General features: G+C 43.5%; 1 protein-coding gene across 2 annotated transcripts; it reads left to right on the top strand.

Annotated features, from left to right (window-relative positions):
- The first annotated feature begins 1,377 nt into the window (after nucleotides 1-1,377).
- On the top strand, nucleotides 1,378-46,863 carry DOK5 (docking protein 5). 2 transcript variants are annotated; one of them, XM_037402834.1, is made up of 8 exons: nucleotides 1,378-1,878; nucleotides 22,899-23,006; nucleotides 33,861-33,975; nucleotides 34,055-34,195; nucleotides 34,925-35,114; nucleotides 36,453-36,588; nucleotides 43,242-43,362; nucleotides 46,203-46,863. In XM_037402834.1, exons 1-8 carry the CDS (start codon nucleotides 1,813-1,815, stop codon nucleotides 46,268-46,270), a joined length of 945 nt encoding a protein of 314 aa, XP_037258731.1. In that variant the 5' UTR covers nucleotides 1,378-1,812; the 3' UTR covers nucleotides 46,271-46,863. The 2 variants fall into 2 exon arrangements, with proteins under 2 accessions (XP_037258731.1, XP_037258732.1); XM_037402835.1 differs by having other exon boundaries at nucleotides 1,380-1,878; nucleotides 34,076-34,195.
- The last annotated feature ends 14,085 nt before the right edge of the window (nucleotides 46,864-60,948 follow it).

Raw genomic sequence — 60,948 nt, 5'->3', positions numbered from 1 at the left:
CTCTTAGGAATGTGTTTACCTGCAAGAATACGCTGGTGGCTAATGAAATCAGCAGTATGTGTTTACAGGGACTAGAAGGGATTAGAAGAAATGTCTAAACTTGTTGAAAAGACATCTAAAGTGGCTCTGTAATTTCTTTCCTGCTGCAAATGTCTTTGAAACCAAAATAAGCGCGCTCTGTTTTTTTTCCGGGTTTAGAACATACTTGATGCTTTCAGCATTAGTATTTTTATGGTGCTTGAGATTGTGAAATACGTTTCTGTGCTGAATGCACGCTTCTATACAAGATGAAGCAGGCTGGGTGTCTTAACTTCTCTAGCTTTCGACCGGCGATGAAATCTAACAAATGGTACTGTGGAAGTGGTATTAACCGGGTTCTTGGGTCTGGACAATATATTTCACAAAAATACATTACTTGGCAATTTTGCAGTGAGGAACCGATACTTTGTAATATGCGACTTCTGTGTTGATTTAGGGTCATATTATCCTAGCGGGTGGGCTTGTCTGGGACTGTTCTTCTCATTTCTGGCGTATTTGGGTTGCATGGGTGTGGAAGTTTTTGTTGTTTCTAGCTGCGGCTGTTCTATTTTATGCATTCCGTGAAAAGGAGAGGGAAGTGTAAAATAATAAAGTAGTCTCTGAGGTAAGGACTGCAGACTTGTCTCCTTCATCCTTGAATTAGCCCTTCAGCTAGAGAGTCTTACACTCTATCTCTGTAATCCACTCCATCAATTAATATTTCGCAAAGCCTTGCAAAGCATAATCACCTCTTCAAGCAAGAATCGAAAGCACTACGCTGTTACCACAGCAAAGCAGCCACCATCATTACTGGCTGCTCCTAGAAGAAAGGAGCTGCATGTTTAAATGAGAAAGGGGTCAGCTTTATCGTAGGTGAGTTTTGTAGTCATTAAACAACTAAATAAAATGGGGCATCACTTCCATGTCGCCCTGCGCCGGGCACAGTGGCGAGCCGTGCTCCCTTTGCTCCTTGGTGAGCCTCTGCTCTGCCTTCCTCCTCGCTGCCCCCTGACCCGTCGTGATGTCGTGATTTCCATGGCACGGGAATTCTTGAAGTCATCTATGTGGCTGACCTCCTCAGGCTGCCTATATTTTTAATGCTATTAAAAGATGTTGTGAAGACACGACCGGTCCCTCTTTCAGGACGCAGTATTTATAGCGCACCACTAACAGGTAACCCATGGGGAGCCCCCGGAGCCCCCTCTCCCGGGCTCGCTGGTGCACTTGGCCCTATCTGCTGGCACTTGGAGGAGGGCTCGGGAGATGCAGAAGGCAACCCCGGGGCCGGGGCCGGCCCGACTCTGCCCTCCCCGCCCCCGCACATTGCCTAGCAAACGCAGCACAGCCGGGGTGCCCGCACCGCACCGCTCCGCACCGCTCCGCACCGGCTGGGGTTGCGGCCGCGGGGCTGGGGCCGTGCCACCCGCAGGCCGGCGGGCGCCTGAAGGGCGTTCGGGAAAAGCCCCCTCCCCCGGGGGAAAGCCCGGTGGGGAGCGCACGGCCCGGGCACGGCGGTGCGGCCCCCAGGCGCCCCTCCCGCGGGCACGGCACGGGGGGCGCCCGGCCGCTCCGCGCTGCCGCAGGGGAGCGGAGCCCCCCCGGGGCGGGGGCCGGGGGGCTCGGAGGGAGGCGCGGGGCGGGCGCTGCCGGCGGCCCTTCCCCCGGGCCGGCCCGCCGCGGGGCCGGGGCGCTCCGCGGGGCGGTGCGGTGCGGAGCGGGGCGCGGCTGCGGCGGCTGCTGCGCGCCATGCGGGCTGCCTGAGCGGCGCCGGCCGCCGCCAACTTCGGGGGAAGGATGGCCTCCAATTTCAACGACATCGTGAAGCAGGGCTACGTGCGCATCCGGAGCCGGCGGCTGGGGGTGAGTGCTGGCCCCCTCCCGGGCTCGCCCGAGGGGCACCTGCCTTTGGGCTTTTTATATATATATATATGTGTGTGTGTGTGTTGTTGTTGTGTGTTTTATTGTTGTTGTTTGTTTGCTTGGGTTGGTTTTTTGTTATTTCAGTTTTTTTTTTTTTCTTCCACTCCTTTGTTTTCTTTTTGCCAACTGAGCTCAGTGGGTGTCTCCACAGGGGAGACACGAAACAAAAAAAATTGGGGTGAGGGGGAGAAGGATAAATGTAGCTAAATGCGCATATATATATATATATGCATTATATGTGTGTGTGTGTAGAAAAATATTTTTTCTTTCTCTCTCCCGCTGGGAGAGGGGGATGCTGCCTGCCCGGAGGGCTGGGCTGCCCCCCCCGCCCGGCACTGCCCTTCCCGAGCCGGGCAGCCGCCGCCAACTTCGGGCCGGCGCGGCGGGGCTGCGCGGCGAGAGCGGGGCAGCGGCCGGGGGCCGGGCTGGCCGGAGGGGGCCGGGGGTGCCCGCGGGGCCGGGGGAGCGGGCAGCGCTGGGGGCTGGGAGTGCGCTGTGGCTGCTGAAGTGCGGCGGTGCCCGGCAGCGGGCTGCTGCACGTCGGGGCTTGGAGGGTTACGTAGAACGGGTGAGGACCCTGCGGTGTCTGTAGGGCTTTTGAGTTCACCCGAGTGGCGCAAAAGGAAAAGCCCCAAAGCCCCCTTTAGCTCCTTATTTAATTTTAAACTTGTTTTATGGCTGTTCTGCTGCTGCCACGGCGCGTTCCCCGTTGCAGGGGCAGGTACCAGCCGGCTGGGCTGTGCGCTCCCCACGCGTGGGCTGGTCCCGCCGCGCGTGGGCGGTCGCTGTCCCCTGCCCGGAGCCGCGGTGGGACCTGCGCGCCCCACGCCTGCTGCGCACCCCTGGGAGCCAGCCAGGCCAGGGAGGGAGGCTTTGTGTGCATGAAATGTTTTAATAGATATATCTGCCTCTCAGGACGGGAAAGGGACCACTTTCTTGGGTTTACTGAGAACTGATGGGTTGGCAATTCTGAATTGTCCGTAGCGTGAGTTTTATTACGGGGGGGTGCACGCAGTCATCTGAAAGCTTTTGCTGGCTCAGTACAATTATAGTTTCCTTCTCTTGTATCCGTCTTCAGTGGCTTCTCTGCAGTTTTGGTAACTTGCATCTCTCTGACTTACTTGGAAACTGGAAAGCATTTTAAAGTATTCCAGCAGGCTATTTTTCTCGTACCTGGACTTGCAGGCATAGTTCATTCTTTAAGAACTGCATGATTCTGTGACAGATGGAAATAACATTATGACAGAACTTGTAGTAAATTCGGCAGAATTAGTGTTTTGCAACTATCCTTTCATTGCCGAATGTATATTAGTATTCAGTTTGTTCCAGCATAAATGAAGGGTAAGATTAAACTTCAACACATCTTTCCGTACTGTAACAGTGAAACCCAATGGGCACGTAGATAAGGCGCAGTGAACTCTGAGAGAGGTGTGAATTCTGTTCGTGCCTGTGCCTTGCCTTTATTAAGGCTTTCCAAAACACTTTGAGGGGGTGGGGTGGAGCAAAAGAGTTCTATGCTTTCTCAGTAGACATGCATTTTACAGCTGGATGCAAAAATACGGGGAGAAATGGAGTATGACAGTGAGGCCGTCGAAATGGAATAAATGTTAAATGTTTTCTTTGAAAAGATGGTTTCTTTATTTGGTTGTGCTCCTTCTGATCCCAAAGATTTATATCGTTATCAATGGAAAGCGTGAAAGGGGTGATGGAAAGTGCTTTTGTGGAGAAGTCCAAGTAAAGTCCTAGAGAGTTCCCATGGTCTTAGATTTGTTAAAGTGTCTTCATTTGTTCGGATTTCATTGCCCTGAGGCGCCCTTGACTCTGGGTGTGCTGTCCCCACGGCTTTCCAGTGCTGTGGAGGACATCAGGAGGGATGGGAGTAACTGCTGTGGTCTGCCTGTTGCTGCTTTAGATCTGGTGACAGAGGCCTGTGCTGAGAGGGAGAGTTGACCTAATCAAATCTTGCTGCTCTGTTTGTTTGGAAAGAAGTAGTTTCATCAGGAGTAATGCTTTTCTCTCCTTGTAGTTTTCAGTTAGAGTATTGGCCCACTGCTTAAGAACAGATGGTTGAAACCTGGCTGCAGATTTCTTCCTGTAACTTGTGTTTTCTGTAAGCTGCTTAAAAGCCCAGTGCCCTGATTGACAACACCTGAGCAGAAATGGACAATGATGATTAACCCGAGTTCTTTAAATGCAGGACAAGCTTGTGTTGCTTGCAGCAGCAGCGTAGCTGTTAGCACCCATTCCTTGGTGTGCAGCCCTAGCTAACGTGTCCTTTGTGCATTCCCCTCCTTGCTGCAGGTGTGTGGGTGCAGGGCTGGTGCTGAAGCTGGCTGAGCACCTGGGGCTGCCGCCTGGCTTTAGCAAGAGCTTGAATTCAGTCTTACTCAGTGGCTAATGTGAGCTTGGCTTCTTCAGGGGGGAAGGAACTATGCAAAGGGCTTGTTTTTTAGTAGCTATGTTGGTGAGGGCTGTTGGACACCCAGGAGCTGGAGGTGGGAAGGTGAAAAAACCCCCAAACTTTGGACCTTAAAATACTAACTTTCAAAGAACTTCCCCATACCGTGAAAACATGAGGAAGGCCAAGCCTACTCCAGCCCCTTGCAGGACTCCTGTTTAGTTCAGAGGGATTTCAATAGTGTGTGTGGTGAGATGTAAGTGGGAGTTATCAAAATACATTCCAATATTATGGTGGCACAGCTGTAATCAGTGCATTGTCTTTTCAGGCTGAATTCAGCTCCTGGGTTTTTCTCTCTAATGCTATGGTAATTCCATCACCAAGGGAACTAGGAGCAGACCTTGTATCTACAGATTATCTCAAGACATGACTTTTCTGAATATCTGGGGTGCAGGTGCTACATTTGAAAAGCAAGGGGTGTGGAGAAGCAGCTTGCTGAGACCCAAACCTCTTTTAAAAGGAAAATGACAATTCTGATAGGCCCCACTTTGTAATTTCAAGACTGAATTTAGGCTAATTAGTTTTGTACCTGGACTGTTTTTGTGCACTTCAAATATGTAAATTTAATTTAATATTATTTAATAGAATAGTTTCCATAGCAACATTTGTATCACATGTATCTTCTGCAGCGCCAAATATATTCAGGAGAAAGCGTGCTCTTCCTTATTTGCCCATCCTTATAGGGAAAAAAATAATTCCCTCAGCCAACGGTCTCTCTCTGTTATGTCATTAGCAGTAACACAGAGGAGGTTGTGTGCTAGAAAACTGCTGACGGTGTAAAAGCACAACCTTCCAGAGTTCCCTAAAACAAAACCCCCCCGCTTTACTGGGTGAGCAGTGCTTCCATCAGTGACCACTGCTGACCACTGGACCTGTGTTTTGGGAAAGAAGATGTGCTGTTGCACCGAGTGCTTTTGCCTGCAGTCACCTTTCATCTGGTGAAGTGCTTTGTATCTACAAGTGAAACAAGGGAGTAATTTTACAGCCTCTGTACCTGAAAAGGCTTTTTTTGTGCTTATGATTTTCAACTAATGTCTTTTTCTGTGATACAGATGTGACCTTTCTGTGGGGGAAGATATTATGGAGATGTTTCCTTTCCTTAATGAAAAGACTAGTTCTTGTGTTTTCATTTTAAGGATGGTCGGATGTGCACCGCTTGTGAACACGCTTGAGCTTTCATTTTAGGTTGGACTGGCTCAACGGAGTGTTCAAATAACAATTAGAAAACAGGAACAAATCTTTGAAATAGAGGGCCTTTGTTACACCGGTGAGCCTGAAGAACTTTAAAAGGAAATGGGCAACTGATGCTCTTCTGCGAGGTGCAGCCAGCCCACCTCTCCTGGTGGGGTCGGAGGCCCCCAGAGGTGTGTGTTGGTTGCAGTCTAACCCTTTTATTGAACTCCCTGCTGTTAAGGCTTAGCTTACCCTTCCTGCGTCCACATCTAAACTCAGGTTTGCTGGACACTGTATTTCAATTTGGGCGAGGCTTATGCAGCACAGAAGCTGCTCTAAGGATGTCTTCTGCTGTCGTTGTCAAGGTGTCGGCTGGAGTAAGTGCTGGAGGCTCAGAGTGGAGGCAGGTGATGTTCCTGAACCCTGTTCCTCAGGGTAGAGGCAGCATTGGGAGCGCTGATGGTGTGGCACCAGGAGACAGCTGGCTGCCCTCCTGCATGCGGGGCTTGCAAGACTATGCTGTTCCCCTTGGAAGACCCCGTGGAGTTTGCAGGCATCTGGCCTGTCCCTGCCTCTTGATGTATGGGAGACTGCTGGAGCAAGATGCCATGGGGTTAGCTGTCAGCCCCCAGTTTCTGGTACGCCAGTAACACACTTGGCGTGTCTTGTTGCATTAAGTGATGAAGTACTGTTAGTGTCAGAGGGAAACAATCTCTTCGATGAACAGCAACTGCCTTGAGCTGTCTGCAGCTAAAAGTGAAATAGTGCTGATCACACAGAAGTGCCTCAAAGAACCAGCTGAGATGTGCTGGTGGTGAGCAGAGATGTCTCTATTAAGGAGCTGTACATATTCACAGCTATGCAGAGCCTTGTAGAGTCTGGTTTGGCTCTGCACGATACTTGATTGACTGGAAAACGTTGGCTTCCAAAAAACATTCTCTCTGGCTTCCTTGGAAACTAGGATCTTCTTCCCAGTAGAGGGTTTGGCTGTGGTGGCTTACGGGTTGCTGCTTTCCAGGAGGAGTAGAATACCTTTCTGAGCTTACCTTAAGATGATACAAATATGACTGTACTCTTTCACGCAACCTTTGTCTACTATGAACACATCTGGCTTATGTGCAAGTGTTTCCATTGTATCCCCATTTCTTAGAGAGCATCACTTCAAAACTCATTGTTTTGAGCTTCATTGTGTGTACTGTGATGCTTGACCTGCTGCGATAGAAGGTGGATCAAAGCTCTGCTTATGCAATGTGAGGAGACTGTGTTACTGAACAATCTTCCAAGAAAAATCCAACAGCAAGAATGGACAGCATTTTTAAAAATTTAAGGCTTAAAAATAGATGTAGAGCCATCTACCATAGTTTGCGTTCTCATGTGCTCTTCCCTTTTGTCACAAACTTCCCCACGCTGAAGCAGTTTTTATCTGTCTTGCTAATAAAACCCCTAAAATGTCTTTTTTCTGGAATACTTTTGATACAGCGCATCTCTGCTATAATCCAATATAAATCCAGGTTGAAACAAGGAATGAATTATGGTTAAAAAAATGGAATGTATAGTTGTTTGCATACTTATTTCTTTCATTATAAAGCAAAAATAATGTAACAGTTGTGATGCTTTCTGCTTCAGCAAACTTCTCTTCAATATTGAAACTATTCCTGTTTCCTGGCTATTCATAACATGTTATTTCAGGTTGGCTGTCTATTAATTTCATGGTGAAGATGCAAGAATTGGAGCTCTAAAACAATTTTGACTCTCGCAGGCGTAGAAGTAGCCTTCCCAAGCTTAAATGCATGTTTTCACAAAGATTCAAGAAAACAGAAGGTCGTGTGTTATCTAAAAGCAGAATAGGAAATGCTGAAATGATTTGCATATGAAAATTAAGGTGACCTGTATTCTAGAAGAGGATGAAGATTTTTCTTTTATAGAAGGCAGGTTTATTAAAATTAGAAAAGTGTAGGGCAGCATATGCTGCTGAATTAATATACATAGATTATTGCTTTGGCATGACAGAGGTACTTAAAATGAATAGTCCTGGCAAATTGCTGTTAGTTAGAAAAGACTTAGAAAGTATTTATCTTTCTAGAACATATACTATTGCTAACTAGATAACTGGGATGTTTACAACCCAGGAAAACAATCTGAACACTAAAAATAATGTTTGGAGCTCTCAAAATTGGGTATTATTAACAGGCAGTCTGGTTTGTTTTATTATTGCCGTGATTTTATGAAGGCATTGCCTGCATGTGGAGATTTGCATCTGCTCCACAAGTTTGTATTACTATTGAATTATTACAGGCTATTAAAAACACTTATTTGGGAGGATCCGTTGACTTTAATGGATCTGTGGTAACAGCTAAGTGTCCTGTTCCTAAAAATGCAGGTCTCTGCAGAGATTTATGTATCTGTTTGTCACAGAATAAAGCTCACGGACAGGAAGAGAGAGGTAAAGTAGATTTTATTTTTTTTTTTTTACCTAGCAGTCTGTTTCTTGTACCTCTGTCTGGCAAAGGAGACGGTGCTAACAGATTTTTGCAGAATCCTGTCTCAGAGGTATCTATCTTCCACTTTGCACTTACGAGGCGAGGCACAGAACTGTGCTTGCAGTTGGATCTGTTTAACAACACTTCTAATTAAATCCGCAGTCGGTGCAGCCAGCTCTTGGGGTTGTCTGTAACCCCATCTGTTGGAGCCACCTCCTTGTTATGCAAGGAATGATCAGCCTCATCTGTCTGTTAGAGTGGGTCCTCCACAGAAATTTGGGCTGGATCCAAGAAAAAGATCTAAGCACCCAACGTGAGGGTTTGTGGGGTTTTAGCAGCTGAAGCCCCAAAGTGCAGTTCTGATACCACTTGGGTTTGTCCATGGGAGTTTCCTAAGGACACGGAGATCGGCCGTTGTCCTCTAGGGTTTCAGTCACGGCAAGCACCGGGTTGTCCAGCATCTGGCATGTTCCAGCAGCCCTGCCTGGAGGGTTTCTGTCGTTATCCTCTGATGAGGCCAGACCTTCTGGGATCAGATGTGTAGAATGGAGTTTGAAATTAGGGCTTTCAACACCTGTGTTAAAGATGGAGAAAATTCTGCCCATACGTCTAGCAACAAGGTTGTCTGAAGAGCTGCAGATGAACTAAGCTCAGCCCAGACCTCTTCTTTCCGACTGCTCCTTCTGCAGGGCCCTTTCCTGGCGGTGCTGGGGTGGTGTGGGTCAGGGCATTCAGCCTTTCCTCCTCGGTGTCCTTGCCCGTGCTGATGGGGCAGCATGATTTGGTTTCTTTTGTACCTCTCCAAATCAACTTGGGCATGATTAGGTGATGGCTCGTGACAAGAGTGGCCCTATGCCAGTGCTGAATGTTACTGGGAATGTGGCTGCTCAGTAGGGAAAAATCAGAAAGTTGTACTTCTGAAAGCAGCTGTGTTGATGCCCTCGATCTCACTGGTGCAAGGATCACATTAACATATAGTAGCAAAAGTTTGTGTGGGTGCTGTAGTTCTGAACGCTGTTTAACGCTGGTCTGAACCAGTCTAACTAAATTCAGTAAGGTCCTGATCATGGTGAAATCGGGGAAGTAAAAATTAGTAGGTAAGAGTAACTGGGGCTATTCTAAAAGAAGCGACTGCTTGAACTGCAACAGTAGACTTGTTCCCTCTTTAGTTAAACTTGTTGAGGACAGAAACCAGATCTGTGCGTGTCAATTTTCTTTGCTCGATGGGTCTGACTAGCCCAAAACCTCCTAATCACATCAGTGTGAAGGAATGTGTTATAAGTGGTGTCCTCCCGTGCGGAACCAGGGCTCTTCGGGTCAACCCCAAGCAGGAATTTTCAGTAGTTTCATCCTCAGTTTGTGACAGGAGGGAGCTGACTGCTTCACAATTTTGTAACTAGTTGCTTGTTTCTACGAAATGCTTGCTTAAGTGGAATGGCGTGAGAAGTACTCGGATATTTCCGGCTTCATTTAAAAACTCAATGAAAAAATGTTCTTGGGTTTCTGGACTGCCTGCTTCTTACTTTGATTAATGCTTTCCTGGCAATATTGATCATTCACCTATAATTAGAATGATGTCAATCTCTTGTGTATTTGAGTATTGCATGAGAACTTATGTGTTGGACAGTGGCCATATGCTCGATTTAAGTGGGAAAATACAACAATTTTGTGCTATAGACTGCTCCTCAGGAAGTATAGAATTAACGCTTACTGCATATGCTTTGATTTAGGACTAGATGGGAAACCTTCTGATTCATGCTTAGAAGTTTGGAGGAACGTTTGTATAAAGTTTTGGACTTGTCCACTTAAGCCATTTTTTTTTTTCATTAAACTTCAGCAGAAATTTTTGATTGTCAAAAGCTAAAAAGACATAAAGCTTTCAGGGGTTTCTGTTCTTGATTTTAATTAAACTGACTTCTGTAACTTCATTGAGAAGATGAGAAGATTGGTGTTGAACATTTAAAATGACATGTACTTTTACAAGTTTTGCATAGCACTGTTTCTGTGAAACCCTGTGGGAGGAGAGGTAAAATGGGGGAGAGACAATCTGCAGGACTAGAACCATATGGTTAAAGAGATTGGTGCTGGAATAAGCATGCCAGAAAGTTAATACGGGGATTTAAGAGTATGAGCTGTGAAAACTGGAAACAAGAATGATGTAAGGCTGAGTGGGGAGAAGGAGAAGGAGAAGTTGTCTGCTTATATCTACATTTGAAGCAGCTTATTAATAAAACTGTTGTGTTCACCTATACAGCTCCTTTCAGTCTGGAAGCATCGAGACAGAGAAAAACTGAGCAAATTTCTTATGTACCAACTTAAACCTGCAAGATAATAAGCTCATTGGATATTCATATTTTTAGAAAACTGTTAAATAAGGTGTTGAAACATATTCACAGATATTAAGATTTCTTACCGTTGGAACTTGTCAGTGGTAGCAGGGATAGGATCCAGGGTATTGCTTAGGAAGTTTGAGCTTTTACCCTTCAGCTGATAAGGGGTGGGATACCAGGAAACGTTCAAGACCTAGTGCAGCTGGCATTGTATCTATCAGCCCATGGGCAAGTCCTCTTTGGATTTCCTCTGGCACAAAGTTAATGGGATTTGAGTCCAAATCAGTAGGTATCTTGCTGGGGTTACCTCTGGAATGGAAGGACGGAAGATGAGCTGGAGAAAAGCGAGCAGTGCTTGTCATTCAGGGCTGCTCGCCCTGTGTGATCTGTGTGTTAGAGGACCAGGGTGCTTAGCACTGCATTCTAGATGGGTTAGAAGGAGGTTTTGCAACTCACATGGTGGAATTACATTTTGTTTCTTCTCTTGAGGTATCTTAATTTTTGCCTTGTGAAAACAGGATAGGCAAGCAGGGGTCTGCTATTTTCCCCATGCCCCCTGGCTTTCCATCACACTGTTCTTCCTATGCGAGTTTCATTTTGGGACAGCATCTGAGTTTGGTTTGGGTATCACTCACAGCCCAAGCTATGATTCTAAATGGAACTGGGAAGTCTGGAGATTCGTGTATCTTAAAAATAGGCAAATCTGATCTTTAGGATTGTGTGCACAGAAACAAAAGAGAGCCTAATTTGGTTCCAACCCCCTACCACCAAAATCCTAAAAACCAAGCCTGTGAACAGTTGCAGTTTTTCTCCAAGAGGTAGAACATGGGAGATGATGAAATTCCTGTTTTGATGGTGGCTCTTTTTAGGAGCAGCAACAGCTTTTCTTGTGCTTTCCAGCATATGTTTTCTGGCAAATTACCTTCCACCTTCTTCTTTGGAAGATAGGCTTAGTTTGTGAAGCAAAACAATGAGGTTCCAAATTTGCCTTTTTTCATGAACTGAGTTAACTAGTAAACAAGTGGTTCTTACCCATTTGCTATCTTGTTCTAAAGACGGAGATTTCCTTTTACCAAGTCCAACGCAAACCTGCCCAGAACACCCTTTTCTTTCTGGTTTTCTCTCAAACACTTCCCTCAGCTGCCAGTTGTGGGTCCCAGTCCTGCAGTTTACTCATCCTTTGCTGGGCAAAGGTCTGTTTGGTTTCTGGAGGAGACCGCACTGGCTGCTCTGCATACGGGTGGGTATGCCAAGAATGGTTGTAAAGGCAGCGAAAGAAAAAGAAAAGCCCATTATAAACAGGTGGAATTTAATCTTTCGTGATTTTGATGCCTTTTCATCATCAATTCGTTACAGAGTGTGAAGGTAATTCTCCTGCTGGTGTATATGGGCATTGCCTTGAAGTTAGACGGGTGATAAATTAACATTTTGCAGTGTTTGTGGAAACACTTGAAAGAAAGTAACAGATGCAAGGTCTGCACCTGAGACTGACATCTTAATTTGTGTGTGTGGTTTTAGCTATTCCTTGGAAGCTGATGGACTGTTTCTATTATCTTCTCGTCTGACTTCATCAAGTGCTGTCAGAAATACCAGTGAAAGTTCAAGCTATTGGAATGAATAGTGGGTTTTTTTGCCCTTTACTGAAAATAATGTAACTTGGTTCAATTCATAAAATACCAATACAATAAAATCAGTAGTATTTCTCCCCAGTAATGTTAACGTAGGAGATTAAATTGTCCCTTTACTTACCAAGTAATGTTTATCTGGGGAACTATCAATGTCCTATGGTCGGCAAAGGAAAAATTCCTCTTCATGCTCTCACGAATGTCTCCACACCAGTGAGGATGGGTGTTAGCTGATGGTACTCGATTAACTGCACACTATTGAGTGGCAGTGGCACAGTGCTTATGGTAAAATACAAGTGGCTATTCTCTGTTAAATGAGGTAGTGCAAATTAAGACACTATTCTGCTAAGCTTTTGTAGCATTTTTACGCAGCAGTCATACTTTCTTGGGGATGGAGTCTACCTAAATGTGAATGAACTCTTGAACTCTTTCTTTAATTAGTACTACACAGCTGGGACATGAGAAACTAGTAGAAGTTGGGTTTGTCCATTTAAACTAATGTGTAGATTAGCCTGAACAAATGCAAGAGGACTGCGAGAGCCAGCGGAAAGCTGAAGTCGACTAGGGAAATACTGGCTCTGGGAACCTCATTTTAATCTCTGGTTCTTTAAGTCAGTATTGGTCCACCCCCCCAACCCGAAACAAAAGAACTCCCCCCTCCTCCACAATGAACAAAGAAAATCCTCCGCCCAGTCTCAGTTGTGCCTTTACTAGAAAACTGAATTTTGTTTTTAAAATATGGGACAAACTGATGACATGTGTCATCTGGCCGGTAGCTTTGAAAGTTCTGGCAGAGCGATGGAGCTCTTACATGCAGGATCAGGTGTTTGTACCCGGGATGGGGTCCAGCCACTGACCCCAGCCCCCCTGGGCTCTGCTCTGGCTTGGATCTTTTTTGCACGTACCTTCAGTAACGCAGGGTACGCTGCAGGTTATCGCTCTGAGTGCACCAAGGTGCTTGAAAAAGGAAATGCATTTTGTCTGCTGTGGACTTTGCCCTGCAGCAGCTTCGAACAGTGTCAGCCCATCCAGCAGCCTAGGCAAACGGCTTCCATTACTGGCTGCACTCCTGTAAGGCAATGCCGAAGTGCTTGTTACTATGATTTAATGGGCTGTAATTCTGTCACTCTTAACAAAGCCCTATATTTTGGTGAAGTCCAGCTTGCAGTGACTCACTTGATAGCGTTATTTGCTCTTTCATGCGGATTGGCTTTGATTTTAAAACTGATCCAAGCGCCAGAGAGGCTGGGGGAATGACCTATGACTGCATAGCTTTGATGTCAGGATGGAAAGAAAAATGTGGAAGGAATAAGATAAGTTTATCTTGTGTTGGGACAGTATGATGAACTAACCTTGAGACTTCAAGTACGTGTCTGGAGGGTGTCTGTAGGGATGGAGGTAATCTCTCTGTTACAGGGAACCTGCGCTGCTTTCTGAAGCTTGCAGGAAAATTAATTGGTGAATGGGAAAGAATGACAGCAGGCCAGAAATGGGCAGTTATACCCATCTGTTCCTTGTGGGCTTGCAGGGCATTTGTCATCCTTGGCTCTCCAAGCAGCACATAACAAGCATCATTAACTGAATTTAACAGGTGGGCAAGTGGCAACAGGTACAGCAGAATTGTTCTAGTCGTACGCTGAAGGTTGAGAAACGAAAGCCCTTTTCCCGTGCCTGGCTTTGGATGCTGGCAGCTTACTGCTGGAGAATTTACTTCAGTGCCATCAAAGCCTAACTCACAGGCACTCTTTGCCCTTTTTGGTCTCGTTGCGTGTAGTCTTGAAATTACAAGTCCAGCTCTGGAATACAGCTCTTACAAATGGTCGTGTGCTCTGGGGGGCTGGAGCAAAGCCTGCTGCTGGGAGCTGGTGGGCAAGTACAGCTCTTCTCCAGACATGGAGCAGGTCCCGTCTGCACCTTCTGACAGATGGGTTCAGGGGTGCATCTCCCCGCCGCGGCTCGAGCAGGTGAGCGGGGGTTCTTGCAGAGCTGTGAGCGGCTGTTACCAAGGGCTAGCGCATGTGTGCTCTGCCGCCTCTTTGCATCTGATGTACTAATTAGTGAGCTCTGTGAACTGTTAATGAGCTGTATCAATGCCGTTTTCCCCCTGTAGCCCATGTAATTAGAGTAACCAAATCAGATACTTAATAACAAAAAAGAATAATTCCAAACCATAATTCATCACAGTCATTTTAAGTTATTCAGCAGTTACCTAATTCTAGCACAGGACTAAATTGTACTAATTTACTGGACCGCACTAATGACCTGACCCAGCAGGACAGCACGTCCAGCTGCTCTCTGCAGAGCTCAGCCAGCACAAGCGGGCTGCACACAGTCAGTTTTCAGTCTGCATTGAAGCCTTTAGTATTTTTTCTTTAGTAGTTAAGAGTCCTAGGCTGATTTTTCTCCTATCTAGTTTCATGCCTAGAATTAACTGTGCCCATATATAAAGCTTAGCAGATGTTCAAGGAACTAAATCGGATACTTAGCTCTGGTCTGACTTTTTTTAAACTGTCACTAGCGAGAGAGAGTTTCTGCTCTTAAGTGCTTCTTGGCACATGGAGGCACTCTCCTCTAATGGCCTTATGCAGCCCAGAATTACAACCTTTTCTGTGTATGAGTTAAAAAAAAACAACCAACAACCAACAAACCAGCAACCCTGTACTCTGAAGGCTGTAAGTCCATAAAGAAGGGCCTGAAAGTAGAAGGGTATTTCAGGTCATGCTCTCTTTCTAATGGTACTGCATCCAACTCATAATTTTTGCAGGGAGAGTAAAGTGGAAGTTGGAGTCTTGCCTTTAATGTCTTTGGTGCTGAAATTCTAGACAGTCATTAGAGAAACTAAAAAATGGAGTCAAGTTCCATCTTGCCCTCCATCACATCAAACAGCATGATTGCTTTTCCCTTACATTTCCTGTGTAGTTTATTACACAGTGTAATTTATTTACACATTAGTTTATCAACAAGCCTCCTGTGAGTTGCATGTAAGGAGCACCTGCCAATGCAAATTCAAGGCACCATGAACTAGGTAGAGAGGGAAAGAAATGACTCCTTTGCAAAACACGATACTCATGTGGGATAAGGAAGTCTTAAATCCCAGCCCTGTCTTCTTAATGACATTTTGCACTGTCAGCTATCACTGTTCTGTTCCAGGTGCCATCCTCCTGGGTGTCCTGCATTCCTGGAGCCCTTTCCCTGCCCCTTGGGGTCCAGAATGCTGCGTTAGGTGGCCACCCAAGTCTGGTGTCTTCTCTACCCTCTCCGGACTGAACCGCGGTGTCTTTCCAAAGCTCCCAAGAGGTTGTACATCAGAGAGATTTCACTTCTGATGTGCTTCATCATCTGGCCAGGATCTGTAATTAAGATGCCTCTGAACTCCAGACTTCCAGTTGCTGAGTGCATCAGCAATTTGAAGGGGTACATTGCTTCTAAACTACTTTATTGACAGTTGCAGTGATTCACTGTAAAGGGCTCTCATAAGCTCCCAGGTGTCCCTTTAAAAAAAAAATAAAAAAATAAAATAATCTCCTACCAGGCTGGAATGTATCAGCAAATCCCTTCTTGCCATTTCATCTGAAATCTGCCAGGGGTGACCTGTGCCGGCACCGGCAGCATTTTTGCTGAGCATTTTTTCCCCTTTGTCTGAACCAATGACTAATATATACCAGTTACAAGCAAAACCTGTGAAATGCTGCTTGTGCTTCCCCGTCAATGTCCATTGTCACGGAGCACAGTGCAGACACAAAATAAAACAAAGGCTGCATTACTGAACTGTTAGGTAATCTTGGTTGAGCCATTGTACTGTCTGTGCTTAGATTACGCTCCTCACCACCCTGCCATGGCTGGGACAGTGTGCCCTAGGTCACAGCACACAGACTTGCAGTTGCTGACATGTTTTGGCACTAACTAAATCTTGTCTGTGGAATGAATCCCATGTAATCATGAAGGGGACCCCCCCCCCCCCAAAAAAAAAATAAAATAGAGCAAGGTTGCCTTCTGACCAGTGTGCCAAATGGGAATGTATCTATAGGCTCAAATCCAGCTGTTCAGTGTTTTAAACTAAGGCTGGGGGAATGGCTTTGAGTTCTGAGCCTGAACCATTAACAGAAATCCCACATCTGGTTGATGCAATTCCAGTTGGGAGGGAAGGGGTAGAAAGAAAGGTTTTCTGGAGAGTTTCAGAGACTAGTTAAAATGCCTTATATTTTAGAACAGTAGGCACCTGTTGTGACTTGTATGAATAAGTGTAAGAGTAAAGGAAGGCGTATAGATTCATAAAGATCTGTGAAGTGTTCTTTTGTGCGCTGGCCTTATAGCAAGTTCTGGCCAGTGCCAAAAGCTGGATTTTGTAACTTGATGAAAAAACTTTGCAATACTGAGCAATATTGTGCATTCTGAACAGGCACAGGGACAAGGTTACAGCTTCATTCCCTATTAGCAGCCGTGGATGACTTCTTAGTCGTAAAATATTGTTTCTGAAGATGTATACTGAATGAGTGGAAGCAGTGAGGTTTATCTCTCCACAGAGGTGTTTCTTGGGGGAAGGAGAAATCTAGATTATGGTTTGTTATTTTTTAGTCCCCCAGAGAAGAAGATAGCTTGATATAAACCAACTTTGATTTATATAGTCATTATAACCTGATCACAATGAATAACGCATTATTGCTTACTCATAACACACTCACATTAAATGGGTATTCTGGGAAAGTGAATTCATCTTGTTGTCAAGTGCAGCAGTATCTTTACAGACATGTGGACAACTTTGCTTAATTTACAGTGCCAGTGAACCAGGCCATGTTTCTGTGCACTCTAAGTCATGCTCAACACATTTCAGTACAAGTTAGGTACGTTTACGGCTATGTGGTTCTAGAAATCCATCTACTTGTAATTTTTTATACTTACACTGTGTTTTTTCAGAATGAAATAGAGCTGAACACAGCTGCCAGTATGGGGATGAAGTGGGCCAGGGACAAGGCTGGGCTGGAAAAGCAAAGGCAAGTCATAACCTTATGGAACACTTCGATTTTGTCAAGTCACAGAGAGGTTGTGGGGTCTTCACTAGAGCCGCACAGTCCCATTCAACACGATCCATAAGGCATCATCATACTTGCTGATACCTAGACCTCTTCACTGGAAAGCAATCCTCCAGTTTTCCATGAAGAAACAGCTACCTAATGGAGATGTACTGCTTCAGATATGCCTGAGGAGTGATTGGAATTCAATGAATGAGCTGCAGTCTCCCTTTGTTGGCAGTATTTCATTTTTCTAGATGCGAAGCAAAATTCTAGATCCAGTCTCCTCACAAATTTCCTTCAGGCTACAAATTCTATTTCAGGGCTTTTTACCGCCTTTTGAATCAGAAGTGACATATTAAGGCATTTTTTTTTATATAGAAGAATTAAGATCCAAACACTTGGCACTAGCTGGCTGATTTCCTGTGGGAACAACTCCCTGTTGGAAGGGACCTTGTACCTGGAACTGCAGCCCACTGGAGATTCCCTGGCAAAGGTCAGCAAAAATACTTAAATAGTTTTCAATATGCAACTGGGGTACTTCAGTGGGTGAGCTAGCTACCAGCCTTGGATAAAGTGGCAGCATTTTTTTCCTACCAAAAAATAAAAGCTCAGAACACACTGTGAGAAATAGCTTGTGCTGTCGTGCCGTGCCTTTACCAGATTATCTGTTTCTAGAGGTTATCAGGGTCACAAAAGGCAAGTTCCTGGCAGTAGCCCAGACTTTCTGGTCATCATCCCAAGCTGCATGATGGTACTTTCAGCTTTTAAAAAGAACAGAGTTTGTGTTTATTTGACAGCAAGTTCAGTGTCCCTGTAAATGCAGTTCATTGGAATTCTTTGTTTTAGGGCAGAGAGCAGAAAATCACAACACAGGAATAAAATAGGGCAGCTTTCCCTGAAGGTTCTCTTGTTCGCAAAGGAGAAATTTGCCAGATGAGTCTTTGTTCTACTGTCTCTGACCTCGATATCCCTCTTAAATAACAAACAAATAAGGGGTGAGATTGTTTGGTCCTGAAATAAAATAGCCTTGCTTTGCTATAGTGTAGTGGAAGCCACGTATCTTAGTTTTAAAAAATAGCCAGTTTTAACCCCCCCTTCCCCAAGATATAAAAAATAGCCTTCCCCCCTCCGATTTCTAAATACATGGCTATTTCCAGATGCTTTATTTAGATCAGTTGCTGAACAAAAGTATTGAGAGGTGGGGGAAACTCGCTTTGGATTGCAATGCAGATTTTACAAAGTTCAAATGTTTGTTTCTCACGTGGAACGGTGCTCCACGTATAAAGAATGACATTTTAGGCACTCAGAAATCTAGCTCTTAGTTATCTTGATTTTCTGACCAGTTGAGGGGTGGGGAGGACGGTCTCCCTCCCCACACTCATTTCCAGGATGGTGCAGGGGTTTGGGTCATCACGTAGGACAGCAAAGCCTCTGGTTTCAGTTTCCCTCTCTGCACGAGAGTATTCTCAAATCGCAACTGAACCATGAAACACTGGAAAGTCAAAAGAAATTTTTCCACTTCACTCAGCCAGATGGGGACCAGTTCCAGCTGAGGTTAATATCTCCTTTGCTTCAGTGTATTTCCAGCATCGGGAGCATGGGAATGGCTGAGCAATGCTGCCTGGTTTTGAAGGCATAGCACTGAGAGGCAGGAATCCAGATACTCAGATTGCATCATTCCTTTGAAGTCACTCCTCCTTTGACTTCAGCTGTGCTAATGATTTATATCAGCTGATCTTTAGAGCCAAAAATAGAAGTGTTTTGATGTGACCTTGGACATACATATTGGATCACCTATCTGGGTTTTGGATGATCCACTTCATACAAGCACATTATTTCCCATGAGTTTTACATTGCAAATTTTCAGGAGAGACCATAGGAAGTAGATGCTAATTTTTGATACTTGAATTAAATTTTCAGTTAGGCTTTCTCAGAAGATCTCACAGGGAGAGCTTTGTAAGTTTTAGGTGTTATGTAAATGACAGCTATTACTGTTCTCTCTCAGCACATCAGATCCTGATTTGCCGTTTGGATTATCTAATCACTGTCAGCCCAAGTGTTTGGAGTGGAAGTAATTACAGCAGTACTTTCAACTAATTCCTATTCATGGAGTAGTAGTGAAAATGTTGATTTGAGGCATAAGTGAGCTAAGTATTCATAGAAACATAGAATCATTTAGGTTGGAAAAGACCTTTAAGATCATTGAGTCCAACTGTTAACCCAGCGCTGCCAAGTCCACCACTAAACACGTCCCTAAGTGCCACAACTACACATCTTTTAAATACCTCCAGGGATGGTGACCCCACCACATCCCTGGGCAGCCTGTTCCAGCGCTTGACAGCCCTTTCAGTGAAGACATTTTTCCCAATATCCAACCTAAACCTCCCTGGTGCAACTTGAGGCTGTTTCCTCTTGTCCCGTCAGTTGTTACCTGGGAGCAGAGACCGACCCCCACCTGCCTACAGCCCCCGCCGGGCAGCTGTAGGGAGCGATCAGGTCCCCCCGAGCCCCCTCCTCTCCAGGCTGAGCCCCCCAGCTCCCCCAGCCGCCCCCCAGCCCCTTCCCCAGCCCCGTTCCCGGCCCTGGACACGCTCCAGCCCCTCCGTGTCCCTCTGGCAGTGAGGGGCCCGGCACTGAACACAGGATTCATGGTGCGGCCGCACCAGTGCCAAGTGCTGGGGGACAGTCCCTGCCCTGGCCCTGCTGGCCACACCGTTTCTGATTCATGATGGAATAGGCACCTAAGAGCATTTGGGGCAGGTTCTTGTTGCTTTTGTCAAAACAGCTGTAACAACGTAGGCGGTTCACATGCCATCTTCAACTTGAAGAAATAATGACACATTTCAGACACACACTAGATCATAATGGCATCAAAGACGTAATTGCTTGCTCTGTATTGTAGCTCGTAACAGGGTCTGTGATTAGCCCTCTGTCTTGGGCACAACAACAGCTCTTCTGTGCATCGACTGCATTTGAAGGGCTTACAGTGCTCCTAGGCAGATGCTGCCAAATTGGTTATTCATACAATCATAGAATGGTTTGGGTTGGAAGGGACCTTTAAAGGTCACCTAGTCCAACACCCTTTTTTTTATTGCTTTATTGCTAGAGGTTTAGGGGATCATGTAGTTTATGCTCAGTTCAGGTGGTGCTGGATGTTCACCTGTGAGATATGTGTGTCATGGGAGTGTAAAAATGAGACTGTGATAATAGTACCCCTTTTTGATGGCTCCATTATCTCATTTTTGAGAGTGCTAAGCAGGTTTCAAGTGAGGGAATAGATCTTTTTGAGTTTGTTTATATAAACTCATGAGAGAGGAGTTAACCATCAGATCACTAACATCAATGGGATTCTGAACTGTATGTTCAGGCAAAAAAACCATGTTCATTGTCTCTAATGAAAACAAAATACTTCATTCTACTTTAAACTACTATTGTGGTAGAATCTCTCTGCCTAGAGGTTCCTTAGGAGGAGAGACTGGCTCATCCAGAGGAGGAGGAAATTCAGGGGAAGGACCTTCATGAACTGACTTGCCACCAGTTTGCTCGAGTTAGCTTCGTGAATGCCATTTGTTCTTTATAGGTGTAGTTGGGTTGTGATGGTGTTGTCCTGAGTTACTGGCATAATGTGTTCCAACCCTGGGACTCTTCTGTTAGGGAATTGTTGTAATATGGGATCAGAACCAAAACTCAAAGACCAGTATTTATGTTGTAGGCTGATTTGGCTTTCACATCCTTGGAGGTACTTATATGTGACAGGCTTTTTTCACTCTCCAGCTGTGCCCTGATTCTGATCTAAATCCAGGAATTACTCTCGGATTAGTAATTGGTGAACTGCAGTCATAAATTCCAGTAGCACCAACTCAGAGCCATCTACCATGCTTGAAGCGGATTGTTAATAGTACTTATGCTCCTAGTGCCATTTGGGAGGGCAATAACCATACTGGATCTGTACCCAGTTGGAGGCAGAGCAAAACTTTATTTGCTTATTTGTATTAGAATGCTGTTGTCCTGTTTGGCCCCTGATTCTGTGTGCTGCCGAGCTCACTGTTGCAGCTACAGCTTTGAGATGTTTGCTGACCCGGAGAGGTGCTTCTGAGTGCAGATGGTCTGAGTAGGACATCGTCACGTTGTAGTTGTCCTCGTGTGTGCCGTACAATGGCAAATGCCTTACTAAAGGATTCCGTTCTCTTCTACGGGCTTCTAATTGCTGAAGTTAAAACTATATGGGTTTGAAAAGCATAAAGGCTGAGTACTCAAACTTCTGACAGTCTCTTCTGGGTGGGGTTTTGGAGAGTGTTTCTTGTCAAGTGTGCTGAGGTTACCTGGGCCCAGCACACAAAATTCTCAGAAGGCAGATGTCGAAGCGGGTGCATATCTAAATTGCTTTTCTGGTGGTGAGCTGTTGTTTTGGTCAGTGTCTCATAATTTTCAAACGATTCAATTCAAACCCTTGCATTAAACAGAACAGGTTGAGTGGCCAATAAGCTGGAAAATTGGAAGAAAATCTTGATAGGTTCAGCTGGTGCCTGGCATCAGAGCAGCCTGTCCGTCTGCTAAATGTTTCTGCAGCCAAGTGGGCCAGGAGTGTGAGTGCCCACATGTGAGGCAGAATAATAAAGCTGGGGGGGGGGGGGGGGGGGGGGGCGGAGGGGAGTAATGTGGTTCTCTGAACAGCTTTATAGAAACTGTTAAAAGCTGGTGGAAGAAGCACAGCTACTCAACCAACAGCCATTTTTGGGTACAGAAAGAAAGTTATAGCTACTTTTCATGGACATAATCATATTGTGATGAATGTGTTGGTTTGAAACCCATCCAGGGTTCAAAGGATGGGGTTGCATGGTCTGCTGGTACCTGTTGGGTGCTTGTTAGCTGCAGGCAGTGACAGGTCTTGATGGGTCTCGTCACTGATCACTCCTGTGAATTTGTGCTGCGCTGGAGCTCTGCCAGAGCTGTGAACTACTTGATAATGGTGGCTCAGATATTTTTCTTTGAAATCACACTAATTTTAGTGGCAGTTTTGTTTTATTTCTAACTTACCAGGTGTTACTTTGGAATTACTGATCAAATGTAGGCTGTGAGCAGTTGTCAAGGCTTATAATTCTTTCCTTCTATACAGGCAGTATGTTATCTAAGATGAGAGCTGTGGTTTTGAATGTAAGAGGATGGTAGAAAGTGCACCATGGTTAAAGGATAGGTGGGAGGATTGCAAGAAATGGTGGCAGAAGTTTGAGAATCGAAGTGGCTTCATGCTGTAGATGGAGAGGTGGTTTATCAACCACTTTGTACAGTCAGAGTCTGCCTCAAGTAACTTGAATTTAAATTCAGCTGGACCTTGAAAGCAAAATGCCGGTTGTCAGAATGGTTCTGGCTTCTGCAGTTAAATGATCTGTCCTTTTCATTACCCAGTGATTCAGTTCCTTCTCCCTTATGTATCCTCATTTACCGTTATGTGTAGAATATACACTTACAGTTTTACCTCTCGTACTTTTGTGATGGAAGGTCCATTCCTACCTGTCTGCTCAAGCTTTCTTCATGTCTGCCTTAAGCATGCAAGACTGAAACCAGTAGCAAATCCATATAGAAAAGTGTGTAATTTTATTTTTTAAAAGCTGTTTCCTAGAAAGCCCTGCATTTGCAGCCATAATTACAGCTTACTTGCTAGCACCTTTCACACAAGCATGCACTGTCTTCATGGAAATTTCTGATTGTATCATAATTCAAAAGAAATAGGATGTTAGCTTGATTTTATGTTTTGTCTAATCTACTGAGAGTCATTAATTGTAGTTCCAGAGCAACAGCTGATTTATGAGTTTAACTTCTATGTGAATATTAGTGATATTTGAGTCATTTGAGATACCAAGTTTACTCTCTTGTGTTTCTAGATTTACCAGAGATGCTGGTTAGTATTCAAAAAAGCTTCAAGCAAAGGGCCAAAGAGGCTGGAGAAATTCTCAGATGAACGAGCTGCTTACTTTAGATGCTATCACAAGGTAAGACACAAGGTTGTTTCTGAAAACTTTTTATTACCTACAATTAAGAGTAGAATCTGAAGTTGACATGTATTAATTGGCCTGAAAATTTGAACTTTTTTTACTGTCAAGGTCCTAAACCCACATGTGTGTTCCTTCCTTTAGTGGAGTAGAGGCATGGTGTTATATTTTCTGCTTTGTAGTGAATGTCTTGCTAAGCTAATGGGAAGTTACTTTATTTTTAAAGAAGATGTCCTTTCCTCTCCTTAGCCCTTTAAAATCATACCTGAAATAATTTGTGGTGACTACTGCTCATCGTAATTACAGTGACAACCATCCAAGGTAACATGTGAATCCAAAAAGTTGGATACTTAGAGGTTCCCATTTTACTAGGATTTTGCATCTGTGGGAAGAAATAGACAGCGACAGGAATGAAGGACAACGTGCAAATTTTTCTTGCAATGATAGTGTGAAAACCTTCGCTAAATTCACCGCTATTAAAAGAATAAAGTTTTTCCCACTAATCACTTCCCTGGAGTTACGTGCATATTTCATATTCAGCTGAGAATTTACATGTGTAATTCTCCTGGGCATGGAGATGAAAATAAGAAATCTTTTAATTTATAATCATTGTTGGCAAAAGCTTAATGTATTAGAAGATTAGGAATTATGTGCATAAATTCCTAGGAGTTGGCGAGCACAGCTCGGCGTGAGGCTGATCTGCATTTACTCACTCTGACATACATTTAGGAGGAAATCTTGGAGGAATACTGAATCTGAATTCAGACTTGTCTGTCTACATGCCATGTAATTTGTAATTGATTGGTCATAGAACCTGTGGCTATTTGTAGTAAGTCATGCCCAGAAATAGTTCATTCAAGTTTATATTAAGCAACTTTCAAAAGTAACGAGAAGTGCATTTTTTTAATTTGCATTTGACATGTTTGAGGGCGGCACAGTGCGTATAAGACAATTTCTAGTGCTGTGTGGAATGCTGATTTTATATTAGTATGATTCTGTCAATTATTGTTGCAAATCTGTATTTCTTGCACTGTATTAATGCAATACATTAGCAGCACACGCTGACTTGAAGTTCACATTAGGTAATGGATATGGAATCCAAGAGGAATCTAAATGAGGCTTGACTTTTTTATCTTCTTCCAAGAAGTTCTGTAGGTTAGCGCTCATTTGTCACGTATATAACCTAACAGCAGTTTCCAATATCTGGATCTGCAGGCTAAAGCACCATAGAAAGCCTCACTAGCTTGGAGGGATTTTCAGTTTTAAGTCAAGATTAGTCTATAGTTAACAGTTACTTAATTTTAAGCTATTATGTCTTCTATACATTAAAGTTTCTGTACTTCTCTGGTAGCTTATTTGACAGGAATAAACAATGGTCAAACTCCACTATCAGTCATGGGGAATCGGCTGTTTGCTTAAGTGGCCGCTTCTGAAAGCGGTAACTACATCATCGGCTCTGTGATATTAATAGTTACAGCCATTAAAGCAAACCCTAGTCTTGGCTGAAGTTTTGAGAAACATTGTCCTAGCAGTAAGACATCTTACACATGTATTTTGTGTGGGTTTTATCAGAACTTTGTCAAGTCTAGAGATCATTTGAGGCAGGATGGAGACCTAAACCCAAACATCGAGAGGGGAAGTGGGCAGAGAAATTTCTACCTTTTGGAGGAATAAACCCAGTTGGAATGTAGGTGTACTCCCGAAAGCACCGGTTCCACTGGGGGTGACTTCATAGATTATTTCCTTTCATGGGGCGGGTGGGGTGTCTTGGGGTCTGAGTCTTAAGCTGAATATACCTGAGACGATCAGTCTGAGCTTCTCTGTGTTTTCTTTGAGTCTTGGACCTGCTGAGCTGGACTGCCAGCTCCCATCACTGAGCCCTTCCCTGTAACTTCTGGCTGCTTCAGGTCCCAGGTATGTAGACCCCAGTCACGGGATGCAGTGCTGAGGTTTCTGCCAGAAGGCCTGTAGTCATCCTGTATAAAGCAGAGAGATCTCGCTTCCCAGCACCGCACCAGCCTGGATGCTGTGGATGCTCTTGCTGGGAGCCCACGGGGATGCAGGCAGGCTGGACCACTGAGCTGCGACCTCACTGCTGTTTGTGGGAGCTACCCCAGGAAGCATTTGCCCTCCACGTTTATCGCTCCTCTTTGCCACACTCTCTTCTATTATTATTTATTATGTTATTATTTTTTATTTTATGATTTATTATTTTTCTATTAGCAGTGCTAAACGAGTAGGGTGGTTTCAGTGTAGTGGCCCAGGACAGTGGGTTGTCACTTAGGCGGTGTTGCTATTTGGCAGTGGGGCTCGGCAGCATCCCCGATTTTGTGCTGTGATGGTAAATGAGGCTGTCATCAGCTATACAAGTTGATGGGCCCTGTTTATTTTTAATGAACCTTACTGAAAGGAAGCTAATGAATATTAAATAGCATTTTCTGGTTAAAATGTGTTACCTTACGAAGAGCGCAGGTGGATAAAAATGAGTTTCTTTTTAAAATAGAATTTCACACATTTATAAAGCTTAAGGTGGTGAATGATGCAGCTTCTAACAGTGTTAAATATGAGGTGTTGGAAAAGAACACGTCACTGCTGTGCTATACTGCTCTGTAGTTGAACTCGTTCTTATAAAAAACGTAGTTAATTATTAATAAAAAACCACAACAAACAACTTAATGTGGCAGAGTCTTCAACTAACACTACTTGTCACATGGTTTTGATATATAATATTAATGGGACTTCGGTACTCAAGACATCATCCAGAGGTCTAGGATGGTCATTGCTGTTGTCTTGACACACATTTGGTCAGCAAGAGCAGCTGTTGCAATAACAGCTTGATGGTGCGTAGAGGCTTTTCGGTGACTATTCTAATTCTGTCGCTCCTGGACAGAAGGCTACTTCTTCCTGGCAATAAAGTTAATCCTACAAATGAGAGGTCCAGCTAGTCCTGTTAACATGTCAAGTGTCACTGTGTCATAAGCTTGTGCTAATGAATATGAGGATGAATGCAGTCCATTCTGATGGATGATACTGTAAGAGAAAAGCCTCACAGATTACCAGTGTTTCAGAAATATGGTCATTAACTTCCTACCTGGGTTCTGAAGTGATTCTCAAATGCTGTTGAAAGCAGGATCAAATCTAGAAACCCAAGGAGCCCCCGCTCACCCCATCAATCTCAGGAAAGGTTTAATCCATCATAAAACTGTAAAGGGTAGAAAAAGAAAAATGATGAATGGAGCTAATTTTTCAATAGCACCTGCCTCCTTCACTGAAGTGTTAAATTGCTTCATTTTGTTGCCTTTTTTTTTCTTTTTTTTTTTTTTTTCCCCTGTGATGAATTAAAGTGCAAATGTTACTTCGATTTATTAGCAGGAAGAGGCTGTCCAGAGCACTTGTTCTGTTTGCACCCTGGTGGTATCAGTCGCTGGAGCTGAGCTGCTGTGGTCTGAGACCCTGCCACATCTCCTTGGCACCTTTGTCCAGTCAAGGTCTCTCCTTTCGCCATCCAAGGTCTGGGTCACAAGCAGCATTTCTGAGGTGTCTCGGTGGCATTTCTGTTATACTGGGGGCTCCAATTTATTCACTTTTGAATCTATAATGTACGTGCCCTTTTCTGCAGCCCTGTACCAGGGGCTGATTGTTGGCATCCTTGCCACTGGAAGTCTAAAACAACAAAAGAAAGAAGTACTTTTTTTTTTTTTTTTTTAAATAATATTGACCTTTAAATACTTCCTAATCTTGTTCTATTTTTTTAAAAAGTGGAAAGGTTAAAGTGTCCTGAAATACAGGTCATCTGAGAACAGCCAGCTGTAGTTTATGAAGTGAACTGGAAATTTGCATACGCAAAGCGAATTGCCCACTTAATTCGTTTGGTCCCACAAGGGAGAAAAAATAATTAGGATCCAGGCTACAAAATCTATGCAGAGAATTGCCTTTCAGGTAGCTGTCTGCTTTTCACTATTAAATGTAAATAATCAACCACAAATTACCATGTACTTTAACGAAATAGTATTGGAGGAGAGAAGAAATTCCTATTTCTCCAAATGACATTTGACTTCTCTATGTGCCAGAAGAACCCTTAATATTCCAATACAAAACCAACTAATTGCATACCGCTGACAGGAATATACTGATTCCTCAAGGGGATGTAAGTTTTAATCCGATTGTATTAATCTTGCCTTGAAACAGCAGAAGTAATTTAAACAGTCTTTCTGTCTAGTTATGGAATAATCCATTTGGAAAATTGAATTGTGTAATTTGTAAATTGTTTTCCAGGCTTACTGATGCAAAACTGTATCGGTGGCAAATTAAATGTTTGAAGTATGACCACTCTGCTAATAACTAGCTGTTAAACATTTATTTTAATGAATACTATCACTTACTATGAATGAAATACCTAGTTTGAGGTTTTAAAAGAATTAATGTAACTTGTCAGGATATTTTGGTATCTTCATGGTCATGCCATACAGCGATGCTCACTGCAGGTCTGTGGGGCAGGTATGTGTCCTTCCATAGGGGAGGACATACCTTGTGCCTGGACAACTGATCCTGTGAGTGGCAGAGCAGCCGCTGAGAGCGATGGTAAAAACTGAATCTCTAAATCTGGTCATTGTTCCTGGCTTTAATTTCTCCAAATAAGCCAATACTGGATTACAGCGTGGTTACAGCCAGTGTGTGCAATTCCTTATGTGAGCAAGTGAAAAATTAGCAGCTGATGTTTTCTCCCACTGAAGAAATGGAGATGTAGGCAAGGCTGTAGATTTTATTTTTTATTCATGTATATATTTATATTTTTAAATAAATACTTAAACTATATAAAATTTTAGTATGTTACATATATCTAGTAAGTTAGTTATGTACAGGCAAATCTTACAAGCAGGACTGGGCTGGAATTGCAGCAGTGGTAGCAGCGTTTTCCATGAAATGTTCCCCTGGTGTGTCCTGGGAAGTGTTCTACCTCTGGTCATTGTGGGGGGAATTTTCAGGAAGCCAAGACAGAACCATGAAGTCCTTAATTAAGATTAAAACACAAGATGCTTGAAAACATTAAATGTGGCAGTTATGTAGGTGATAAATATACTCCCTTGTGTTGTGTTGTGAAAGGCCACCCATATTTGAGAATAATGTACTAATTCAAACAATGGTTTGAATGCTAAAGACCATTTTTAGTAAACTGTGTGTTTGGCATGGTTTTGAGGGGAATGGGAGGGGTGGAAGCATTTTCGTCTTGAGTGTATCTGGTCAGGGTGAAGCTCTGTCTGCTTGTGCTGTTGGCTGGGAAATGGGTGATTAATCCCTGTTCCTGGGTCAGAACTCTCCTACCACACAGTGCTGCAAGAATTTTAGTTTTTAATCGAAGGAAATGTATTTCAGTTATATGACTTGTCATCTTAACACAAAGGAGGCTTGAAAGTAAAGGGGAGGGAAGAAGAATGTAAAGGGGAGGTCTTTAACCCCTAACAAAATATCATTCTTCTTGTGATTTCTCTGTTCATACTGTCTTAGGTCTGATATTTGTGGTTTACCCACAGTTTATAAACTTAATTTTGGAGTTAAATTTATAATTCTACATTATTTATTAGTCTTGGATAAATAAAATGGACATGAATTCAACTAACCATGGGAACACTGTTTTGCAGGAGACTGGCAGGAGAAGAGTTATTTTGGAAGTGCAAACAAGGAAAACTTCAGCCTCAAATATTTGCAGGTGTTTGGTGTCTGCTCCTGTCTCCTTTCCAAAAGCGCGGTGCAGGGGATGTTAGCAGCCTGCCACTTCAGTGTGAATTCGGTGCATATGTGCCAGACGATCTGAACCATCTGTTGCACAAGGGTGAGCAATGAGGTGGCTATTTAGGCACCTGGGATAACGATGGTGTTTTGAAGCACCGCGCCGGGTGACACAGCAGGTCAGATATAAATGATCTTTAGACAACTTCTCCCTCAGGAATGCATGTGCACTGTTGAGCTTTGGCAGCAGGAACAGCTTCTTGGTGAAAGCTGGATCTTTCAGAAGGGGCAGTTACGGCTCTGGAGTGCCATTGAACCTCTGAGAGGTGAAGGCAACTTGGGCAGTTCAACCCTGGGGAGGGCAGCTGCTTATTGAATATATTTTTGCCAGACGCAAAAATCAGGCACCTCAAGGTTGTGTCCAGGACAGAAGGCATTCATGAGCTGAAAGACTGAATCCGAGCAGTTCTGCATGCTATCACTTGTGCCACTGACTTCAGGAAGAGTCCCGGAGTGCCAGATTTTGTCCATCTGTTACTCTCCCTGTGCCTGTGAGGTCTGGTACTGAAGAAAACCTTAGTTCCAAACTATCTCGGAAGAGGCTGGAGTATGTGCCTGTTACTGGAGACAGTTGGACGTGGGTTGGAGGTCAGAACTGGGGGCTACCTCTCTGTCATGCTTCAAAGGGAGATGCTTTGGTGTCAGCTTGTGCAGCTCGACAGAAGCAAATACCATCAGATCTTCAGATGCATGTGAAGACTTGCAGACTGTGCTCTGCGAAATGCCATTGTACAAGAGCTCTCAAGCAGTCAATGCAGCGCAAATAACCCAGGAATTGCCAAATGTTGTAGCTAGCATTTCTCCAAATAGAAATACTCTTTTTATTTTTCTCCCCAGTTCAGAGCTAAAACATGAGTTGCAAAGGACGTGATTATCAGTGAAATTAGTGACACAATAGTATTGATTTCAGTATTTCTTCAAGATGTCATCCAAGGGGTGAAATTGCCTGCAATTTTATTTGACCAGGCTGTAAGCCAGGGCTCTCGGAGCGTGTTTTTGGTACATGGCAGTCAGTCTGCGTTCACACAGGGCATTAGGTGACTCCTGGAAGCACCTGATTTACTGCATGCTGCTGCAGCGTGCGGACTCACGCTGGTTCCCTGCCCCCCTCCCTTCTCCCAGCATGTAGCACTCCGAGGTGGGGAGAAGTGATGAGGAAGGGACTTAGGATAAAGCTCTATAAACACATTAAAAAAGTAGTCCTCATATAATTAAGTTATTCTTGTTCACCCCATCTCTGTGGCCCTTCTTCTGTCCTCCCTTACCTGTACTCCCACCCTGCAGACCCAGGGAAAAGCCCATCGGTCTGAGGTGCCCTTCCACTAACAGCCAGGTCAGCAGCACACGCACGTGCTCTCCATCTTCTCTTGACTTAGGGAGAGTTTTCACTTAGAAAGATGAATTAACTGCTGGTTGATACCCCAGAAAAGCAAAACAGACCACTGTGAATACTGCAAAGGCAATAGATAAGAGATAAATATTGTCTTAGGTAATCTGCATTGTCTTCTTCGTAACATGGTGTGCTTAGAGGGAGTACAGTAATAAAAAGCAAATGCGGGAGAAAGCGTATTCAAATGAAAACAAATATTTCTGTTCAGAAAAATGAAATTTGGGATTTCAAGCATGAGCTGATTCTTGTAAAGACTCTGTTGGAATATATTACTCTGCATTTGAGATTACAAAGAAGTACTTTACTGTGGTAACTAACTGGCTTTTGAGAGGAAGTTATGGTAAGAAGGAAAGAATTATTGCTATTCTCAGCTCCAAAACATTGATGCCATTATATTCATGCTGTTTTGTATTTAGTACAATTGTTTCTAAAGGGGAGCGTAGGAGTTGCAAGTTATGCTGTCATGAGGTCAAGTCACCCAGCCACTGTACTTCTGGACAACTTGAGTTTTGCCCAACTGAATGGTCGGCTGAAGTGACTGTAGCAAAGGTGGCTGTCCTCACCTGGGGGAGGAGACGGGAGCTTGCTGTGCTGGGCCATAGGGTGGAGGAGGAGTGGCTGTGTAAGTTTTGGTGAAACTTGTCTTGACTGAAAGATCTAGAGAAAGAAAATTTGTGGTTGCAAGGCATGTCCATGGCTTCTGTCCTACTCTGTGTGCTGTGCAGATCTTGTTGGAATGACCAGCTGCTTCTGATGTGAAACCCTAGAGTGGATGGAGACTGCAGGTATCTGAGATACTGGCCAGAGCAAATCCCAGTCCCTGTGGCTGGGTTCAGAGATGACGTGGTGCTAGAGCTGCCACGTGGATGTCGTGCACAAGCAACAGTGCGTGAGGCTGGGAGCCTTTGGGTGGGTAGGGGTGAGCTGGGGATTGGAGTGCCGAGACTGGAAAGTGTGGGATGTCTCTAGTGGTACAGAAATGAGAGGAAATGGGTGATGGATACTCTGTGCCGGGGATGCAGAGGCTGCAGGAGCTCATGTAGGGAGACTGGGAAGTAGCTGCAGCTTGCAGCCCTAATGAGAATAAAACATAACAGTCTGGGGGGTAAAGTGTTGTCGTAGGGATGCTGGGAGTGGTGAAGGTAAGATGTAAAGGGCTGGAGTCATAGTAAAAGAAACGGTGGTCAGAAATGTCTCTCCTTTAGCGTAGGCAGACAAAGCAAAAGTTTTAATCTTGGCCTTTGCATGTTCCCAGCAGTGTTACAAACACCTGCTCCCATCTGGCCTGGAGGCGTGTGACTCAGTCTGCACACAGGGACATTAGTGATGCTGTCTGGGTTGGCTGGCTGGTATTTCTGTCCCAGCCCTGTGCAGTAGCTAGCAACATCCTGCATGGCCAAGTGTCCCTCGGCTCCCTCGCTGGGCTGCAGCGTGTCTCCCTGCCCGGGGCTGAGGCAGCACGTGCTACCCATCACCAGGGGCTGGTGGGGTCACGGGCAGCAGCTGACTGCTTGGTACTTCTGAGTCTCCTAATGACTGAAAAGTGCTTTTGGCTCCTGAGTGAGCGTGGGGAGGCAGCTTAACATTCCCTGACGAGTATAAACCTTTCATAATCTCATGGAGCCCTGTCACAGCATCCTCAGGATTCATCGTGCTAGAGACAATCACTGGGATATCCAGCAGTAGGAGTGTGACATGCCTGATTTTAAGAAATGAGCTGTCCATTAGGACAGCTCCTAGATAGCTAAATGATATTACCAAAATGTATGGCTACATTCCGCTTCTCCTAACTTTTGTACTCCTAGGTACAAAACTTCATTAGCATGTTCATTTGCAGAAAATGTAAATGAGCTCAGTATAAATGCCAAGGTAGCTGCTGTCCTGAATGAGAAAGTCTGGCTCTTTCTTTCTTCTTGCGTTCAAATCCTTTCTTGGCATATGAGAAAAATACAGGAGAGTTGAACTTGGCAGCTGACAATTTGTGCTTGACCTGTCATGTGCTGAGCACAATGGGAATAGGTTATGACAGATTTGTCATATTTCACAATGCGCTTGTTGGCGTCTTGTTAGGACTGGGGGATGTGCTTCCATCTCAGGATTTCCTGGAAGTGTAAAAAATGCTCATGCAAAATTAAGCACAATTAGGAAGTCTCAGTTTTGACACTTCTCAAAATCTTGAACCTGGAGGCTATAAAAACCGGAGTTCTAAATTTGGCAGTTGTGCAGAAGGTTTGATGTGTTCCCCATGGGATGTTCCTTCCGTTATTTCCTTCTGCTGCTGGCTACAGAATGAGTTTCTGGACATTGGGTCTATTCTTTATTTTTATCTTGGGGAGACATTGCCCGCCAGCTGCTCTTTCTTCCTTCCATTGACAGTAAGATTACCTGTTCAGGGGGTTTGCTGGAAAACGTGGTTTTGGCTGGCTGCTCTCTCCCGCTGGAAGGGAATCGGCAATAAATTGACTCAAAGAAGCAATTGACCTAGGATGAAGGACCAGAGAGATGCAGTGGGTGCACCGGTGAACCCAAGATGCTCTAGAGGAGCAGTTTCTGTTGCTGTATTCTACAACACTGATAACTTTATACTTCTGAGTCTCATAGATAAGACAATCTCTGCATTTCTTTTAGAGCTGACACAGTTTGATATGGGACTATTCCACAGAACTAGTGAGACCACAGCAGCAAAGCTGTTAGGCTGTACAGCTGTGGGAACATTTCTGTTAAGTTTCCCCTCTTTCTCTCTTTCTTCAACCCCTACCATGTGAAAGGATCAGTGAAATGTTTTCTGATAATGAATATTTAAATATGACTTCCTGATTCTCTGGGTGTTAGCCTTTATAATCCAAGGAAATTAAATAATGAAGAATTCCTTCTCAGTCAAATTTAGGAGTGTTACTTACAGTTGTGAGGGTGAAAAGTGGATGTTAAATATATGAAGCAACTGTGGTATGTATTTATTAAAGCTGTATACAAGGTTTATAACAGATACATGTTTATTTTTTTGGTGTCAAAGCTATTTTTCCAATCAGTTTTTGGCAACCAAGCAATGGAAATCTGTGTTTACAAGTCTGTAAATCTTTAAAGCTAAAAAGCTTTCTAATAACTAAAACTGTGATTTTTTAAAAATTATTTTTATTTTTTAAGTGGACCATTCTAACAAATCCTCAACTTCCCATCAAAAAATAATTTAGAGAGCAGCTGTTCACCATTCTTACAGTTTTGGTCCTCCACGATGAAAGCTGTATTGGAGCTGGACTTGGTCCTCCAAATGGGTGAATCCTTTAGATTTTTATCTTCACCTCTCTGCTTCTGCCACATCAGGTTGGTCTTTCTCATGCCCTCCATGTAAATATTTCTCAGACAGGAGTGAGCTTTGTTTCTACCTGCCTCTTGGCTAAAATGCTGTTCAGATGGTGTTGCACTGAAGCTCACATGCAGACAGGAGAGAACTGGAGGATACGGTGCCTTCATCATCCAGGGTCTTCAAGTCGATTCTCTAAGGTGATCCGTGTCAAGGCTGTGTTTCTTCAAGAACAACCATAGGCACTTTCATGCTGTTTCTCCTTTTCTCTGTCCTTTGCAACATGATATAATTATTTTCTCTCCTTCTCCAGTCAATAATGGATATATATATATTTCCAAGCTCCTAATTAAAACTTCAAATTGTGCATTTTCAGGTCACAGAGCTCAATAATGTGAAGAATATATTACGAATGCCAAAAAGCACAAAGAAGCATGCTGTTGGGATTTATTTTAATGATGACACGTCGAAAACCTTTGCTTGTGAGTCAGGTGGGTAAAATGGCAACGCACATTAAAAAACATAAGAGCATTAATTGTGAAATTATAAATGTATTATACCTACACACAGATTTTCTGGGCATTTATACAGAACTTGAGGCAGATGAGTGGTGCAAGGTGCTGCAGATGGAATGTCTTGGAACACGAATTAATGACATTAGCCTTGGAGAGCCTGACTTGTTGGCATCTGGAGTAGAGAGAGAGCAGAGTGGTAGGTACATAAAGGTTGACCGTTTAAATCTTTAACTGCATTATTTTAAAGCCTTTTGGACTGTGCATATGAACACCAGAAATAAATTGGAGTAAGATTTTTTTTTCCAAGCCCTCCTTCCTGTTTTCTGGGGGTTGTTTTTGTTTGTTTGGAGGGTTTTTTTTTGCTTTTTTTTTTTTTTTAATTGCTACCAGAAATAACAAGTAAGGTAGCTAGAATTATTTTGGAGTAGCCCTTCTCTTTCTCAGACAAGTTAGTTGCTTTTGGAGATGGGGACTGTCTTTTCTTGTCTGATGTCTGTAAAACAGTTTCAGTCTGTGACTGAGGCTCTTTGGCAGCACTGTAAAGCAAATAATAATAGTAATTGCATGCAAAACCTGACCCTGTGGCTACTTCACTTTCCTATGCAAATTAACTACATGCACAAATGCAACTGCAGTGTATTTATTCATGCACACAATTTTATTATGTGTTTGCAAATAGCAGGATTATGATGGTGCAGTTCTTTTCATTGGCTGAATGCACGCATGAATGTTTGACGCCCTTTGAGTGCAGCATTCTGACTGCCCCAATATTGAGTTACTGGAAGGAATTGAGTCTTTGTTTTTGAATTAATTGTGCTAAGTAGAAATAAGATCTTGTATTAGAGCTGGAAAATAGGAAATTCCTTTAATGACTTGTGCATTTCATGGGCAGGGATTTTAGACTAACCTTTTGTTTTTCTCCCAGAGAGATTCAATGTGTATTTGATGCCATCCCCTAACTTAGATGTGCATGGGGAATGTACCTTGCAGATAACATTTGAGAATATCTGTCTTTGGGACATCCAGAATCCCAGAGTAAAACTCATCTCTTGGCCATTAAGTGCCCTCCGACGCTATGGGCGGGACCCATCTTGGTTCACCTTTGAAGCAGGGAGGTAGGTGTGCGTTCGCTATATTGCGTTGCTTGCCTCGGTGGTGCTGAGCGGTGCACTGGACCGCTTTGGAAGGTTGTTGAAGGTCATGAGAGCTTCTCTTCAGGCAGAGGCTAGTCTATAAGAATAATCTTCCAAAAATACGGAAACAAACCTAAAACCGAATAAAACCCCTGTTAATCTCAGGTTGCATCTTGAATGGGAGCAGATGCCGAATGAAAGTGCCTGAGGTACGGGGCGGGAGAGCTGAGGGATCCCAGAGGCTTGCCGGGCGGAGGCTGGCAGCGTTGTGTATTACTGTATAGGGTTGTTCTTAAATAAAACTATATATAAGCAAGAGATTTGGATGGACAGATCTGGGAGGAAGGGGTAAGCATCATTCCAGAATTTGTACAGCGTGGGCCTCTGGGCACAGAGTTACGGGTTCTGTACAAGGAGGAGTTTGAAGTTGGCAGCGGGGAGTGCCAAGTTGTTTCCCAAAAGCAACCTAAAGTAATGGAGAAGGAACTCCTGTTTTCCATCGATTATGTTATGTTCCTGTTTCCCATCATTTTTGACAAATGGATTTATAAGAAATTTGAATGCAATTCCTTGGTTTAGAGGTGGCATTCTGTATTGCTTTCTGCAGCTCAGTCTTAATCAGCTGAAGCCTTTGGCTGGCTGAAGTTGGAGCGCTCGTTATTGAACTGAGCTATCAAATCCTTTCTAGGGGACACGGATGCATTATTTTAGATAAGCACATTAAAGAATTGAAATAGTAAAAGAGAAACTGATCATACAGTTAACTTATCTGGAAAGGGAAGAGGCATTTAAATGTCCATCTCCATATTACTGTAGAACTTAGTCCTCTTGGGGAAGGACAAGGATACATTTTTATTTAGCTGATCGTGCATTAGCCCTGATAGGACAATGCAATTGGGGTGCCGAGGATTGTTTCAAGTGGAAGACAAAACTCTTCAAAACTCATTACAGGCAGCGTTAAGTCTGCAAGGAGAAGACAAATTAATCCTACCTGGCACAGATTCTAGATAGAGTCTGAATATTAAAAATCTGGGTCTTGTGCCTGAACTCTCTAGAGCTTAAGCACTTATGTTAGATCAGCGGTACTTAGCTGAGTCCCTGTTTGGTGAGAGCAATACTAATATGGGCTAAAAGAGTAAGATTGGACCAGGGCTGCCAAGATGCATATGCAAAGACCTTTAGATAGCTTTGTTCCCTATTTCAACAACCTTTGTTTTCTTACTGCTTGTGCAGTAGCATTTCTAGAGGAGCATGGTAAAGTTTTGTTTGTTCATAAGCTTAAATCTCACACTTGGAACCCATCTGTTGTTGCTTTGGCAGGATGTGTGACACAGGAGAAGGACTATTCATCTTTCAGACCAGAGATGGGGAAGCGATCTATCAGAAGGTTCACTCGGCTGCTTTGGCCATAGCAGAACAACATGAGCGCTTGTTGCAGAGTGTGAAGAACTCAATGGTACGGCTACTTGTTATTTCACACCAGGCACTGATGAACAATGTGTTTCTTGAATGTGATTTTAAGTTTTGATTCACAAATAGTAAGCAGTCCGATTATTGCTTTTATTAAATTCTGCTCAATTATATTATTTAGGGTTATATATATATAATGGATTGATTTTCAAGAATCAAAAGAACGGGAAACTTATAGTCCTTAATTTTTGTGTTTGCAAAGCGATCAGTAAGTGTGAATTAATACAGAGATGATAAGCTCCTGTCAGTGCACAGTCTCATTACATTCCTTTGATTAATCAGCATTATGAGTTTGTTTGGAAGCTTCTCTCGTCAATCTATTTGCAAAATATTGTGGCTCATACTCAGTTTTCCATTTACTAATTGATATTTGCACTCCAAGGATGATTTGGAAAGAGTCATATGGTTCAGATTAAGCTATGGGGGAGGACTAGATGTTTGTCTGATCTCTCAGCGGATGTCTGTTTTCAACAAATGCTCTGTCTATCTAAAACTTGTTTTATGACACATATGACTGGCAGGAAATATAGAAGTGTAAGATGCAAAACTAACATACAGTTTCAGAAAAGATAGTATGGGATCTGCAAAAGTATGTTGAAGGAAGGCAATTCTATGGCACTTTCACCTGATTTGTTTCAGGATCTTAATAACTTGGGGAAAAAAATTATTTTTTTTTTCTCCTGAAGCCTGTAGAATAAAAAAGAATATTCTGTTCATCCTACATCACAGTTGTTCTCTACACTCCAGCATTCACAGGGTCACCCTGGCAGCAAAATTAGTATCCTGAAGATAACAGGCCCTCTGGAATGTATAAAATGCTCAGAATGGACAACTGTGGAAGAACTTGTCCATAAACCACATTTCTATTCCAGGCAGTAGTGACTGGATCATGTAATCTGCAACAAGACTCACACCTTTCTCTTGGTGTAAACATAAGTGCTGCCATTACCCACATCCGTGTCTCAGACTTTCAGTAATTTTACTAATGTCTTGGTTTCAGGAATAAATTGTAGTGATGAGTTATCCTAGTATTAACTGGAAGACCCGGCTAGGATGAAACAGAAGATGCCATTACTATTTGTGGAAACCTAAGAAAAGATGAGAGTGGATGTTGAGGGAATGGAGAAAGGAACAAATTGCCTTAAGTACTTGTATGTCTTTTGTTCTTCCACTGTCTTGGACTTGAGACAGAATAGAAGCCAAATACATGGTAGGAAAGTCACTTCTCTTAATAAAAGTCCAATGAGGAGGAGCAAATGAGGAGAGGAGGAGCAACAGGAAAGTCTTTTCAGGTGTCCCAGCCGGTCTTGTGGACTGGATAACCGATTGCTTCAGCAGAGCACGCAGGCAAATGGGTAATTGTGTCATTTGTAGAGTAGGTGGGATAACTGAGATGGGAAAGTGAGGAAAAGTAATATCTGTTTCTATGTAGGTCATGCAGTGTCTTTACTTGCAACAGGAAAGAGACCAGTTAGTGGTTTTTACATATAGATATACATTTTCCACTCTATGAAAGAGTGTGCTATACCAGTATTCAGCTGATGCTCCCCTGTTAACTTCTGGCTGGTGTCACTAACAATGTGGTCGCTTCTGTAGAGCCCCTGGGAGAATGCTGTGTCTGTGAGAATGAAGTACTGACTTGGACCCTTTGTAACGATCTGTGCCCTGTGTCCCTTTAGACCACCTGCTTTTCCCAGCACTTCCAGGTTCACTAGGAAGAGCTTGATGCTTTGCTTGCTTTCTTTCAAAAATATTAGAAGTATCAGGTGAACTCCGCAGCCAGCAGCACTGGTATTTTTCCGTTTCCCAGTAGAGCATCATCTAACACCGTCTTTGCTGGTTTTGACTTTTGCTTTAAACCAAGAACCTTTTAGTTCTAGTTAACGAAGGGAGTTCTTGTTCAAAAATACCCAAAATTATCAAAGCTGAGACAGATGGGTAGATGATACAAGTACTCAACAGTAACTAATTTAAGGAGGTTAAAATTAACCTAGGCTAAGTCAGCATAACTAGCCAACATTTGTAGCCCACCAGGATCAGAAGCATTTGAGTAACCTGTTGAGAGCAGCACTTCATCTTCAAAAACCAGGCATAAGTTCCATAACAATATTGACTAGGCTTACAGGCAATTACGTTTTTTGGTGGGTTTTTTTGTTTGTTTGTTTTAATTTATGTAATAGCATCTTTACTAGGTGATGGCTGATGCTTTACTGTAAAATTTCCCTCTTACAAGTGCCAGTAGACTCAGCAGATGCACAGTTGCTATACATTTCAACAGAGAGCAGCAGCGCAACCTCTGAAAGCTTTTTCATGAACAGTGTCCAACCATAACCCCTAAATCTAATTTTACAGACCCTAGAGTGCTAGATGGGGCATAGGAACATATTCCTGGTGAGCTGAAAGTCTTGTAATTCAGTAGCAGAATGTAACTGTTCCAGATGACTCCACATGTCCCTGAATACAAGTTTCCCAAGTCTGTCATAAAAACCTTGTGGGGTTCCAAAATAAATACTTAGTAAGACTTGGTGACTTCTCTGGGGTTCAAGGATAGTCTGTTTTAGAAATTTAGGCAGAGGATTGTTATTTCAGTGTAGAACTTAGGTGGCTTGTTTTGCTGATTACAAATTATTCGTAAAGTACATCTTAGTCCAGATTGATTGATTTCCCCATATTTTTCTTCTGCTTTTGAACACCTCAATAAGGAGTTCATTTTAGATGGTTGCACTTCACACTCAGCTGTCTGTATTGTTTCTGTCTCCCAGAATTATTTACCTGGTGTGAGTTTTTGTATTAGTGAAGCTTGAGCTATTATTTACAGAAAGGGTAAATGAAAAAAAAGGAAGTAGGAGGTGTGGTGGTGAGAAAAGACGTCTTCTGCTTGGTCCTGTAATCCTGACCAGTGCTGCATCAGTGATGTGATTGTTCAAAAAAAAAAAATTTAAAAAATAATAATAAAAAAATGTGAATATCCCATGCTGGTAGAGCAAAATAAAGCTGCCAAGTACTGTTGAGAACGTGGGCTATAATGTGTCTGCCACCTCCCTAGCAGTCGCTCTCTTTATATTACAGTATGGTGGTTCAGTTCATGACTATAACGGGCTCTGGCTCTTGAAATGCATGTGGAAAATCGATGCGATAGTGGTTCCTCGGCTGGGCACCTCACCCTGACACTTGCTGTTAGCGCGCTGTTGCTTTCTGTCGAGGTCTAAGCATATGCTGACCAGAGTCTGTGACACTTCCACGAGCAGGTTTCATTTGTTTTCCTTTTCAGTGAATTCAAAGATCTCTCCCTTTTCTCTTTTAAAGGGATAGAAAGAGCTGGCTTTGCTTAGCAATGCATGAAGCCATTCTGGTCATTTGGTAACTCATCTCATCCGACTCTTTCTTTCCTTTCACTTCTGCGTTGCCAGACAATGGAAAAAAATACCTATTCAAGTTATATTTTCAGGAGTATTTGGTTGCCATGAAAACTGACAGGAGCAGCGCTGTGACTTGACTGCTGTCATTTATGTCTGCTCTCAGTTCAGGTTGCTTTAAAAAATACATTACAACTTGACATCTCACTAAGAAGTAGTAACGGTGAACTTCCCAGTTTTGGCAGCTAAAGCTCAGTGCTTCATGGCAAGATATTATCAGCCAGGTTACCGGCAGCTTTTCCTGACTCTTCTTCCCCTCTTGGCAGCTCAGGTGTGCACGGTGCGCTTAATCCATCTGATGTGCTGCTGTCTGGGCTGGAGTGTGCTGTTTGCTCTGGCTGTGTCCATAGAGCTTCAGAATTAGGAGTGGAAATGGTGCTCACTGTTTCGAAATAAGAGGAGAATATTGAGGATTAGTGTAAGATGGATAGTAGCCAAACCAGCCGCAATATTTTAGTGCCCTTTAATTTCTGAAGTTGTTTCTGTTTGTCATTCTATAGTTTTGCTGTAATGAATTTAGCAAATGTTTCTTAAGCAATTATTGTTCTAATTGATTTTGGTTGATTAGATGAACTCGCTTCACTGGGGAAAAAAATCCCCTCAAAACCACAGTGAGCACAATCTTCTCCAATTGGGAATCTCAAGATGAACGTTTACCTAGTGCAAGTTGTTCTGCAAAATCTTTGCAAATTGGATTGTCCAGCCTGAGGAAACCAACCAAACCTAACAAATCTTAAATCATCTTTCTTTTCTTCCCTTTTGGAGCCATGTTCACAGCTAACTTGAGAGAATGTTGGTGTGCAGGGGTTTTCTTTTAGATTTTTTTTGCGGGGGTTGCAGGGGTTTTTTTGGTTGTTGGGTTTTTTTTTAGCAATACTTTTAAATTTTAAAATTTTGTAAATGCAGTTTTGCTTATTTGTTTAGTTGGGATCCAATAAACAAAATCCTTCTTCCCTGTCCCCCCAGGACTTTTGGGAACCACTCACACCCTGTGTGTCACCCAGGATGGGAAGCTGCCTTAGTAAGCTCCTGTTGGGGTGGCAGCAGCTCCCTGGCTGCTCTCAGCACTGGCTGCCGATGGCTGCGAGTGCTGCTTCTCCATCCCTTTCCTCTGCACGTCTCTTGTGGCCACCGGAGCTGTGCGGTGGCTCTGTGTTGCCCCTCACTGCACCCCACATCTCCGTTGCTGCTCCTGTGGTTTCTCTGTGACTTACCATAACGCCTGCCTGCCCTGTGTGCTGGGAGCTGCGTTTGAATTGCTCTGGGGATCCTGATCTCCTTCCAGCTTTCAGCATTCTCCTGCTCCCCTGGGCAGAAGAGGGTGAGAGGCTACAGATTAGGTGCCCTCCAGTTAACGAGTTATTTGTTGTATTAATTATACGTGGAGTTGCCTGTCCCGCTGGCATTCTGCTCACTGCCTTTGCTCATGCGTGTTCCAGCATCCCAATCCTGACTGGTTTCGACCTGCACACGGTGCTGGGTGCTTCTGCGGCATACAGCCAGGGCATTATCAAGTTACTCCTACTCTTTCTGTTGCCACAGAGATACAGTAGGTTAATTGTGAGAATGAAATCGATCATCATTAAAGCTGCCTTTGCTCGCAGTCCGAGGTGTTTTGATGAAACGCTGTGTATTCAGGACATAACATGCTAATTCTTCTCTCTAGCGGTGGGTTTTTCATTTTTTTTCCAATGCTGATTGAGTTCAGCAGGCACAGCCCTTCTGGCCTTTATTCTGTGTCTTTATCTAATCTTTCTCTAGCTGTGTCTCTTTGGGTTTTTTTCTCCCAAGATAGCCTGCTGGTTTTTTGCACCCCTCCTGACAGCTGAACTACCTTACCTGCTGTCCGACTCACCAGTGAACAAAACCACCAAAAAATGTGTCTACAGCTGGGAAATGCCATCCTCGCAATGTTCTGCTGATTTTTATTCCCAGTAAAAGATTCATCGTTGCTTGCTTCCACCGTGCTGAGGTGTGTGTTGGTTACACTGCAAAGGGTGTCGGGGCTTTTAGTGAAGGAGCCGTAACAAATACACTGTACGGTGTAGGTGGAACCTGGCATGGTGCAGTGATTCACATCCAGCTGATGTGGAGGTGGGTGTTTTAAGAGCAGGTTTGGTTTGGTTTGGTTTTACCTTCACATCACAGACAGTGTCCACCGGCACCTCTAAATAACTTGGAAATGGGTCTTTTTGGATACAGCCAGCCCTCACCTCTTTTCTGTGCTTGCTTTGCCGGTGGTTTTTTTTTCCCCACAAAAATATGTTATCTTCTTGTTAAAAATTCTTTCACCTCAGGTTTTGTTAAACTAAAATGTAAAACTTACTCTTTTGTAAATAGCTGTCTTGATAAATTAGAAAAGTCGAGTGCAGCCTTGGTATGTTTGAGCTGATGTTTTCCTGAGCTTTGAGAGGAGAATTCTAGTGGTATTGTGAAGCTTAGGAATCCAAATATTTTTATCAGCTTGCACATACATCTTATTGAACTAACGGAAAAAACCCCATGTGTTGAAGTAGTCAGTTCTCATGTATTTTTGTGTTTAGTATAAATAACAAGGGGCTGTGATTATGTGAGAAACTGTAGCAGAAGGCGCTGTGTGGAGGGGTAAGTGTGAGACGGGGCTTCCAGCAATGCGCTGCAGCCCCTGTGCCTGGATGTGCTCTTCCTTCATGGAATCCAGCCCAAGGATGCAGTTACCTCCTGTTGAGCTCCTGTGCCATCCAGCGGGCATGCTCCTCAGCTGTAGGAGAGAGGAGATGAATAGAAATGTTTCAAAACTTGTCCTCATCTGTGTGAAACATCTCCAGTCAGGTTCTTGATGGGCTGAGGCTGTATTTAGCTTTGGGAAGTCGCTTGCGTAGCTGGGAAGACCCTCTGATGGCTTTGCTGCTGAAGGGGGAGCATACCGGCGCTCTCCTACCTTCTGCTGATCCCCGGTTTCTGTTTCAGCTGCTTGAGTTAAAACTCCCCACTGGGGAAGCAGTGCTATCCCAGGACCAGGGGAGCACCAAGGTGAGCGTTGGTGTGCAACAGCAGCGTGGCCTCCTAACCCGAGTGCTGTGTGCCCATGGAGACTAACCCCTGAGTTAGTCATTGCTGCTCGTGTAGGGTGGGCAGGCGGAGGGAGGGAGAGGCTGTGCTGGCTGTTTCGTTGGAAGTTCTTGCAGCCAGTGGTCATGCTATTCTCAGACCGTTTCCTTCACGTCAGTTTACCACTTTGCAGATTCAGATGAAAATGAGTGAGCGAGCGGTGTCCCTCAGCACCATGGTGCCCTTGCCCCGTAGTGCCTACTGGCAGCACATCACACGACAGCACAGCACTGGCCAGCTCTACGGTCTGCAAGGTAAGGGGCTGGGGTGGAAAGAGCCAATGCACAAATCAGGTCATGACGTTGTTGGATCATTTCAGTGTCTGTCCATCTCGCTGAAGGCTGATGTTCAGGCTCAGCCAATTGTCACTGCTGTCTGGTTGATGGAGAGAAGGGTATGTCCTACCTTCGCAGAGGGGCTGTCATCAGCAGGTGCTCTTCTTACTTCCCATTAGAGTGCGATCCTTCACATGACAAATATTCTGACAGTTTTTACAGGATAGCCATTTACCAAGCTTGCCCAATCATTTCTGCTACCAAACTCTTTTATTAGCACCTGATTTTTTGCCAGACTTATGACCACGCCGCTCCCCTCTCCTTTGGATGGCTGCCTCACACTACGTACAATGCAGCCTTTGTTGCTCATTTTGTGTGCTTGCTGACATTCAACTAAGACAATGGCATCCTCGAAAACAGCTGAATTAGGGAAAGTAAAAGGAAATGGCCATCATACGTAGTCCTAGAAAACTGTTGCTTGAACAGCTGCAGTGCTGCCACCATGCATCGCAGCGTGGCCCGAAGATGGGCAGATGTCTTCTCCAAAGCCCCTCCTTGCTGTCAACCCAAGGAGCAGCGCAGCTCCATCCCATCATGCCTGAAAACCTCCCCAGGCTGCAGAGAGGGAGGAATCGCTCCCCAGGGAGGTCTCCGCACCCAGTTGTCCCTGCGTGGTCACCAAGGGACATCTAGTGGTTACTGGGCGCATGGGTGGGGAGCTGGAGGGGCGAGCGCAGCTCCCCTGCGGGGCTCTGGCTAACAGGGGCTCCCCGCAGTGCTGACGGGGCCAGCTCTGCCCCTGTACATCGGAGCATGTTGCAAAACTGAACTTCAGCCTCCTGGGAGAATGAGAAGCAGCAGGTAACGTGCACTGCTGATGTTGGTGCTGCTTTCCCCAGGGGCACCTCTGGAGCAGGCGCTGCAGGTGCTGCGTGCCTCTGAGGAGCTGGTCCACAGTCAGCATCTTGTAGTGGTGTATTTTTAGAATTAAAAAAACCCAAACAAACCCCAAACAACCAACACCCCGTTTGTATTTCAGAACACACTCTTCCACTGTAAGCTACATGGATGGGCTGAGTTGGGGTTTGGGCAGAAGTTGATGTTGCCGAGGTGTGAAGCCAGGATCAGGGCATTGTCCAGAAAAGCCAGCAGAAACCAGGCTAAATGCTTACTAGAAGCGCGCCAGCCTGGCGTATTGAGTGGAAGGAGCCAATACCTGTCATAGCTTTATTTTCACAACGTATGGAATAAAGCCTTAGCTTGATTAAACATTTGGATGATGCAGATGGACCTTTCACCACAGGGGCATTAGAAAGTGAAGCTCGGCTTGGCCATCAGGGTGCGGGTTGTTTCCCTGTCATCCCTGAAGGTCAGGGCTGGTGTGTGCGGCACCAAGGGGCAGCCCTGCTCTTGGTGTCTCATCCAGAAAACCCCACAGGTAAACCTGTGCTTAGGAGAAAATGTCAGGAGGTTGCAGGGCTTTCTGGTGCTAAACATGGCAATACCATTTACCAGATTTATCAGGAATCGCTACACAGATACTTTTCAACATCCTCATTTAGAAAACTTTTAGAGGTTCTTTTTTTTTGGTTTTGTTTTTCCTCCTCTCAGGTGCAAGGAGTTTCTCAAGGAATAGTGAGCGATAGATATTTATTTTACTTTGTTTAAAAAAGCTGAAGATTGTAGAGCTTAGCATCTCCCGAACATGGAATATCACAAGTTGTGATTAAAAATTGCAAGCACCGGCAGCCCTGACATACATAGCCGTGTTTTGTTCTGGTTCTCTGATTTTCAGCAAATCGTGAAAGTTGCTTTTTTTCCCTTTTTCCTTTTGGCAACACTAGAGGGGGCAGGCGGCACACGGAAAGCCCCAGCTGAAGCCAGCCAGTGTTCCAGAGGAGGGACGAATGATGAAAGCAGTACTTACATGCCTGTTCAAATTTGTTCAATAAATTAGGGCATGGGAAGATGACCTGCTGGTGGCAGCCTGTGGCACACGAGAACAAGGCTGCTTGCAGCACTCTGACACAATCGGTGGATTGGTCTTACTGCGCCTTACTGTAGAGTCCTTTATTAAAACAATAATTCAGCACTGAGTTGACACAAGATAAATAGACTGTATGGGTACAAACCACTTGTTTTATATTTAGAAAAATAGCTTGCTTGTTATAGTGGATAAAAAGGATCCTAGGAGGTTGTCGTCATGAGAATGAGGTAAAAGTCTTTGTGAAATAGGGAAGCCATGCAGCCAGCATTGTAATTAGGAAAGACACTGAAGTCCTTGTCTCGTTCAGCAGGCAGTGCTGCTGCTTCAGTGGTACTCTGAGTGCTTCTAATTAGATCAGGTTGCCAAAATCTTGAAATGCTTCAATTACTACTGGAAAAAGAAAGACAAAATAATTGTTATACTGAGTTGTGTAATTCCGTATGTATGTCACTCAATGGCAGAGGCGCCTGAAAGCTTGTATGCAAGAACTTTCTTCCACCAGAGTTAGAATTTATGATTTCTGAATTGGCTCTTGTCCTCTTTTCTAACTGGAAAGAACTGATGCTAATATTGTGAGCTAATGTGCATTTTTGCATTTAAAATGCAAAGTCAGAACTTAAAAAAAATACTAATTTGCTTTGTACAACTTTCTGTTCTTAAGGAACTGGGGAAGAAAAACTGAGCAGAGGTGTTTCTGAGATGGAGCACCAGGTTAAGCCAGGATAGGTTTAATTAAAAGGCTGTAATCTGTAATTCACATAGTGCTTTCTAAAATGCTGAATAAGGGCCTTACTGAGTGTTGTTCTGTTTTTTTGTATCTGACTTGGCAAAGATGTTTCTAGCCCAGTGAAGCTTCATCGCACGGACACTTTTCCAACCTACAGGCCAGACCATCGATAAAAGACTGTAAAGAACTTTACAAACTCGTCCTCTGACAGACTACCCCAGTGGATGACAGTGATGATGATAAGCAAGGATGGAAACTCTGAAAAGTTCAGGTTGGATGAAAAATTCTTGCAATATAAAGTTTTTTTTTAAAACTTCGCCAAAAGCTGAAACTATTCTGTAGATAATGGGGAGAGGTACAAAACCAACAAACCCTCCAGTGTATCTTTTGTATCTTACAGCTGGACAGAGAAGAAATCACTCCCTAAATATTTCCAGATGTTTTTGTATAATAGGTATGTTGTAAATATATGAGACTTTCCTGTTGTAGTGTGGTTCCATTTTGTCTATTACAGCTGTGTGTTCACTGATGTCAGCTGTGTCACCCTTGTTCGTTGTAATGCTTATCTTTAGTTATTTACATTATTGTTCAGCCTAATCCTTGGCTTTTGAAATGGTGGCCAGTTTTAAGCATTGGATACAATTTTTCCTGTTTGAAGCCTGGTGAAGACTTGATTGATTTCTCTTAAAAGCACCCTCTCTATCTTCTATTTCCTGTATTTATTTCCATCTCTGTGAATGTTTAAAATAAAAAAAAAGAAGGCCCACTTCGTTTGTGGTACAGTGCTTTTTGTCGTCGCTGTTGGCATCGTGAGCAGAGCTGTTGTGGAACCACTGTGGCACTGGGAGGACGGATGGTGGGGGACAGTGGTTTGCTCGGATCCCCCCTCCACGTCTAGAGCCACACAACCGCTCCTTGGGTGTCCTGGTGAAGCAGAGTGAAGAGATTCAACAGGAATCTCACAATGCCACAAACTATTTCGTGGCAGAAAGCTGAATTTTCTGTTTGGTGACAGCATCCTTGTTAGGCACTGATTTCATAGATTGGCACCAGCATGTTAATTTAACGGTAAACGGACTTTTCAAAAGTAGCATGGTTGACTACTGTGTGCTATGCCAAATGGTCAGGCGTATGACAGCTGCAGATAGAAAGCTATGGTTACCTTGAATGCAAGTGAAGCACTGCGCTTAGTGAGGTGTAGTTAAATCACTTTGTTAACAAGTTCTGAGTAAGAATGCCTTGGCAGGTTACAAGTCAGACGGATCATCTCTAACCATCTCATTCATGCTCACCTAACAAGCTTAAGGACTAGGTCTTACTTTGATTGCACTGGTGGGGAATATGGTCTCTGCATATTGTTAATTGAAAAAAATATGGGATACAAATCTAATGATAATTTAATTTATCTAGGCATGTATAATGTTAGCAGGTAGTTTTTCACCAGGTACCCTGGAAGAAAAGTAGTAGGCCAGGGTAGGTTTGTGGAGAACGAGCTTCATTTGTTCATGTATGTAGAAAGTAAGTTAGCCCAGGCTAATTTTTTTCATATGACATGGCCTTATGGTTGGCATGAAAATAGCAGATATCTTGGCTTTTAATTCTGAATATGAAGTTTCAAAGCAGACTGGGAGGAGATGATGTTGATCGTGACCCACACCACGACTAAAAGTAGATTTCAAAGCTCACAGTTACGGTGAGCCGTGCTCAGGGATGCTGCTGGTGCTCAGTGCTAGAGGCAGATATCCATGCAGTTCTGTGTCTGCTTCCAGTCGTGGTTAATCACTGGGATGGAGCAGTAGGGAGCGTGCTTATTAAAACTGCAGATCTATAAAACGGGAAGAAAGAACACTGGCATGTAAGATTAGAATACAGAATGATCTGGACAAATTGAAGAGCTTCAATGGGGACAAGTGCTTCTAAGCAAGGCTAACTGACTACACAAATGCGTAATGGGAAGAAAAGCGAGACAGCAGCCCTTTAGAAAGGCTGTAAGGGTTATAGCTCATTACAAGTGGAATACGAGGTAACAAGTCCATGTTGCTGCAAAACAACTAAATGCCGTAAGGGAGCTTTCAAGACCGCTGAAGTCATTCTTCTGTTCTGGTTAAGGGTGGCGAGGTCTCAGCTCGAGTCCCCCGTACGGTGGCCAGCACCAAGCTATGTGCTCAGCTACGACAGATAGCTGTGCCCTGGTGCAGTGCTGGCACGCTGGGATAGTTCACCTCTGGAATGGCACTGTGCACTGAAAAATGTCTTTACCTTCCTTTATGAAACAGATTTGCTGCCCAGGAATATGGAAGGAACAGATATTTCCAAGTCAAATTTCAGCCTTTTTGTTTGTTACAGTGTCCTGAAGTAACCAGTCACTCCAGTAAGATTTTTTTTTAACTGGTTTGGGCTTAGGGTTCGTGTATCAGTTTAATAAACTTATGTTCAGTTGTGAAGTAAAACACTGGGAACATGTAAGATGTTGGGTTTCTGCATCCAAAAGGGTTGTAGTAACAGAACTGGAGGGGAGGGAGGTTTTCAGGGAAGCAAACCTGGTGAGTGTGGTGAAGGTAAATGTGTTTCTGAGGGAGAAAAATCAATATGCCATCATTGTTTAAGATGCACCGTAGTGCAAAGATAAGCTTAATTTATTGTAAATAAGGATTATGTTCACTTTATTTCAAAGCTGAACTGCTAACATAAGTGATTGAAAGGCATGTTATGACTAATAGGTCTTTATCTTTCAGGTTTACTTCTGCTAATGTATTCCCTTTAGAGCTGACAGCATCTGTTGTTTTATCATGGATATGACAGTTCAGTAAATGCTTTTATTCACCTTTCACTCATGCAGTGATTGATACAGTAAAACTATCTGTGGTTGAGCAGTCCAATTACAAAGAAGACCAAAAAAAAGCCACTCTAACCTTGGCCTTTAAATGAAGGGTCATTAAATCAACCGGCTCTGTTATTATTCTTTCTAGTGAAACCGCCTGTGAAGGATGGAAAAAAGGCCTAGAAGTAAGTTTGCTTTGAATGGCTGTGTGTGTGTGCCATGATATGGAGAAGTTGCTTCGTTTCAGTTTGTGGTACCAACAGATTACTTAGTCTTTGCCTCATGCTGACTTGCTTGGTTAGCAAGGTCTTTAGCTGAAGGAGGTGAGAGGGTTTGCTGCTCCTACAGTTACTAGCTTTATGGTGAGGGGAAGGTCCTCACAGTGTTTGGAGCTGGGGTGTTCAGGCTGTACAGCAGTCTGCGTGTGTACAGCACTGATAACGGTGATGCCATCACGTGCGCCAGCTGTGTCCCTGGTACCCAATACGCCGGTGAAGATGGATACAGAAGTGGAGTGGAAGTCCTTCAGGTACCCGAGCTATGCTCTGTCTGAAGAGATGTACTTCAGAGGGTGCTGCAAGTCCATTTGTAGAGTTGTGGGGCTCAGGGTTACCGTGGGACTCGAGGCTCAGTGTGTGACAAACCCTGGAGAACTGTTTTCCAGTCTCTGCCCTGCACACAGGCCCTTCACGTTAACAGGATTTCACAAGGGGTTTTCTGAGCTTGTGCTGTGTGTGAAAAGGAGGATAACAATTCTATGGACTAGTTTCAATTGCTCCACCAAATTCCAGCATGGCCTTTTATATCCTTTGACCTTGTTCTTTCTCAAATGTCCACAGATCTTCCTAGATAACTTTTTCAAAGGCACAAAAGTGTTCTGCAAAATCATCCCAATGAGCAGGTCTTTGGCTCCCTGTAACCTCTCCTGTTCATACAGCTTGAAGTAGCACTGTGCCATTTTTCCAACGGCTGCTCCTCAAAGACCGGACAGAAATGCATGCCCCTGCTCCCTTTTATCACACAAAAGACCAGTTGGCCAACCTGCAAGTCATAATAGTGGAGACAGAAGAATATGTTTTAGGGGTAAAAGAAGAAAGGGATTAGAAGAGAAAGCATATAGAGCTGCTTACCCCACTTTTCAAATCCAGACTGAAAAAGTTATTCTGTCTTTTGAGCAGGTATGAACCAGCAAACTGGTAACAGCACAGTGGGTAGATGGAGATGGTCCAGACTGCAGCAGAACTCGGCAGGTAATGATCTTAAAAGGCTAATCTTGGAATCAAGTACATTAGGAGGAAAAAGTCATAATATCAAGACTTTGAATTACGTTTCTTTTTCTTAGACGTTCTTATTACAGGTGACAGAATGCAAATGTCGTTATCTGAAATAGCATAGAGGGCAGCATAACTACCGTAAATCATCGCGCTGCTGGGAGAAACGGGATGGCTGACATTCTCTCCATTTCTGCTTTATAGAGGGAGAGGGAGTCACATGAGGACTTGCCAAAAGTTGCTCAAGATTTCAAGGTATTTTCATCATACTTCAAAACTTTTGGGGTTTTTGTTTGTTTGGTAGGTTTTTTCTTTTTTAAATAAAGGACATCTTAATTTTTTTGCTTGACCAAGATTTCACAAATTTTTAAGATTTTTTATATGTTAAGATTTAAAAAATTTTTGCTTCCTTGAGGGAGGGAAGCCATTTGAGTGGGTTGTTTCGGCATTTGTCTGAGTGAAACAGCTTTATTTTTCACTGTACTGTTTTTATTAATTTCTTGTACTGTTTTTAATACTTATTCTTAAAATTGTTAGTATTTAGTTTTGCTTTCCCTTCTTATACCTTACAGCAGAAAAGCATCATTAATATTTAAGCAGATTAACATCTCTTGGAGTTTGTGACTTGCAGCCAGAATGTCATTAATTTAAATAATCACACAGATAAAATTAATGCAATAAGAGTTGTATCTGAGTCCTGTTGCTGAGCAATTCTGGTGAGTGCATAATAATAGTGCTGCCTCAGGCACCGAGATCAGGGGTCACAATGTGATATTTCTGTGTACTCATTAACTTTCACAAGGGCAGATTGATCTTCTGTTTCCATGAACACTAATGAATCATTTTCTTATTTTTAGGGAATATTCTATCACTATCACTAGCCACGTAGTGTTTAAAGAAAAGCTGTTTTCAAACAGAAGGCTCTAATTAGAACTTGGGCCTCAGCTGTATTGATTGCACTATACTTTCTCAGTGGATTTACAAATGCTGGCAAGTAAACTTGCCAGGAAAAAGTTTATTGTAGTGGCTTTGTTTTTTGGTATTTAGCCTGTGGGGTGTTCTGTTTGTCAAGCTGAAGAAAGGGAGTTGGGTGCTGAGGCATTCGGGGTGATTGGGTTTGGACAGGAGTATTTTTCCAGCTATCTGTCTTTTAAATACTCTGGAAATCTTAGAAAGAAAAGGTGCGACGTGTTCATCTCACTCTGAGCTGTTCCAAAAACTTGTAGTCTCTGGTGAAATGAATTCCTGGCCTTCCAGCCATGTGATTGTGGGAAAATATCAGATGGGATAACCAAAAATAGCCTGGAGTGTGCCAGGCTCCAGTTTTGGCAGCTCTCGTCTCCCGGGTGCTGAGGTGGCGCTGGAGCTGGTGGGAGCGGAGGCGCTCAGTGGGCGGCCGCAGGGTGCCAGCCTTGCCGTGCGAAAGGCAGCAGCCCGCTGCGCTGGTGGTTATTAGCTAATAATGTCAAGATAGCTCATCCTTTTTTCCCTTTTTTTTTTTTCTCTTTTATCTGTCTTGTGCCGCCTTCCCGCATTTCCTCCGTATCAAGCCTATACCCACTATCTCTCCCCTTGCTTGCATAGCAATAGAAACAAAGTGAGGCGTGTGGGTTATTTGAAAAGGGATTTCTGTGGCTAAAGCTTATAGAAACACAATCTATAGGATTCTATAAAGGAACTATAATTTGCCTTTGTACAAGCAATAAATGTGTAGGAAAAAATGCTTTCCTATGCACTCCTGGTACAGTTTTTGCACCATATGAAGAAGATTGAGGGGGCTGCGGTGCAAGCCCCCCACCGGCAGATTGCCGCTCATCTGGTGGGCTTGGTACAGAGAAAGGAGGGGTGGTAGGATTAGCTGGCAAACAAGTGGATTTGCACCAATTTCTTCTGCTTCTGACATCAATCTGAGAAACCAAAGCTTGTGAATGAGCCCTGACCCTGCGGTTTCAGCGCCCGCCAAGGGTGCCCGTGTTGGCACGGCCCAGCGCGGCCATACAGCTGCTCCGTCCCGTCCCAGGGGAGGGAGGCAGGCACAGAGGCTTCCCTGCAGGAAGGCTGTTCATTTGTTTGCTTAGGGTTTTTTTTTTATTAAATTATTCCAGACATGAGGTCACAGTCACCCAACTGCAGCGGGTCGTCTATAAAGCTTCCAGAAAGCCACCTGCTAGCGAAAGGAACAGTGTGCCTCTGACCTGATCCATCACGGCAGCGCAGGGAGAATGGGGCGGTGGGTGATTCATCCTCCCCTTGCCTTGCTGCTGCAGGGCACAACCTAAGTAAAGAGTTTTATATCCTCAGGTGAAGAAACTAGCGATGTCTAAATGGGCTCATTTTTTGGCTTAGGCTCTATTTCCAGTCTGTCCTGAGATTCCCACTTGATTTTCCCCATTTTAAAAATGGGAATGGCGTGTCCGCAGGCAGGAGCCCCCAGGATAAACGTGTAGTAACAGTCCTGTCATTTTCAGAAACAATACAGTAAGGACCACATAAAATGGTGTGAAGCAGACCTCTGGTCCTGTTGGACAAATTATATTTTAAAGGACACATAAAAAAAGAGCTTCTAATTACCTGTGCTCGTTAAAATGCTTTTGGTATTTTTCTTTAAAGAGAATTGCACCCTAGCCACACTTAAACTCTGGAAGCTGCCTGAATTTTGTCTCTCAGTTTTCTAGGTTGACTTTCCTTAACCTCCTGTCCTAAAGTTTTATTTTCTGCTGTGAAATTAAAAAAATCAAGCATACTCTACCACAGATGTGGACACACTATTTATGTGTAGTAGATGAGACCATGCTTGTATGAAATTACAGCTTCTAACCAGATTGTTTGTATTTTGAGATCACTGGATGAAAGACACTACAAAATTGCTAAGAGAAATGAGTAAGAGAAATTCACTTGCTCATATAATTTATTGTGTCTTTTTGACTGAACAAAGAGTGCTTGATTTTACATAATGAGATAAACTGTATACAGAACGAATGATATAGAAAACCCTTTGTGCTGAAGGCAATGGATCCTTTTGGAATATATTGTCCATAAAACTGAGGTAAATGCATAAATACTTATTTCTCCATAAACGTGTAATGACTCAGCTGAAAGCCAGACAGTATTAATGATGTATGATCTCTATTTTTGGCACATTTAGTAAAATGAAAGTGTACCTACATTTAGCATAAATGAAACACATAAATGTTGTTCTACAGTGTAGGAAGGGAAAAGGGAGCAAAATTAGATTTATGGCCCCTCTGCCAGCTGTGAAGGATAAGAAATTGGAAGGAACTATGATAGCTAGAGCTGCTGAGGGCTCTGCTCTGGTGTCCTCTTGGTGCCCTTGAGTAACCTATCCTTTCCTTCGTGTATTGGTCTCCAAATGAAGACCAGGCTGTACTTTCATGTGCCTTTTACATGGATTGGGGGTTGGCTTAAAGGAACTCTGTTTATTCAGATACTGGAATGCCCCCGGACATAGGCAGTGAGGGGGAGCAGGAGTGGCTGTGGTGGAGCGATGTCCACCTATAGCCCCAGCAAAATGACATCCTTTCTTAAACCAAATGAAGAGGCAGATCGGAGAAATCCATGGATTTGGAAAAAATCTGTGGATTTGGAAAAAACAAAGTCTGTGGTTGCTCCAGACGCCGCCGCACCTTGCGAGCATGGCAGCCCACAAAGAGGACGATGTCACACAGGCACACCTTGGGAGGATGAGCTGCAGTAACTCACTGGGCTCTGTCCATCACGCCGCAGTCCATCCCTGCTCACAGCCTCCAGTTACCAGCTCTCTTGTACAGACCCTGCAGTTCACAACGCCAGTGGAAAGGATCCAGCAGAGCCTGTTTCTTCCCAGGAGAGAGCCAGTGGTTGCTGACCTGGGGCTGGGCAGGCACCGAGCTACCCAACTCCTCTTTGGATACAGACTCCCAGTGGAAATTCTCGAGAAGAAAACTCTCCTTCTCTTTTATCCAAAGGCACCCATCCATGGGGAATGGGTTGGACTTGCTCTCATGGGTGGTCCCTCCAAGACACAAGCAGCAGTCTTGTGGGTGGGAAAGAAAATTGACTTGGTGCAATCGTCAGGCAGGGATGCTTTACTAGAAATACTGCCAAGTGACATGCCTTGACCTGGGCTAACTGCACACTCACTGTTTTCTTCCCTTTCTTCTTGAGACATTTGGAGTTCTTACCAAAGGCGTTTTCAGCATCAAACCAAAGGCAAGCAGAATGCATACTTTTAAGGGGGGCTGAGTCATTTTCCTTCCTGAAAGCCGTGGCAGGTCTCTAGCACAGCCTATCCTTTTCTCTGTACCAGAAAGGTAGCAAGTAATTGCAAGAAAAAAATGCTTTCATGGCAGACCTTTGCTGACCTTTTGCAGTAAGCCAACAAAGATCAATCCAAGGCCAGGGTCCACCTAAAGCAGCAATATATAAAATAAAAATTCCATTTAGTTTTGTCGGGGCGGGGTCTGTTATTTCTAGCATTTGTTTGTCCCATGTATTATTCAATTTAGTTGCTTACAGAGTGAAACAAAATCAATCAAAAGTTGCTTTTCCTTTGCTGCACGTGACTGTCAAATCCTTGTGGAAAATTGCTTGAATTGTGTGATCTATGGTTCAAAGTGAGAACAGATTGCTTAATTAGAGTTTAATTATCTTGGAAGATTTGATGCTCTCTGATTGCTTTTGTTTTATTTCTTTACTTGCTCAGTGGTTTCTGTTGAAGTGTGTCTTCATTTGTAGGAGAACCAGGTGCACAGGTTGAAACGGCACAGTTCACCGGCGTGTGAGAATGTGTTTTCTTTTCAGTCTCGTGCTTATATATGTCTCTGTCCAGCTGAGCCGTTAGCAAGAAGGTACAATACGCCTGTTAACATGGGCCTGATCCCTACAGCTGCTGACTAAATACCTACACCCCCCCGAGATGGGTTAATGCAGACCCACATGTTATGTTGTATTTTAGTCGATGTTTTTTAAGGCCAGAAATAGGTTTTACTGAAGAACTATGATTTTTGACATGGAAATCCACCACTTACTCACCAGTGCCTGATCTGGATGGAAGTTTTTCCCATAGGGCAGCCTAGGTACCTAAAGCTCAGCTTTTTGTCATAACCAGGCTCCTATGATGCTGATATGCTGCCAGGTATTAGGAACGTTTCAATCGCACACCATATTCATTTGGGTGGTGGAAAAAGGAAAAAAAAAAAAAAAGCTGTGCCTTGATTGAGATTTCTGTCTTAAAATCTTTGTTCTGGCACAGAGAGAGTTTGTTCTTCGCTGGCAGAAGACTGATCTGCTTAAAACGGCACTTGGTTTTGGGGAATGTTTCATTTGGGTCTGGCTTTTTCTTGAGTTTATTTAAATGAATTAATTCTCAGGGTTTTTTTTCACTCTGGGGCTGCTGGCGTGGAGAGGGCCAAAACAGAGGCAAGAATAAATAAAGGGGAGAATTTTGGCACCAGTGCCAAGCTGTGCTGGTTTACGAAGATTACTGAGTTTGGTGTGTGCCTGAATCAGAAGTGGAACAAAGGTAAGTCAGGCATGATCGCCCAGTTTTGACACTGAAAATCTTTACATCTGGTTCAGTATGAAGAGCGCTTTTGGATTTGAGTTTTACTTAAGTTTCAGATTTTTTGAAAAGTTTCACTTTATTTTTGCCAGAAGAGGATACGATTGTTCATTAACTTCTAAGCAGGTAGGCTTGTTTTGTTGGATTGCTGAGAAAGGCTTCATGTCAGATGGGGAGAGTTTGGCTGGAAAAAATTGTTACCTGTAAGAAAACTGGAATTAAGAACCCATTAAGTAGATGCATTTGCAGAAGATGGTTTCTTTCTTTTGTGTGTCGTCTTTCCCCTGGGGACAGCTTGGTGTTTTCCTGAGGAGCCATTGTTTAAGTAAGAGCGTACAGCAAATTATATGAGAAAAGGTTGCCTTCAGTGTCAGGGTTTCTCCAGGCTCCTTCCTTGAGCTACACAGCCCAAAATAAAAGATGACATTTGAGCAAGCCCAGCTGATGTTTTTATTTGCAATAGTCATCTCTTAATTCAACCTTAAACTGGAAAAGTGAACAACTGAGCCATGGGAGGCAGCAAGAATCCTTTGCATTGATGTTGCTGGCCTTGGATCAGGCAACCATTTCTTAGCACTCTTGGGATTGCAGGAAGACAACGGTGAATGACAATGGCATTATTACCACCTGTCACTGCTAATGTCAACGTGAGTGTTAGGTCTGTAACACATCAAATGAGTCAAGAAATCCAAGCCCGGTAGAAATAAAGACAGAAAATCTAGGAGAAGGCGGCTCACAACACTATTTTTAACCTGTCTGGATCAACTAATAGGCTGGTAACAAACCTTTGTATATTATTTGATTATGTTTCTATGCTAGTTATTTTGTTTGATTATGATTAGGTGATGCTGGACAATAATGCTTTTTTTACTTTATTAGAAGAGTCAAGATTGACATGTCATTATCCATGAGAGGTTGTGCGTGGTCCTCCTCTTTTTGATGTGTGTTCATTTATTTACCCCATAGCCCAAGAATAAAACCCCTAGTACTCCAGAAGGTACTTGCAGATGTGATTTCACCTGCTTTACAAAGTGTGGGGAGATTTTACAGGTTTAGAGCTCAAAATACAACCCTGCTTTTCAGGGAAAACTAGATTTATAGCATCTTCTAATTGTATTGATTTCCATCGTTGAGCTGGGATGGTACTTCTGTTCCCAGGAGCAATATCTCATCCAGGCCTGTTGTAAATGAGAAGGAAGACAAAAATAGACTGGTCAGAAAGCAAGAGAGAAATCATTCAAAGTGCATCTAAGAAAACCAGATATAATCAAGGACCGAAGCTTATACTTAAAGCAGCATGATAAGCTGGAGACGAGCTGTTTTGTGATAGTAAAATATGATAAAGTTTTGGGGTTTTTCTGGTAGCTACTACTGCGGTAGCTCTCCAGCAAAGATGCCACATGGATCCTTTGGATGTATCCGTCAGTACCTACCACCTATGTGCAACCTCTGCTGTTTGACTTGGAGTTACTAGAAGCAGCTGCAGGTTAATTCAACTTTTGGCTTGCTCTGAGTTGGATCAGGCGGTGTTTTGCTGTCGGTAGGGTAGGAAATCTGGCTGCTGCTTCTGTGAGCAGCAAAATACCATACAAACCAGCAGACAATCACTGGGAGAAAAATCCAGGAGCTGCAATGCACAGGCAATATGTGTGAAGATTAGACCCTGTCCCTGTTGGTCCCTGCAATTTACTGCAGATTGCGCTGGTCCTTCTCCATCTTCCTAAACTGTGGCATCTCCTTGATTTCCCTCTCACCATAGAGAATAACCTGAGCCAAAGCACTTTCTAATGAATGTCATTAGGAAAGAATAATTTAGTAGAATGCTGTTTGTTTGTTTTAACTGCAAGAAGACCTGAACCATCACTGTTTTATGATTTTTTTTCTAGCATTTTACATTTTATCACTTTTGCAGCTTGTGAGCAAGTCAATAAGCAGTTTCTTGTCAAAAATCCCAAGTAATGTTGTCTCTGACACAGTACACCAAGGTGTGTTTTCACATTGATTCAGTAAAAACATCTTGGTGGGTAATAAAAAGCCCCTTTCCTTTTATCTCCTGATAAACTAAAAGCAGTTTATCAGGTTTACATGCTTTTTTTTTTTTTTTTTTCCTTTGTGAAAAGCCTGAGTCAAAGAAGTCGGAGCGTTACTCGAACAGCTAATTGCACTGGCTTTCCTGTGCAGGGAAGTGTGATCTTTCTTGCTGCTGAATGAAGCAGAACATACTTTTTGACATTGCAACACATTTTAACTGCTTGTTGGGTTCTTTGTGCAAGGAACATTTTCTAACTCCTGATGCCCTCGAAAAGGGAATCATCTCATCAGCTGGATCTGGAAGTACTTGTCTGAGTGCCAAACTCTGATTAGGGTAAAGAGAAATGGGATAAAAGTAGGTGAACCACTAAGTGTTAACATTTAAATGGCTATTTGGGTAGCTGGGTGTGCTGGCACTGGCAGTGCCTGAGCTTCAGGATCTCTCAGTGAACTCTCACTTTCCTTTCAGCCTCTGCCATAGGAAGGGAGCACTGTCATCCTGGTTTGCAAAGCAGAGTCTCAGTCCCAGGAGGGGAGACCCTGAAAAAGGCATTCCTCTGCCTTGCAATTCCCAACTCTTGGCTAGCTTGCTTCCATTGGAAAGCCATTGCCCTTAGGCAGGTGAGAGTGGAAGTGGGAGCTGGTACCCAGCAAAAGGCATCTCACCAACCCGCTATGGCTTGGGCAGCAGTGGGAGAACCCTCTTCCCTGTTCCTTATGTGCTCCCTTCATATGGAACTTAACAAGGTGTTTTTTCCAGTGAAAAATAGAAGGGACCTCTCCACACGTTCTGAAGAGCGCCAAGCCCAAGAACAGCAAGAATTGTCTTATTTTATACTAACCTGTCAGAAAGGAGTTTCTATCCCTGTCTGGCAAAGCGGGAACCTCCCAGAGAACCAGCCGGTCTCCGAGGTGGGCAGCTGGCCAATATGCACTTCCACACATTGTTAAAAATACCGACTAGGCTGGCAGCTTGAACTGATTTCTTTAAAGAATTAATCAGTTACTTCTGAGTGAATGAAAGCAAGAAGGTTGTTTTTCTCACTCTGATGATGCTTAGTGGAGTTTTCCAGCTGCATTATTGCAATGTCACTTGTTTTCCCACCATGTCCCGTCAATTTTCACAAACAGTATTATATTCAAGAATCAGAATTTCTAGCTAGATTTTCTTTTCTTTGTCGTTTATTGGCACCTGTCAGGGTCCTGCTGAAATGCCATTTTAAGGTGTCCTTTGGTGATCAATCAGCTGAGTGTGTAATGAACACCTATGGAGGTATCTGAGTTGTATAATGAGGTAAAAAAGACACCAAGGTATCAGGATGGTTATTTCCATCTAAAATACTGCAATTTTCATCATTCCTTCCTGTTTTTCCCTGTACCACAAGCATTTTCTACAGAACGCAGTGATAGATACATTGTAGTAAAAGAGATTTTAGATCACAAAGCGATTTGTTGGAGCCCACCATCAGAATGAAGGCAAAAAGTATTTATGATTAGATTCAAACTTCCATGGAATCAGATGCTTTTATCACTGTACTAAGCTGTGGCCTTAATAGCCCTTTGGAGAGTGCTGGCTTCATAATTACTTTGTTTTACAAAATTACACAGAATTTTGAAGAACCTAATCCATTGAAGTCGCTTGCATTATAAATATGGCAGATTAGGGTGCAATTTAAGCGGTGCAGAACTAGCTCAGGGGAGCATCCCAGATCTTCATTTCATTTCGTTGTTACTGATGTGTCGAGAAGAAGAAAGAGTTGATTGCTGATTTATATGCCTTGTCTTTCATTACGTTATATTTCTGCCGTGCAGGGGGTCGCAACAGAGTCTATTAACCACAACCAAGGCAGAACCACCTGATGTTCTTACAATCACATCAAATTCTCTTCAAAATTGCTGTTAGTTGCTTTTTCTCTGCTGTTGTCTCCAAAGTTTGCAGTCTGGTCTCCCAGCCATGACTAGAATTTTAATGGTCTTGGAGTCTGTTGTCTATTAGGGGTTTTATTAGTATTAATATGGTCTATTTTTCTAGCTGTCTGTTTCACTATATTTAATTTCAAAATGTTTCTGAAGCACAGGCTAAAGGGGTGCTCCCAAGGCACCGTTTGCTGAAAGTTCATTTAAAAACCATTAATATATGCCTCCAGCAAACCCTTATATTAGGTTATGCAGCAAAGGCTCTAGGAGCCAGCTTCTAAGGACACATCTGATTGACTCCCAACTTAGAAGAGATATTTTGAAAAGATATCAGCACTCTTTTATAGCAAAATAGAAGATTTTTCAGAACAGAGCACCTCGCTGTTGAAAGATACTGAGTGTAATCTGCATTTGACTTTATGCTGTGGTCATGGTTTCAGAGATCATTAACTTCCTACAAACTTCAAGAAGAGCGAAGGTTTTCCAGAGAGGGGAAGACATCTGTGGACTTGGCTTTTATGGGATGCCCCAAGAGACCCACACAGGCAAAGGCAGGTGCTGCAGAGCTCCCACCTGACAGTTCACCCACAGGACACAGACCCCTGGGAGGCTGGTCCCTGGTATTTATGTAGTGTATAAAACTATTTAGTCACCCTTGCTTACCTCTCCTCCAGAAGATGATTCAAGGAATGAAGAGAGATACAGGGCTGGAGCCCATCTGGCTGCTGACTATCGCAAGAAAGAGAGTTTTCCTGTTTCTTTAATTAAATAACCATTTGCTTTTGAGCCCAGAATGCTTTCATTGTCTTTGTCAATGGCTGTCAGGCTGGCAGAATTACAGCTGCTCCTCTTTTCTGAGCAATATAAATCTGTGGAAAGCAGGGCGCAGCAAAGACATGACAGCAATGTGTAATTCCTGCAATGCATCTTTTAATCTGATATGTAAGAATAAAAAAAGAGAGCTCTGTCATAACACATCAGTTTCACCAGATACAGCTCTTATACGGAAATGTGCAGAAGTTCACAACAGCAAAAACAAGCCCATTTCCCGAGATGCTGATGCAGGTGCCATGCCTGGGCAGTGCTCCCGCTGGCTCCTGGCATCCTGAGAAAACATTCCCAGGAATGTGAAACTTTAGCCTTGTCCTCCCTCTTCCCCAGTGCTGCCTGAGTAGCACGTACTGGTCTAAACAGGAGTCTTCATTAATTTTATCTCAGATCCCAAATTCTCCCTTTCTTAACAGTTTCTTA

The sequence above is a fragment of the Falco rusticolus genome, chromosome 10 (assembly GCF_015220075.1).
Source record: "Falco rusticolus isolate bFalRus1 chromosome 10, bFalRus1.pri, whole genome shotgun sequence".
Lineage (NCBI taxonomy): Eukaryota > Metazoa > Chordata > Aves > Falconiformes > Falconidae > Falco > Falco rusticolus.
Note: the sequence above shows the minus strand (reverse complement) of the source record. Positions and strands in the feature narration are given on the sequence as shown.

Bases quoted from the DNA above. Each gene is read 5' to 3' on its own strand.
- DOK5 (XM_037402834.1), top strand. From the start codon at position 1,813: ATGGCCTCCAATTTCAACGACATCGTGAAGCAGGGCTACGTGCGCATC. The intron at 23,007-33,860 runs GTAAGACACAAG...GTGCATTTTCAG, and splicing joins ACTTTAGATGCTATCACAAG to GTCACAGAGCTCAATAATGT. The intron at 36,589-43,241 runs GTACGGCTACTT...ACCACTTTGCAG, and splicing joins AGAGTGTGAAGAACTCAATG to ATTCAGATGAAAATGAGTGA.